The sequence below is a fragment of the Leptosomus discolor genome, chromosome 8 (genome assembly GCF_034619465.1).
Source record: "Leptosomus discolor isolate bLepDis1 chromosome 8, bLepDis1.hap2, whole genome shotgun sequence".
Taxonomy (NCBI): domain Eukaryota; kingdom Metazoa; phylum Chordata; class Aves; order Leptosomiformes; family Leptosomidae; genus Leptosomus; species Leptosomus discolor.
Genome location: NC_141398.1, coordinates 51,118,461 through 51,190,549, shown reverse-complemented (window position 1 = coordinate 51,190,549; position 72,089 = coordinate 51,118,461). Strand labels below are relative to the sequence as shown.

Genomic DNA, 72,089 nt, shown 5'->3' with positions numbered 1-72,089 from the left:
CAGAGTAGCACATATAAATTCATAAAAAGGTATTTAAAAAGGCAGAGTCTTGAAACACAGATTAAGCACATCATAATTTTCAGACCCACTCTGGCAAGCATTAGGTGGCGTCTTTATAGCTCGTCCCTCATATCTCCTGAGCAGCAATATCTTCAAAGAATTCCATCAAGGCAGAGAGCCGTGACCTCCATTTCCTGACACTGTGTCACCCCACCGTAATGAAGCTAGGCTTTTCTGATCTTCTATTTGATCTCTGAAAAAACGATTTCTAGGACTTTCTAGGAGTGCTGAGATGTCAATCTCAGCAGGTTGGCACACATGGGCGTGTCCTGGACAGTAAAGACGGTGCATCAGCACATGTAGGGCTGCAGGCAGCTGCTCGGAATTGAACCACCTTGGCAAAACTTCCTGGAGATACCTCATTCCCCTCCTCATGTGCTTTCCTGCTCTTGGGCAGGAGTGGATAGTGTCCAGATACCAAAGGGGAGGAAGAGCCCAGCCGCTGCCTCACGTGACTTATAGCATATGTCTGGTGCACGGCAGGGTTAATAAAACGAGCAGGGAACAGCAGCAACCTAATAAATCTTCATGAGCTTGAATGTGTGTCCTTGCCTGCATCCCATTAGTGACTGCTTATTTAAAAAATAAATATATAAAAATAACATATCTCAGTGACACCTGGACACCAGCCAGTCCTCATTTTCTATCCCAAAAGGCTGACTTCTTAGTCAACCAAATATTTGTATATCAAAGACAAATCCAAAATAAGGGTTGGGGATCTTTTGGAAAATTCATTGATTTTCAAAAATAATTAATAGAGTCATAGGATGGTTTGGGCTGGAAGGGACCTTTAAAGGTCATCTAGTCCAACCCCCCTGCAGTGAGCAGGGACATCTTTAGCTAGACTGAGTTGCTCAGAGCCCTGTCCAGCCTGACCCTGAGTGTTTCCAGAGATGGGGCTTCTTCCACCTCTCTAGGCAGCCAGTGTTTCACCACTTTCATCGTAAAAAACCTCTTCTCTAGGTCTAGTCTGAATCGACCCTCTTTTAGTTTAAATCCATTATTGCTTGTCCTATCACTACAGACCCTGCTAAAAAGTCTGTCCCCATCTTTCTTATAAGCCCCCCTCAAGTATCGAAAGGCTGCAATAAGGTCTCCCTGGAACCTTCTCTAAGCTTTCTTACAAGGCAGGTGTTTCTTTTAAAAACATCTTTATTGTGCTTATTAATACAGCTACATTAAATTTGAGCTTCTATTTTTTTTTAAAGAAAATCTTCATGGTTGTTTTCAGTAGAAAGAAAAAAACCCAGACATTTTCAAGGTTCCTATTAACAGGAAGTTCTGGTTGAAAATTTGAGATTTCAGTATTGCGTTAGATTTTTCTTGTAAGACAAAATGTTACTGATATAGCATATCATGTATTACATTCCAGTAGTTTAAATAATTGGGGTTTTAGGTACCAAGGTTAGGCATATTGTTATTTTGTGAAATACTCCTGAGGTTTTAGAAGTTTAATAATTTCTATGCAAAAAAAAATGTAAACATTAACTGTTGTTCAGGTATATTTGGGAGTCATTTTGATTTGTTTGCATTTTTACTAATTTTTATTTTAAATAGTTCTGAAGTCTGAGACAACATGTCACTATGAATTATTCCTAAGAAATGGTGTAAAAGTATTTTCAATAACAAGAAAAAGACCTTTAAAACTGAGGTATTTTGAACAATAATTAGTGTTTCTAAAGTTACATTGCACTGAAGTAAAAGATTATTTTTTTTTCCTAGAAAATTTTGCTAATGTATAAGCTCATTTGTGGGGGGAAATTTCAATTAAGAAATTATTACAGAAGTCAGTATTTCTAAATACGTTTTTCTATTTAGGAATGGCTAAGTCAGCTAAATCTCATCTTCAAAGAAAATTTGTAGTGTCAGAGATGAACAGAAGTCCCTTAACATCAGTGAGAATACTTGATCTGTGCACAGATGAATACCCCACCTTAAATTCTTTTTCAAGTTCTGATTATTTTTGAAAGCTTTTAAGCCACTGAGTCGGCCTTCCCCACTCTGCAACATTAGGAGACCATGTTAGGGCCATACATTATTCTCATCCTTCATAACAGCCATTTAACACAAAACAGATCATGCTGTTCTACTTCAGAGACAAAGGTCCAGCCTCAGCCTATGTGGCTGTGTGCAACGATGCCATTAAAATCACAAAATTTTCTCCAGTAAATGAAGAACCAGTGGGGCTAGTATCAGCTCCAGTTGATTCTGACTCCTTAGGCAACCAGGCACCCTTCCACCAAACGCATCAAGGGGGGGTGGATTCCAGTTACTCCAGAGCAAGCCTCAAACTACTCTAATCCACAGCAAGGGCCCTGACCTGCTCCTGCCTCCCACTTCTGTCCCAGGAGGGTGTAATGCATGAGCTCCAGCTAACTTGAAGACTTGTCAGGCGGTAGTTGTTCAGCCCAATCATGGAACACAGTGCATCACAGGGCAACAGGCAAACTGGAACATCTATTTATTGAATAAAGCCGCAAAACAGAGATTTTGTTCACTTGCTTAATGTGAATTTTCCAACAGGCCTCAAGTCTGAGCTATTTAAAAAACAGTTCTCTGGATTTCAAATAATAACTCAAATGAGGAGACTCATACAGAGGAATGAAAACCACTTAGGTGCCATTAGATCTTTTCCCTTCATCATTCTGCCTGCAGAGAATTAAACTAGGGGAAGAGAAGGATGAAGAGGACAGGAAGAATCAGGGTACAGTACCACTATAGATTTATTTTTTTTTTTTTAACCTTGTTGTTCTTACCAAACAAGTCCACTGCAATGTTCCTGTTAGACTAAAAGTATGTGCTTGCCAAGAAACAAATAAAAGCTGCATGGCTGTGTTTGTCCCCGGGGGGGGGGGGTGGGGGGGTGGAAGCAATGCTTCTTTTGCCCTACAGAGTTTTGCCCTTATATCTTCCCTTGCCTTTATTTTCATTATAATCTCCCTGCAATGTCTGAGATTTCTTTTTAATCTTTCAATTACTACCCCATATCCATTGTCCCAACTCTCTACACTTCTGCTGCTTTACATGCAACCCATGTCCCGCAAGCATGTGAGGAGGCCAAATACCAGGCATCTTGGCACAAGCTAGTACTTTACACCAATTCACAAAAAGAAAACATTCCTCTTTTCTTAAGGAAAAAAAGAAAAAATAAAAAGAAGGGGGAGCAGAACTCCACCGAGTACTCATAGCAAAGAGATGAAGTAATGTTTACACTCACCCTTTCTAAAACATGTCTGGTCCTTTAATAATGACCTGTCAAAGCTGAAAATTAAGAGCAGCCTCCAATACAGTGAATCTATTCTTATTAATTATTTTGTATACTGTAGTTATTTCTTAGGTCCTATAACTGTCCCCATCGTGCTAGCTGCTTTACATTTGCAGAACAAGGGGGTTTCTGCAGCCTGGTGCAGGACGAGTGCAGCACCTGGGCTGGCCTGATGTCCACAGCCAGTAATGCGGCGTAGCAGCACCTGAGAGGTTCTCAAAGTCCTCCAGAACTCTATTCCCAGACCCAAACTCCCAGAGCTGCCAGGCAAAGAGCAGAGGAGTCAGCAGAGAGTGCTGAAGCAGCTTTGGAGCAAGGGTCTCTGACTAGGAACATCAGGTAGGCTCTGGGCCAGCCAGGAGGCTGTGATGCCAAGCACAGAGCAGGAGCAGCGTTTGTTTCAAGGCTCAACTAATAAATGAGGTTGGGAGCCTCCAGGCTGGACAGTGGTTGTTGGGCCCAGATATCCTCCTTCAGACACTGACCTGAACACCATGCCCTGGAGAACAACACAGGTCCTCCACCATCATCCTCGCCAGCAGGCAAGCCTCCAGAGAGAGGAGGGTGGAAAGCTCAGCCACGAAGCAGCACTGTGCAGAGAGCACAGAGCAGCTCTGCCAGGCTTCAGCTTGGCATGAAACAGGGAATGGTTTCTTTTTCTGCCCTACTCCTCCAAAGAAGCTACCATGAGCAGCAAGCCAGAGTCACGACAGAGGAAGACCTTTGACTCAAAGCATGAGGTTTTTTGCTGTCAAAGTATTCTTTAATTTCAGAACTGATTCTTATGAAAGAACTAGTTACTTGCTCTCAAATCATGAGCTGTATTTAAGGGACAATAAGCACTATGCTATTCCTCAAGATTTAACAGATTATTTTTGAAATTACAACAAATTCTCATTACAATTTGAATATTCTATCATGCTGTTCAAAATCAGATGCTTTGCATGCATCAACCTGGTTAAGGCCTCCCGTGGGCACAGGCAGCATTAGCTCACTGACTTGCACAGTTGAGGATGATGTGCTCTAGGCACGATGGAAAGCAACACATTAGGTGCAAAATTTATCAGTTCGGAAATCTGCACTAGAAATATTTACCAGTGCCTATTTGTCCTTTTTCAGCCCCAAATTTTCAAGCCTCTAAGTCAACAAAAATGATAATATATCATAGAATCATTAGGTTGGAAGAGATCTCTGAGATCATCTAGTCCAACCATTGACCTAATACCACCACGCCCACTAATGATATAGTCTCCTTCTCTTGGATCATAAGACAGATCCCGCCTCTGAAGAATTTACGGTGTAATCATCAATTACATACCTTGTTTTTATTTTTAACATCACCAAAACACACAACAGTTACCATTTTGACATAAAGGACCATCCATGAACACAATATCAGTACAATTATTTTTTTTAATGATCAAATCAATACCCAATCAGAATAATTCCTCTTCATATATTTCCACAATTCCATCCTCCCAAGCAAACTTGTCCATTCTCATGGACACTCAGAGGACACAACAGGACAGTAATTTACTCTCAACAGAGGAGAGAAAAAAAAAAAAACAAAAAACAAACATACCTGGGAGCAGCAAGATTTCTGCCCAGGAGGGTGAGCCAGGGGCAAAGGAAGGCATGCAGCGATGTCACAAGCAAGCAACAGAGTCCCACAGTGTTTGAGCAAACAGAGCAGGTCCAGTAGCATAAACCAGGGTCAGTGACAGTCCTGCACTCACCAGACAAGTTTGCAGTGATGAGACAGGTCCAAGGTCAAGCCAGGAAAGCCAGGTCAGGGTCAGCAAGGCACATAGCCAGGTACAGGCACACACACAGTGTAGCTCAAGCAGGGAACTGAGCTTAAATGTGACTCCCGAACAAAGACAGAAAGCCCCCAACAAGGCTTCTCACAGCTTTTTTCACACCAGCCTGATCCAAGGTTACACAGCTGCCCTGTATCAGAGCTGGCCTTGATCGTAGCTGGGGGATGGGGAAGAGGTTGCAGACCATGCTGCAACACTCAACATCTGACATCCACCTGCTGGAGCAGAGAAGCAAGCCCATAGTTGCACAAGCCTCTCATCCTCTCCTGCTCCCATCATCACTACAACTGTGCTTCTCAAAACAGCCTTTTTCTGCACTGCATAGATGTCCAGTATGAAAATTTATAAAGCACGATAGCTTTTGCATTTGTATTGCATATCTACTGGCTGATTTTTTGAAAGCAGTGTGACTGGTGCAACAAACATGAATGTAAGTTTATTGATTACACTGAAGGGATTGCACTGAAGGATTCTTATTTGTGTAATTTAAGTTAGGTATATGCTTCTGTTAATGGCAAATTTGTGAAAGGAACCATTAGGCCAACTGACATTCATGGGTATTGTGGGCAAATATAAATAGGATTAACTACTTGCATTTAAATTTATATATGAAAGGCATGTTCTCAATATTAGCCTGATTTAAAAAAAAAAAAAACAAACAACCCTAACACCCTAGTTCATGTATTCAAAATTCAATTGTATTCTTCTTTATAAGAGCTATTTGCAAGGGCCTGTGCTCCACAAATACATTGCAGTACCTGAGAAAGCCTGTGGTTACATGTTTGACTTTTACAAAAAGCACAAGCATATATATTCTCAAACATCTACTAGGAGAAAAGCAACATGGAGAAAAAGCCAGGTTTTATTCTTGGGTCAGGCTAATTCGGCGGAGAAGGTGCCTCCTCCAGCATAGCCCCCAGGCTGTCACCAGCTGAGCACAGCTGCGAGAGAGCGAGGCGATGCTCAGGTGATGCAAACCAGCCAAACGAGGGCACAGGCACCAGCCTGGTGACTCCATTTGCCCTTGGCAGCAAACTGAAATTTGAAGCACACTACTTGGAAGAGATTTCTGCCTACTGCGATTTTCTAGCATTGAAGGAAATTTTTTCTTCAAAGAACATGGATTTTTTCAAACCTGACATTTCTGTAAAGCTCTACATTGTTGTGGTCTTGAAAAGAAATAGTTTAAAATGTTAAAAGATTCCTTGCCAATTGTTATTTATTAATATGTCTTTTGTAAAATTTTGTCTGAAAAACTGCTGAGACTTGTTGCTATGAGACCTTAATGGTTACTACAAACGATACAAATGACTGTATACAGAGTACATTGCTCCAGGACAGATACCAGTTTTGCATAGTCAGACAGGCATATTTCAAATTATCCTCTCATTTCAGTTTTTGTACCACTGCTCCCTCCTTAACAGCTCTGTGTTATTAAACTGAAAGTCAGTTGAGTACAATAAAGTAGTGAATTTAAAATATGCAGTGGATGTCATGTGTCACAGTCACAACAGCTTATTACCTGACAGTCAAAAAACCTCTCCTGGATAAGCCTTTCCTCAGGATAAACTGGGTGTTCTTAAATTCCCCCATCACTACAACTTGCAGTTAGAGCTTTCCTGCAGACAGCGCAGGGGACGAGAGATCAGCACGAAAGGCTGTGCTAGCCTTTCTCCCCTGAACCTACTGCTCAGATTTCCGTTTCCTCCTCCTCCTCCTGCCTGGATGAGTGTACCTGAGCCAGGGCTTGCTCTTTTCCAAATTGTTCACGCTGGCCTCAGCCATTGCCCCATTGCAATGCATATTTTATGTTTTTTTAACTACAGCCTCTCTTTCAGTAAAAGCATTGGGGTTTTTGATTGGGCACATGAACTAAAGAGCCCACCAAGATTTTAAGGACAAACTGTATCAAATTACCTAAGACAATTTCAACAGACAGCAAGCAGTGATATAAGTTTTCTCTCAAATTAAGCTTTCATAATTATAGATAGCCAGATAAGGATGACCAAGAAAGACTTCCTGCTGTTTCCACCCTGTGGGGTGTCAGGTTCAACAGCTCTGGAGCTGCCGCTGTGCAAGTATGACACACTCCTGAAACACCTCTTCCCAAACAAGACCCATTCCTGCAGTTTGCACAAACAGGACGAAATGTCTAAGAATATATGCAGTTCATCCTGAGTAAAAAATATACTCTTTGTTTTTAAATCAACCTACCTTGTGTTGATTTACAAGCCAAACAATCACTACTAGCAAGTGCTGTTGTTAATACAACGATGTCTGCAGTCTGACCTTTGCTTGCATAGAGCCTGACTTGAAGAGAACAAAAAAAGCCTTCTACATTCACTATTGCGGGGGTGGGCAGGGATGGGATCTCAAATTCAGTAAAATAGCATAGAAGTTTGCATCCTTTAATCATATGATTCATACATACAAAACAGACCATATTTTAAAATGCTACAGAATTGTACAGCACAAAAATAGCTAAACTGGTCACATCTGAAATTCTTTCTGTTGAGGTATGGTCACCTTCCAGCTGACAAACATCTACCATCAATGTCTGCTGTGTCAAGAACTGGAGACTAAAAAAACCCAGAAAATAAGCATCATGCTAGCCCAAAGGTGAAGACTTACAAGAACAAAAATTTAGCATGTAGTCTTTGTTTGCCATTTCACTCCTGAGAAAGATTTCTGGTATGAACAAATCAGGAGGACATACAAATTGCTGTACCATGTTATACTTTAAAGAGTACTTGTGAACTGGGGAAGGAGCTGGGTTTTTTTAATTTTTTACTTTTTAGAAAAAAAGAGTAATTTCATTTTAGTACAACAGTCTCTGAAAGATAATGAATATGTGATTGCTAATAACAAACCCTGGTTCAAGGAATACAGCAAAGTTGATCTTATGAAAACAAAGCTATACCAAGTCCATAAACAATATCCTGCTTCTTCAATGCTGCAGCAAGGCTGGATGGCATTTGTAATTTTTCTCAAATCTATTTCCATGTGTGTTTGGGGAAAGAAACTCATTGGAAAAAGCATTAATAACATAGGCAAACGTGTATTTGCATTGTAACAGTAAAACAACTATTTTAAGAAATGTTATGCTTTTTTCCTTCCAAAAGTGTAAACCAACATGATTTTTGGAAGAACTTGGTCTTGTGCTTCCAGTTACTGTATATACAAATACAGTAGAAAAAAAATCCGTAGGTCCCTGCCAGATATTAAGTATATATTGTCAGCAGATGGTTTTGATAAAATCAGACCCAGTTTCTACACACAGCACTTACACACTCAGTACCAGCCTGGCTCCTAACGCATTTTTATCTTTAAAGTATGAAAGCCCTTTGATACACATCTTGTACACAAGGAAGAGGATAGCTAATTAAGACATTCAAAGCCACAGGGGCAGTGATCCCACATTCTAGCCCACACCGTAACCACCCTGCTGGTCTGCTTTTCCACATAGGAAATCACTGTCACCACAGTTTATTATAACTAGTCCACTTGTCACTACCAGCCTCACAGGGCATGATTTCTAACCAGTCAGTGTGAATTAACCTTTTCATTAAAGTTGCAGATCCAGCACTCACTCTGATAAAAACACTCATCCTAAAAAACACTCATCCTAATATAAATGCTGTAAATCTCCTTCAGTGAAGACCACCTAGCTCCCTGGTACAGCAATACCAAGAGTAGAGCCCCCAGGCATCCTCAGAGAAGTACTGTAAAATGAGTTTTCCGGAGTGACTCTCATCAAACAAGACAAAGCTACTGATTAGTCTCTACACAGCAATCTATGAAAACTCACTTGCAGTAGAGAACTCAAGGCTGGCCTGACTTCATTTTGAAACACGAATGCATGCATGTATATATACCCATCATAAGGGGCATACGTGTTGGTGTTGCTGTTTTCTCAAGCACTTACACGAAGACGCAGTCTGTTTACTCTTTCTATGGAAAGATAAGTTTCTTTAGAGCTCCCTCTATTGTAAAACAGAAGAAAACCCCTAAATTTTAATTCTCAGAGCAATTTGCCCAAAGACTAATCATTTTTACATAGGAGAGGAAAACAAGTTATAAGAAATGTAAATTTAAGAGTTAAATTAAATAATCTCAGGAGTTAGTAACAACAAGGGAAGATGTAATTTTTGTGTTCTAAAAAAAAGGAGAGGTTTGAAGATCTGGGCATTGGGGGTTTGGGGGGGGGGTTGTTGGGTTTTTGGTTTTGTTTTTTTTTTTTTTTTTAATTTTAAGTTTAGAAAATTGCAGTAGGGAAGTTGGAGGCACTTCAGCAGCTGTTTGAACTACCCTCTTTCCACAATTTTCAAAGCAAAACAAAACCCTAAAAACTTTTCTCAGTGGCAGACTCTGACCATACTATGATAAGTTCAGCTTTGGTATTCCTTTCATTTTTTTGTGGGTCACAGTACAGATGAATATGACCGTGTGTTTGGCTAATTCAGACTAACAATTTGAGTGAAATGTTAGCAAAATCCTGAGAACATTGCAAGTATGAGCAATGAGTTTATTGAAGTGGACTAAGCCAAACCAGAACAACATGATGAAGCCCAAGTTGTGATAGTAACTGATGTGACATCTTAAAATGACCACAAGATGTCTAATTCTGTACTAAAGGCAACAGAACAGAGATGTACTAAAGGCAACAGAACAGAGATGTCACCTTGAACGTGAAAGTACCTAGAGCATACCTAGCAGCACAGCATAAAGTCAACTGGATTGGAAGAGATTTACTATGTAATATACATTGATACTTAACATTTTTAACCTTGGAAGCCAAAAAAAAAAAAAAAGTCATTTATACACTCAAGCCTACCTTCTGGGTTGGCACGTTTAAGTTTCTCAAACATGTAAGGAAATTCGGTTCAACTGTTCTCAGCTCTTGGTTCTCCCTCTGCTCATCAGGCAGGCTTCCCTACCAAGCAGAGGGTTGCACCCACCCCATCCCAAACACTGCCTTCCACCTGTTTTCTCTCCAGAAAAAAAAGAAGACCAAAAATATCACCACCTTTCCTATGAGTGGGGCAAGGAACCAGCACGCTTTCAATTTACAGCTGTTAAAAGTTTCTACCTCATGTCCCTACCCAGGAGAAAAAAAGAAACGCTTTTTTTCTCCATCCAAAACCCTTCTAGGACAGTCAATGTCTCGCAACAGCTTCTACCCTATTCCCCAACCAGGCACACACACAGACTGAACGCCACCATGTACCCATACAAAACTTCCAAATTAGCTGTTCCAGCTGCATTTAATGCCTGGTAAACTGTTACAAACAGTTATCACCCAGATTTATGAAGGTAAAAGGGGGAACCGAGAGATACCATGACACACTACTACCTCACAGTCACAACAAAAAAAGCCATGAAGGCATGACAGAAAACGTGTGTGATGCCACGGTGCGGCACTGTCACCTCAGTGCTGTACCACTCGTTTCCATAACACGGAGGAACACTGCACTTAAGATTTGAGTCCTGCAAGCACGGTCCAAAAGGGCTGTCTGGTACGGGCATTCTCACGCACGCTTCATTACATGGCAGATTCACTGTTCACAGGTCACTTTCTTTTTTTTCACCTTCCACCACAAGCTCAGGGTTCAAAAGCTGCTTAGTCATTCACTCAGTCACCATCCTTTTCATTCTCTGATTAGAGATCATTACTCCAGACCCATTAGTCTGGCAAACACTAGAGGCAGAGCCCCAAGAACTAGGGAAATGGGCTGCCAGGACCACATTGAACTGTCCAAAAGAAAAAACAAAGGCCAAAGTAGAAGTAGCCTCTATTTCTCCAAAATGAATAGAGATTTCAGTGCTTCTTCCACCTCCCCGAGCTTCCTGTGGTGGTCTGAGAGGCTGTGAGTGCCCGTCTCAGCAGTGGTGCATCACCACTGCCACCCTACAAGCCAGGGAGAGCGAACAGAAACCCTCATTGTCCCCACGGGGCCAAATTTGACTTGAAAAGCAGCATTAGCATTTCTGGTATCCCCAGGGTAACGCAAGCATGTTTTTAACATGGAAATAATTAGCACATCAGAGCGCGCAATGCAAATTAGCGTTCAGGTGCAGCTTAGTTTTAAACAGGGATCCAATAACATCATATAGCAAAAGTAACATCTCCAAAACCCACCCCATTTGATTAAGTTATAGGGATATTTGCAACAGTGTAAACAAGCCAGCCAAATCTTTACTCTAAAAGCAGCTCATGGCATCATTTCACTGCTGTGGAATTTTGATCCTGCTGCATCACTGTGGATGATGTATTTCAGTGCACCTCTGCAAACTTAAGTGAAAGACATAGGAAATGAGGTGAAAGCAAACATTGTGGAGAGGGTTGAGATTTTTTCTCTTTGCCTTGGAAAAGACACAAATAGCTGAAGGCTGGAGGTCACTGGAGCCCCCCAGCAAGTCTTTGTAATAATAGACAGCAATCTCCAGGTCTGCAGGTGATAAGCTATCGTTTTTCAGAAATATTTTGTATACCTCCTGCTGAGCTATTCTGGCATTCAAGGGACAGATCAATATTTGGTATTTTCACCGCATTTGAGGTGCTATTGTTCTTTGTATCTGAAAGCAGAGTAACTGTTCAGATGTTTATAAAGGTAGCCAGAGCAGTATCAGAAAGAATGTGAACCAGAAAGAAAATAAAATATATTAAAACATATAAAATATATTAAAACAAGTAAAAAAAAAAATCTTCGAACTCAGGTTACACCAAAGGGTTCTAGGAAATCAAAGGAAAAATACAACATTTATTGGGCAACACACAGAACAACTGTCAAGCTGCCACAACTAGAAGCTACTGTTTCCCTTAGTGAAATTATATCTAAAAATTGGAATACCCAAGTGAAGCCAAAACTGCATTATTAGAGATGGATTTTTGAATAAATTAAAGAACAAGTGTATTAGAAAGGCTTACATATTTCCCATGTTATAGCTAATGGACTTTGGGAACTTCTCTCACTTTGGAATGAATGAAGGCGAAGCCAGGTTACATATCTGTGTGCATGAGGTGTGTTTAGGTGGAGTAGAGAGAAGGACCAACCATGCTTATCTGTGAGATCAGTAAATCAAAATAATTGCCAGTTCTACAGGATTTTTTTTATTCTCTAGAAAAAAAAAAAAAAAAAAGAGAAAAAACTCCAACACAAAAAAATCAGTCAATTGCATAATTGTTTCCTTTCTGAAATGTCTGTGTTACCTGAAGAAATTTCAGTTTACAAGAGTTAATTTTGCCTATATCTGTTTTGGTTTGTCTTGAACCACTCAGGACTGGGCTGCAGCACTCCAGAGTAAGAAGCTGAAAACAGAGATCAGGTATTTCTTTGACGTAACTCTCCTTATTTAAAGGGAACATACTCAAACACTGCTCCTCTGATACATACAGCCGGTGCTAATATCAACAAACAGCTACTTACCTTACAAATCCCAAGCCCACCTTTTTAGTTAGGTTTGTGTCTCAGGAAATCCTGTCTCTCTGCTCTCAGAACCTCCTCCCTTACCTCCTACCTTCTCTTCCCCTGCTGTGTACGCCCACCCACCCAGCTGCAGCTCGGCAGTCCCTGGCCCCTGTACATTTTCCACCCTTCACAGAGAAATTCTTCAGCAACCCCCCAGCTTGACTTTAGCTCATCCTGTTGCCTCCAGCTCCCTATTGCTTTCTGCTATGACTCTGGAAAAGGCTTTTAATTTATTTTTCTGCTTGCTATGAAAGAAACCATTTACCCTACTCACCAGCATTAACAAGGCCTATGATTGCCCACAGATCAAACAGCTGTGGCTGCTATAGTCCTACGGCTACAAGGACAGGATTAAACTAAATGGAAAAAAATGTGATTCACAAAGTGTCTGTAGGCTGACTGCCCCATCACCATTCCCTGTGTGCCCTCCGCAAGCACTCAAAATCAGACTCTGGCTGTAGACACATGTTTTTGTTTGCTGCTGAACTAGGGAAGGAAAACAACTACCTGCCAGCCTGCTCCAGGCTCTTTGTTATCATATTCCGTACTACCTTCTGTTCTCTTGCTATTGGCAAAAGCAACCATGTTTTTTCTAATGTAAAGTCAAAACCACATTGTCGGGAAAAAAAAACCCACCAAAAACCAAGACAAGCAAGGGGTTCTGCACATCCCAGGCTAGTCATCAAACTACACTGTACTGTCTAGGCTTTGCAGACAAAAATGACACCGAAAATGTTTCTGTTTCTTTGCTAATGTGTAGTCACTACAGCAACAATGCTATCACCTTGTCAGTCAGCAGCCACCACTCGGTCTCACAGTTTCACATGGCATTTATAACAATCCAGACTTGGCTATAGTCAGCAATAGCTTAAGTTGTTTTAGAGATGTGGCAGGACTACATATAAAATATAACCATATATAAAAATGGTTACAGGCCTCAGATCTGAGAACTATAATGAGTATGTAACTGTAAAGGTCAGCCTTCAGTCTTAGGATCCGCTCTAGCTCAGTTGCCTGTCTCCTAGGCATCCTGTTCATTGTGGTACAGCAGGAATGAGGCTAAAACCTCAGTTCTGAAAAGTACAGACTTCAATAGATGGTTAACAGACAAGGTAACATGTCCATTTTTAGATATTACCCTCATTGCAGCAGTATTGCATCATCTCATCCTTTTTTCTATCTACTTTCAGCTCTTAAAACATACAGCAGCATTGCATCACCCCATCCTTTTTCCTGTCTACTTTCAGCTCTACAGCATGTGGAACCACAAGTGTAAAACAAGGCATAAAGGGATTAAATGGCTTATCAGAGGCTGCAGCAGAGCAGTAACCCAATCTGATCACACCACAGGCACCTAAAGGCTGGGGTCTCTAGGGCTTCCTGGCCTTGACCCTGCGCCCGACGTAAGAGCTGCTTTTCTCTACAGCGAGTCAGTGAATAGTCCCAAATAAGTCCCCTCAGTTATGTAGCCTAGATCTGCATTGTGCGGCATGAGCCTCTCCGAAGGAAACCAGTATTTATTCTCTTGAGGTCTCTTGCACATTGAAGGCGATCAGCAAAGGTACAGCATGGTATCACTCTGCATTCGTCAGTCCACAGCTCTTCCCTGGGCATTGAGGAGATTCACGTCTGTCTTCAGCAACGTGCTAACTATACACTGACAAGACTGGCAGAGTGACCTGGCTGGGGAAAAACACTTCACCTGCCCATTAAGGGCCCTGCAAACAGCCTGAGCCAAAGCAACACAGTAGTCCACTACCAGTGCTCGGGAATCAGCAGCAAAACAACTGGTTCAGGCTATCCCAAGCACTGAGCAGAAGTGGTTGTGCCTCGCCATTCCAAAGCAGGGCACAGCACTTGCACTAGACTGGTTCTCTTGGCCTTATGCCATTTGAGAGGCCATGGAGATAGGTCAGCCTCACAGAGATTAGGTCTTCATTCTCACCCTACTGTTTGGACGGGGGATAGAGCCTAAGCCCTTACCACAAGAAGCAACAGATTGGTAATACAGCTAGTAACAAGCAGGAAGATCTTCACAAGGATGAGATGCAAACAGCTAACCTGACTTCCAGCAGTGGTGCAGCTGCAGCAGTAACAGCCACTGCCACTAACCCAACTGGAGTTCAGTTCTTTTAGCCACTTCACTGGTCCACAAATACATTAGTAAATGGATGCTCATCATTAACTGACTGTATTTTTAACAGCGTGGCACAGGGTTGGTTCTTGACACTAAGCTGTTGAGTATCTTTACCTATAAAGAGGAAAAAAATATAAACTGTTTGGCTATTAAATCCACAGGTGACAAATCCGATTGAGAATGGTAAATAGTAATAAAAGCAGGGCTCTGAGACAAAGCAATTGCTTGGTAAACTGGCTATGTGCACTACAAGCAGTCAGTTGTAAGTCTATGCATTTGGCCCGAAAACTGCAGGCCATAACTCCTTCCATGACAGGGTGGGCTGCAGGGGAAGCAGGAATCAACCTTAGCACCATATGAAACACTATGACCAAAATTACTTTACTGGATAAAAGCAGAGGTGATGCATTCCCGCTGCATATTCTGTCAGTGCAAACCCTGAAAAAAAACCCAACAAACCCAACCATGGTTCTGATATCCTTAATTCAAGAAGGAAATTAAAAAAAAAGAAATAAGATTCAGAAAAGAGTTATGAGGCAATGTCAAGTACCAATACAAGAGACCAAGTGAGAGGCTGAGGGAGGCTGGTCTGCTTAGTCTGTTCTTGTCTGATTTGAATGCACTGGTTTAATCTTAAGGAGATTGTGCTTGTTGCACTGTATTTGTGCTGTACTCCTGCTGTCCAAAATAGGCTAGGAAACTGCATATGTTTCTCACTTTTACATATAACTTGACTTTTTAGAACTTGTGGTGAAAGTGGGAAAATCAATGCCTTTTCCCTGAAGCAGCAAACATTAGGGAGAGCCAGGGTATTCATGCTCTTTATGATAGTAAACATCTTTGATGCACAGGTTTAGGCAAAATCAGGAAAGCTTTTAATTTAGATCAGGCTGTTAAGGAACATGGCAATAATTGTTTTGTCTTCTTGTGTACTGTAATGCATAGTTTGCTTTCCAGATAATCTGGGAATGTCACTTAACAAGTTCCATGTTAATGTGAGGATCTAAGAGCAGAATGAAGCTCTTGTTTTTTCCAGATGTCTTCCAGTGGGACATGGCAGTTTGCGGCTTTTGATCTTTTACATAAGATTAATAGTTTAAAATTTGTTATAGGGTGTGTTTTGCAACCTGTGGTTTGTAGAAGCATGTGGAGTGGGTGTTGTGAAGACCATTCTGGACTTTCCGGACACAACTATGACACAGTGGCAGCAAGCAAGGCTTGATGAAAAGGTGATTCCTTCTAATCTTACAGTCCTACCTATGTGAGCAGAAGAGAATTGTGATGTTAACTGTGATAGCAAGTCCTCCGGAGGTTTTGAGCAAGCTGCCTAATTTCGACGCTATTGTTTCTGTATCCAGCCAGGTCAGGAGAAAACAGAGCTCCTTTGTTCCACAACAGAGAGTGGGACCAGCTAACACTAGTAAAGCATCTGAAGATAGTATATGTCAGGTAACGAAGATATAGGCAAAGAATTTGATTCTCATAAAGGGAGTTCCCTTTGCAGTGCTGTGAGAAACTCCAAGAAATCCTGGTTTGACTAGTTAATTGAGCAAACATTCCATCCTGCCCTAAAATATGCTTGCTATGCTTTTTCAGATTTCTTTTTTTTTGGAAGTGTATCACCCCTTAGCATGTTCATGTCTCCACCAGTCTGAAGAGCAACCGTCTGTTCCAGCCCCTGGGGCTCACCTGCTGCTCCCCCCATCCTGTCAGGTTGGATTTCTTTAATGAGCGTGTCAGTTGCAGCAAATCGTTTCATGAACTGGGAAGACTTTTATATTTACCACCAGATTGGTTGTGCTGTCTACTCCCCCACCAAGCTTCTGTCTCCCTTGACTGTTCTCTCTGTGCTGTTTATCACATGCTGTCAGCCCTGCCTTTGCTTGCCCTCCTCTCCCAGAAACACTGGCTGAGTACTTTTCCAACAAGTGCCATTTCAGCTGTGCCAGACTGCCCTTCTGCCTTCCTCCATACAAAATCCAAGTCTTTCCTGTCACTGGCAAAACCCCTCAGAAGTTTTCCATCATCTCTCTGATGCTCTGATTTCTCCCCCTCTCCTCACTGTGCTTTTCCACTATACACAAGCCCTTCACCAGCTCCCCAGCCTGGCCCCCCAGCCTGCTGTCCCCCTGCTGTGCCACCCAGTGCCTGCATTCCCAGAACCCTCCCCACAGCACTGTATCCCAATAGATATGCCAGGCCTGGACCACGTTGCCGGGATCTCTATTTTCTGTACCGTACTCTTGACATGTTTTCAGGCTGAAGCAAAGCTCATTCAACCAACAAAAAGAGCCACTCTGACTTAAATGGATTTCAAATAAAGACTTTAGACTGTCTCCACAACAGCACAGAAATAACGACAATGTTGTGTAGATATACTCAAGCCAGCTTTAAACTAATTAGGTTGGATCCCAATAACCATCTAATCATAGAAACAGGGAGCTCAGTACTGGGTAATTTACCTTAATGAGACTATGAGCTTGTCAAAGGAGAAAGGCTGTGTTTGCTTTAGTCCAGTTCCAATTTAACATCACATGCTCGTTGCCTTTTTAGAAACACCTACTACTATTTAAAATCAAACCTGCACACATCAAGATAATCTCTCATTTTCTAGTAACACAGTTACACAGAGCAACTGTCTAAAACATTCAGTGTCTCATGGTCATTTTTCTCCTCTGTCATCTGCCCTCTGCACACAAAACAAACATTACATATACCTACAAAAGCAATGTTTTATAAAAAGAAAGGACATACAGACTACAGGATAATATGTGATTTATCTATCAACTTATTATGAGGGGAAAAAAAAAGCAACAAATCCTTTGCTCCACAGTACACAGAGGCAGCTATACCTTTCCTAGTAAAAAATGTAAACGTTGGTGTTATTTTATCCTTTCAAAACACACAAACAAGATACAGGACTCTCCAGCCAGAAGCATAGGTTTTCTGTTGGAAACCAGAAGTAACCACACCTGCAGTCTTCAGACACAGGAAAACCTGCTAAATTCCATGTAAAAAGAAAAGCATGCCGAGTGGACAAATAGAGGATGTTTCCTATATTTCAGCATGTACTTCAAATTCCAGTTACGCAAAACCTACAGCCGAGACTTCACTTCGAAAGTGTTATTTTCTGTCTTACATTTGCATATCATGTTCTGATTTTTTCCCCCATTCTGATTTAAGGAAACCTTTGATTCTCTTTTAAGTCCATACACAAGCTTCATTGTCATGTTCATGCTGCCAAAATTGTCTGAAACAAGCACCCACACTTCTGAAAGGAGATGCCTGCCTTCTAGCGCTTTCCATTCAACAGTCACCACTGAAGCCAAAGCTATCTCCACACTCTCGAAAACCAGCCAACATAAGCAGTAGCCTAAACATGGATTTGGGAGTCTAACTTTGGGTTTCCAGCTTTGAAAGGTATGATTTGACTTTACTAAGTACTCATTAATCCAAATGCCATGTGTTCACCACAAATGTCTTATTTCCTGAAAGCAAAGCGGAAGAGGAAGGCGCAGCATTAGAGGAATGTATATGAGCATCTTCTGTGTGGTACTGTTAGGCCTGAGAAGATTAGCCACTATCCCTGCAAAAATCAGATCTCCTCTGAAAGCGCAGGCTGACACAAGTATCAGTGTGCTGACAGAAGCTGGTGAGCTCGAGGCTTGTGTTGCCTTGTTTGATTTTGCTACTCAAAACCCTTTGGTGCCTTCCCAAAATTGCTTCCTTTCCTTAAACATAAAGTCAAGAGAAAGCTTCTAAACCAAGAATATTTGTCAGTTTTCCATGAGCTTTAGGAAAAGAAAGTTAAGCCTACAGCTAGGCTGTAACCAAGTTCCCTCTCATCCCCCCAAAAAAATGAAGTGGAGCTTGTAAGCAACTACTATGTAAGACACTGTCCTTTGGAATTCCTCCCTTTCCTCAAGGTGAGACCTGTCACAGGTTGCTGCTGGTTTTGGAGCTCCTGCTCCTCGTCACACCTTGAGTACTGTGTCCAGTTTTGAGGCGCTGGAGCAGGTCCAGAAAAGGGCAATGAAGCTAGTGAGGGGTCTGGAAAATGTGTCTTATGAGAAGCACCTGAGGGGACTGGGATTGTTTAGCCTAGTGAAGAGAAGGCCTTATTGCTCTCTATACCTAAAAGGAGACTGTAGTAAGGCTGGTGTTGGTGTCTTCTCCCAAGTAACTAATGACAAGACAAGAGGTAATGGCCTCAAGTTGCACCAAGGGAGATTTAGATTGGATGTTAGGAAAAACGTCTTTACTGAAAGAGTGGTTAGACATTAGAACAGGCTGCCCAGGGAGGTGTTCAAAAGACTTATAGATGTGGTGCTTAGGGGCACGGTTTAGTGGTGGTCGTGGTAGTGTTAGGATAATGGTTGGACATGATGATCTTAAAGGTCTCTTCCAACCAAAGTGATTCTATGAACTACACTCTCTGATCAGTGAGAGGCAAAACTTAAGAGCAAAAAATGGGGGGTGCTGAAGAAATTCCTGCCAAAACCCAAACATTTCTCTAAATTTGTGGTTCTCCATTCTCACCATCCCACAGAAAATGACTCCTATGTAAGCCCACTGGCAGCCTGGAACAGCAGCTGTGTAACACCACATCAGCAGGATCTTAAGGACACTGTCATGTCCTCACCATGACCTGCCAGGTCTTCACAGAGTGACACAGGTCAAGGAGGAGAGGGGAGGGTTTCCCAGACAGCAGAGGCCATATTCAGAGCTGCACAGCTTTGTCCCCCTCACATTTCCTCAGAGGGGCTTGTGGCAGTCTTGTCAATCCAAATGCATTTAATGCTAATATCAAGTGTACAATGAAGAGAAATGCCCTAGTCAGTTGTAGCTATGCCCTATTTATTCCAATATTTCTAGTCTCCCTGAGTAAATACCTCTGCTATAACTTTGTGTTTTTACTGGTTTTGAATATTCTTCTATGTCTTTTCTGGTACAAGCAATAGATAATAGATCCAAAGTCTTAAAAATATAGGTTAGGTAAGAATTGTGCCATTGTTCCTTTTTTTTAAACTATAAAAACTCCAAATTTTTTCCCCTTTTTTTTTTCAAGTTGAAAATAGTAAGGTTTTGCTCAAAGTCTTATGCAGAAAACTGTTCAAATATTTCAGCAAGCTTATCCTAAAGAATGGAATCCTGTATTGTCACAGCTGTACACATCTTTACAAAATTGAGACTGTTGCATATATTTCTTAAATTCCATCCACAGGGCACTTACGTATTTTTAAAATATAGAAATATATACAAAAAAGATAAAATAATTTGTTTTCTATAATCCTGAATCATTCTCAAGAGCTTTAATAAAGTTAATGATTATCTGTCTCCATAATTAACATATTAGGCAACATGCCTCATTTAACCTAATGTTAATGTTTTACTTCTGAGCGAGAAGTGTAAGAATGCCAAAATATAACTGATTTGCTAAGGGAATTGTTTTTTTTTTTCCCAGTCACACAAACATAAGGTATTAGAGATCAGTTTAAATTAGCAAATGACAATTGCATCAAATACAGCTAATAAGAGACTTAATTAAATACAGATAAGGAAAAAAAAATTAATGTGTAACAGTGATTTTTTTTTTTTTTTAAAGGAAAAAAATTCTCCCATGGAGAGATGAACTGTGTTTTTCTTAAAGTCAAAACACAGTCAGTTGCCTAGTGGGCAAGGCATGGTATGTTATAGATATGATAGAGTCCAACAGATGTATTTCCTACTCCATGTGAATCCTGGCAAATACAATCCTTAACCATAGCACTGATTTGCCCAATCAAACCATTAAAGAAACGCATTTAAACTAGCGGGCTCTATGCCAACCCCAAATCCCATCTTTACGGGTGAGATTACAGGATCAAGAACATGAAAACCAAGTTGTAGCATTGTTAGCGTTGGTGTTCTTGCTACAGTGACAGACTTAGTAAAATTAGATTAAGTTACATAGCACCCCTTGACAAGAAATACAATTGGGAAGGACAGAAATTGCATGCGTTTAGTAGTTTGCTTCTGTTGAAATACAAAATCTGCTTCAAAACAAGGAGTATGAGTCAATTCCATTGCCAGCATTAGAACAGTAATAACTATTGTCCTTATAAAACCTTCATTTATACCAGTGACATTAGTGCACTGTTTGGAGTCCAGAGTTAATATTGGGACTTAAATGTACTTTGAACTATATCAGTGCTTGAAGGGAGATAATCACCTGATTGAGAGAGAAAAGGCAAGATGATGAAAGCATCAATAGCACAGTGTGCCTCCAGATCAAGTTCAAACTGCAAGGAAAAAGTAAAATACTGCCAATGTCCCTGAAGTGGATTGACACAGTGGGTCTCCCCCACCTCTGCCTTGCAATTTTACTCATTACCTGGAATTGTGTCAGCCTCTATAGGCTTATCATAACCTTAATTTTGGTATGATGTAAGGCTATTTGGCTGCTTTGTGGCTGAACAATCACCATGGCTGCAATACAAGAGCACAGCCTCCCTACTGCTTCTCCTGTGGTAGCCACATGGCACCTGCAGACAGGACCTGGCACAGCTGCACTCCCTTCTCCAGCAACCCTGCCTACTCCCAAAGCTCAAATAAACACCAGGGCTCCTAGTGCAAGGCAGGGCTGTCCAGTGCCTGCCATGCCCATCCACACTTTCCCAATGTCGGGGCAGAAGTTGCCTTCCCACCACCCCAGTAAATGTTTCCAATGCTTGGAAATAAGATACTCATGTCTCCTCTTTCTCATCCTTTGTCCATCTCAAATGAGTACTACAGATTAACATGGAGAACAATCCTGAACTCCCTGAGCAAAACATGGACCAGATGACCCAGAACACAACACTGAAATTTAATATTTGTGAGTTGAAAGCTAAATTTTCTTTTGCATTTTTAAATATTCATACCAAGTTCAAAATCAGAATTCTTTTTCAGGTTGATATTCCCAAACACGTTTTTCAGAATTCTTGGAAATTCTGTAAAAACAATCCCAGAATTTTTATTTTCTACCCCAATGTAAGTTGGGGTTGTAAGCTCTTCAGGGACAGACCTTCACCCTTCTGTATCTATTTTTCTACTGCATACTGGCTTGTTTCATAGACTCAATGAAAAGTAGGATGAAACCACACTGCATCTGAGCAGGAGTTTTCTAGGGGGCACCCTTAGATTTTGCAGGAAGGAGTAAAGGTACTCAGTTAATCTTTAAGTCCTGAAAGACCCAATGTTTGATCTTGGTGCTGTGAAACATTTACTTCTGGGAACTCTACCTTCTTGAAAAGATATAGAAACATAGCTGATTTCTAGAGTCAGAAGAGCCAATGAAATTTTTCTTAAATCACTGTCTCCAAATTCTGGATCAAATAATCATATTCTTTCTTCCCTAAATTCCCTTTTGGGCTAATTTCTAGCCCGACACTGTTTCAGTCCTAGACACCATGATATACTGTTAAACAAAGGCTTCGTCATACAGCTTGCTGTACTTAGTTAAATTTAAATGCCTCTCAGCTTTTTCGCCCCCACAAACCACCTTGGGTAACAAATCCACCTTCAAACTGAAGCCAATAAAAACACTTTACCATCCAGTCATTCCTTCAATTTATGTCATTCGGACCAAAGACTGTAATTTACTATGACAAAGATTTTTAAAATATCGAGAGATAGCAGGTGCTGAACATGGTTATTGTTGAGTGAATGCTCAACAATTTCAGAAGCCATGCCAAAACTTACACAGAGATATTGCAGATGTGTGCCACCTCTATACAAGGTTTTGTTGCACTGCCACAAGCTATGTGTTAAACCTTAAGCTTTACCAAGTCCTGCTTTTCTTGAAAACCCTGTAGATTCTCAGGCCCAAAGTTTCTCAATAATTAGTGTTTAAAATTCCCTTCCAGTAGAAGGGAGCAGGGAAGGTCCCAGTGAGCAGGAGGGCGCTGGGCACTGCAGGAGCAGGATGTGACAGCCAGCATTATCACCTGGTGGGCATGGGCTGCTCTGCCTGCAGCTCTCCACCAGCCCCCCAGCCTCCATCCTCAGGGGAAAACCTAACAATGCCCACTGCTGTTGATATATCATTAATCAACCAGTAAACTGCTGTATCTGTGTTTGGATCATAATTATTTGTTTGTAGTATGCTACCACTGCAGCCCCACATCTAATGAACCACAACAAGACACATTAAAGATTCAAGCACGGGATAAATCAAACCTCCCAAAGTTATTCATTCTCAGCTTGACACTCCCTGCCATTTTTCAACCTTTTCTTAATGCTTTCTATTTCATATTAAAACACTTCGCATTTCAGAACTCTGAAAAACACTAAGCTATCCTTCAAGACTCTTCATTTTACAAATATATTAAGGACACTATTAGCATGCTTTGGTTCAAAGGAAATGAGTGCCCTGTTAAATTTAAAACCACATGAAACCTAAAGTGAAGAGAAAAGTCCAAAGTAAAGCGTCTGGGACTAGACTGCAAAGCTATTTAGGTACCAGACTCCTGCTGATTTAGGAACCAACATACCTTGTAGACTAAAGCTGATTTATGATTCCCTCAGGCAATTCTGCATTTCATCACTGAATTTTCTGTTACCATAACACTTTGTCAACATCCTCATTCCCTGCTTTGCACCTCGCCCTGAATTGTTAATCTTCATTTTGCAAAGTCCATTAAAGCGCTCTCTTTTTTCTTCCATTTCCTTTCATACTGTTTGACTGCTTTGAGTATCTTGAATTTCTGCTACATTCCAGTCCTATCACACGTAGGTTTATGGTGTTGTTTATATTCAAAGATTACACAAATTTAACTAAATCAATTTAAAACTCCAGATTTTCTTGTTTTAGATGTGCTCTACTTTTTCCTGCATTTCTATAATTCAGGAACCTCTGTCCAGCTGGACTCATTAGTAACTCTACAACTTCAGCAGGATTTAGACATTTCTGTCCACTATTGAGGTCCCCAAGACCCCTATTTTTCTGCTACCCGATCAGCATTCATTTTCCCAATCAGCATCTGCCTTTCTCCAATAACTGCTTTCTTTTTTTTGCAGAACAGCTCCATGCAATATCTAAAATATAGGCAAAAATCCAGTGTTTTAACGAGACAGATAAATCTCAAAAAGAATGACCTGACACTTTGAAATCTGAAAGCTTACAAAAGCATATCAGGGCATATTTCCCAGTTGAAGGCAAGTCTAGCAAAAGTGTCAACAGGGACTAAGCGCTTACAGTGGCAGATGTCTCCAGGAGATGTGCTGTTACGGTGGGCCACACAGAAGCACTTTGAGTAACTGAGGAGTCTTCAGTCTTTCTTCTTTTTGAATGCTGCACATTTCTAACTTAGAAGTAATTTTAATTACATCCTACCAATTATGAAAACTAACAGACTGGCAGCCCAGGAGGCTCCATGGAACATGACCAAACACAGAAAATGAGACCAGGTTCAAAATCAAACCAGGTTGTCATCTTCCCATATGCCATTCTCAGCTGTTGGCTTAATAGCACTGGACCCCAAGGGTCATCTCTTCTGAAACTGAATCCTGACTGCATCGTGAAGTGATCCTGACCGGATTCAGAACAGCAGCCCTTCACACAATCTGCTATGTGGCTTTTAATCAGAAACGCTAGATAAGGCATGTGTACAAGCAGCAAACAACAGTGCAGTACGTGAGGTTTTGGCTTAGAGCCATGTGCACCAGGAGAGAGCATCTCTGCTCAGCCACAGCACAGGCAAGGAAAAGGAATGCTTCTTCCCCCTCTGGTGCACATTCAAACCCAGTGCTGTTTCTAACATCTTTGAGGCTCACAAACTTTCTTCAGTTTGCAAACTAACTCTCTCTTCCCATTTGTTTTACTTTGCCCCAATAAGCTTTGGTATCTTAATTTTACTGAATGCTTTCCTTTGGTTTTGTAGAGTGATTGCTCATTTACACAACTGACTGCAAGACAGAAATAACAAAATACATTTCTCTGATGAAGTATGATTATTACCTATATTAGTAATAATAAGCAAGGGACTGAGCACAGCTCTTTGTGTTAAGGCCATACCAAAACCTGCTATTTTGCTTTAACATGACTGGATTAAAAAAAAAAAAGACAATTATTGCTTGCACTATGTCCAATAACATATCTAGCCCTTGGAGTGTTATTCTGCATTAGGGCAGCATAAAACCCCAATGCTGAAGGAGGAACTGTGTGTGTACTAGTGTTGAGCAGAAAGGTAATGCTACTAGCCCTTTTGTTTGTGGAACAAAACAAGCACTGTTTCTTTGGGCCCAATCCTGCACCTTTGCCTGAAAATATCCTTTCAGGCAGAGAAGGTTTTCTGCTAATGGAGACAAAGTCACAGAAACCCCTCAAGCACTTGTTTGTCATCTTGACCTGTGAAGATACATGGGAAGAATGGGGAGATCAAGCTCTGTGCACCTACATATACCTTTACCTATCACATAGTAAAGAAATTGGCTTGTTTTCCTGTGCCTGCCCTCAAATAAGCTTCTAGCTACACCAGGCAGAAGGGTGATTTATTACTAGAAGAAAGGGGTATCTTGTAAAGCACTTTACTTCTGATGTAAGTATGCCAGGATGCCAGTCTACCATGCATCCACCACAGCCTACATGCCAAAGATCGCAAGGAGGTCAGTGAGCCTGATCCTCTTAGTGCTGTCACTCTAAACTCCGAAATAAACTATCTAATTAACAGCTCTATACCAATAAAACTGCATCCAAAGTGAAGGGAATGCATTAATTTCATTGTATTGGTTTAACTACAAATGGTATAACCTGTGAGCACACAAGGCTTCAGTGTACATATAGAGAAAACACATTTCCTCTTAAGACAGTGGGGTAAGATTTAACTCCCTTAAAGCGGTGAAATGACACTGGGGGTGATTGAGGCCTAGTGCCTCTGATAACGAATATTTCTGTAGCTGAATCCCCTAGCAGGCCAATTAATTACCTCCATACCCTGCTGGTGTGTTCCAAATTTTATTTTTATTTCAAAATCAAAGCTAAATAACTAGAAAAATCACGTGGCTGAGGCAAACTGTGACTTTATGGGGTTTAATTTTTGAGATTAAAGCAAAGTACAAAGACACACCCAGTCAGCAAAGTCTGGAGACAATAAGATGTAAAGCAATCCTCCTTCTGACCTCACATTAACACAGAAATCACCCTACAGCATGCAAGTGTCAGCCAACAACGGCACCTACTTATTTCCTGTCAGCTTGTCCCTTTGATCTAACCTGATCCTTCTTCACTTTATTAAAAACGTTCTAATCTTTTGTCTTTGATCTCCCTGTAGGATTCTTCAAAGAGCTTCAAATTAGCAAACATGCAAACAACAAAAAAAATGTACTCTGTATCTGCAAGAAACAATGATGTGGGGAGCTGTTTCCTTCCTCAACACACAAGTTTAATGAGGGGCAGCATTTTAAAGCCAAAAGATGCCATAGTTATCTGTTGTTTATTGGCATTAGGGTGGATGACAGAGTCCAAGCTTTTTTACTGGGGGGTGGTTTGCTCTGAAGGTGTAACAAGGCAGCCCAGCAGGGGTAGCAAAAAAGCCATGTGCATACTTCATTCAGCATGCCAGATGAAAGGATTATGTCACATTCAAGAGCAACAAAGAGCTCTGTTTAAGTTTGTACCAGGCTGGAACTGTGGGGCAGCCGTTAAAGACCACCAAGGTTTTAAATAAAATCGGACACTTTTAAGTTTCCTCTAGCTTTCCTTGTGGTAAATCCACCCAATATGAAGGGAATGTCAGTATCTCCCACAAGGAAGATCTTTGAGGCTTTAAAGAGGAAAACAAGTGTAATATGTTTTTACATATGTAAAACACATATGTATATTTTAAATATGTATCTATATATGCCTTTTTTTCCCCCCTTACTAAAGGTATCATCAAATTCAAGGACATTGCCATATTAATTTTGTTCTGGCTTAGACTTACTCAACAGCAAAGTGTTTTTAGCAAGGAACACCACTGCTTTAGGACATCTTCTACCATATCAAACAGCTAGCATTATTCCTCTCCTATAACTTTAATCTAGCCCCAAAGGTACACATATCCCAAATAAAATCGGTGCTTTTTATTACTGAATACTGCTTACCTCTGGAAAGAGTTACGAAGCCAGGTTAGAAAGACTACAGGTTACACTAAGTTTCTTGCATGTGCATCTGCCTCTTAGCACAGATACTTTTTTTTTTTAACTCCAACTCCATGGAGAAGTAGATCTGTAGCCAGGCTGAAACAGTCCAAATTATCTTTGCCAAATAATCCAGGTCACCTGAATTCCCTCATGATTGCAGTTAATATTCCAAGGCCCAGACCAATGTCTACTGAAGTCAATGAGACATTTTCTCTGGTCCATGAAGTCCTAGTTACAAACCATGAGACAATTCTTCTCAGTAAAGTCTCAATCCCCTGGAAATATAATTAAGCAGGATTTACGCAAGCTGGTACGCATGTACCTTGGCCAGGAGTCCTTATACCATGGCCCATGCTTTTAAGATTAAGATGGATGAAGTCCCCACACCCATTCTTTATCATCCTAAAACTTACAAAGATTACAGGTAGCAGGTATACGTATCCTGAGAATTAAACACAACTTAGGTAATAGATCATTATAACTCTTCCAACTCAAAATTATGTAGTTTATGTTAAAAGGCTATTGAAGATCAACACTGATACCATTATTTATGGAGAACTCCAGTGAGGCTCCAGATGATGCCCTGTACTGTCTCTTGTAACACTGGTTTTCTTAAGTACTTTGGGAAACGTTGCTGCTAGAACACAAACTATCCAGCCACGAAGCTGTGCCAACAGCCCTTTTGTCATCTATGTTAATGTCTATAATAGATTTGGCAGAATAAAGCAAACATTAAGAAGACCTATTAGATAATGTATCAAGAGCAAAAAAGCAAAACTGCACAGAGATTCATCCGTATAGTTTAAAAATTGGTACAGCTATAGACACATTTCTTGAACAGCCTAGAGACAGTCCTAAAATGAGCAGCTCTGCTAGCGCAGCAAAGCACTTCAGTTAATCTAGGAGTCCCTGCATAAAATTTAAGGATAAATTAGACCAACTTCAAATTGAAGTCTTCATGAAAAGTCATATTCATTAACTCTAACTGCTTGGACATTGGTTACCCACTTTATCAACTCAAAACACCATTTTTGACTTTAATAATTAGTTGCAAAACCACTCAGGAATATTCAGCAAAAAAATATTGGAATCATTACTCAAAACTTTTTTTTTTAAAGTTCACTAGCACTCAAAATCTATCCAAGAACAAACAATATGCTCTGCTTTTATCCTGTGTAAGTGAGAGGGATCTTTTTACCAGATATTATTATGGCTGTTATTAATGATGAAAGGCAGAGCTCACTCTTTCTAGGAATTGCCACATATTTAAGAGTGCTCCAGATGCATGGTCCCAGGCCAGCTTCTTAGCAGGCTTCTTGATTTCTAGCTCTTACCTTAGCTGAGTCCACCCTGCAGTCTGCTTCCAGACTTTGCAAGGATTATCCACTCCCCAGCTCCTTTCATTTCTCACAGCCTGGGACAGCCCCATTCAGCAGGGACTGAATGGACAGCCACACGGGACTCATTGATCCACAAGTCTGGGCTCAAAGTATTTTCTTAGAGGAAACATTACATAAACTTCAAAAAATACAGTTTGGAGAAATACTGAGAAATGTGTCTACTTGTGAAACCATTAAGTAAAATCCAGATGTTGTGACTTTGACAACCTGATGGCAAATACTTTTGAGAGGATACATTTTGAAATCCCAAGTTCATTCAGCAGGTTTGGGACCTGTTGTTTTGTTTTACGAGAACCTCAGTTTCTTCTGTCAGAAAACTCAAATGAGAAAACACAGAAAGGAAAAATTGAGGGCACAGTTATCTGGACACTACGAGCTCTCTGGAAATGTTTAGCTCTGGGACTACTTTTTATCTGTTCTGTTTTGACAATCCTCACATGCCACAAAACTAGGAAAAACTTGAAAAGCCTTTCTCAAAGAGATAGAGGAATACAGTTACTAGCATTCAAGTTTGATTGAGACAGCAGGTAAAAAGCATGCTCTACTCTGCTGAATTTCCATCAGTAATCCAAGTTGCTTAACACAATCCTGGCAGCAAAACTGTTTTCTGTTTGTCACACTCTGTAGTCCCTGAAATACCGTTACTAACATAGCCCACAAGCCAGTTCACTTTCATCTACATTAAGAGTTGACAACACACACACACCTTGTCATTATCTTACTGAAAACTTCACAAAACCAGATTTTGGCAAAACTTTAATGCTCTAGACTTCACTGCTCTCCTGTGTGCCATACTTATCACCTAACTCTCAAAGATCCATTTCCTTACAACAAAAAATAACAGCAGGAATCAAAGCAGAGTATTTTTTAAGAACATCTAAATACAAGCACTTTGCCTGAAAGAATGTAAAGATAGAAACGAATGAAGTAAAACTGTCTTGTTACTTGATTGATCTATACAGACTCACAGCCTGGCTGCTTCAGCACTGACACTGCAGATCTGCAAGTGCTTTTTGCTCCTCCTGAACAGCAACAGGTGCAACTGAAGCTCTTGGTGTAGCATGGGAAATGCTACTCATCTTATCCTCCTACAAGCAGTCTAAGCTCAAACCATTGTCATCATTGAGTTTGCAGTAACTCTGTGTGTAGTGCTGGATAGTTTGGAAACTAGAACAACCCCAGCAGATCAGATCACTGGGGCCAAAAGGGGATCACCTACTGATTATGCCTGCCAAATTGTCTTTAAACAAAAGAACTGGAAGATGCCTTCACTGCAATCGTAGATCTCAGTCTTTTCAGATCAATTACAATGCAAACATATTCCTCCTTTAATCTCATACCCACACAGTTTATGTTAAGTATATGTCCAGTGGGAATACAGTATGAATTTAACATAATTTTCTTTGAAAATATTAGAATTTTCCCTTCAATACAGTAATTACCTTCCCAAGAACTCTTAAAATATATTCCTAGGTGCATTTTGACTTTGAAAAGTTATTATGATTATATAGTCAAACTAGCATTGCAAGTGTAAAGATGGTATTTTATATACATATACCATTGACTTAACTACTTACATTGTATTTCCTCAGAGGCCTTTAAGAGTTAACATACATCTTGTGGCTAACACATCAGGCTGAGGATCACAGATCTTTCTAGCTCATGGGTCTGACAAGTCTCTGCTTACTTTAGGCACATTACTGCCTTTTACTCTCTTGTAGTATGACAATACAGTTTCATCAGGGAGCTCAGCTGTGCCCATTACACTTTCCCAATTAGAATTGACTAGGTTGGACATTCTCATTACTAAAGTGCTATTTATGAAGAAATCTGTTTTGTTCTTGCAGGAAGAGGCTGGACTGATATTATACAGAAGGATTTAAACTGACTCACTGGAGCTCAAGTACTATAAACAGAGTCAAAAACTTTTTTATTGAACAGGACATATGTCACAGCTGAAGGTAAGAACAGCAGTACTGGGTCAGCCCAAGGACCTAGCCAGATCACTGTCCACTTCCACCATGGCTGTGAGGACATACCCAGGGAAGAGTGAGACCTGGGCAGGCACCTGATTTTCTTGGGTTTTATCCTCCAACTCATCACTGAGCCACATGTGGCTTTTATGATATCTTATGCCATTTTTATGCCATCTTATCTTCAAAGTGTAGCCTCATTCTGTTCCCTTGCACATTATCTGTGAGCTTCTGACCATAACCTCTCCAACCACAGCAGAGAAGAAAAAATAAAACTCCTTTTTTACCATTTTTATCCTGGGTTTGACTACAGCCAGGAGCAGTTATGCCATGGAGTGATCATTCTCACACTCCATAAACTCTAAGGTAATAATTTTGTAATTTTGGCATCGAGGTTGATGAACTAGTGAGTTGCTGATAGGTGGTGCTTCACTTACCCCGGTTAAGTTCACCGTCAAACAGCAATTAACATCCACACCGAAAGGGCAGTCCCGAGAGCTCTGACACTTGCGAGGACCGGCTGGAGCAAGGGACAAGCCGTGAGGCCAAGCCCCGAGGGCGCCCCAGAGCAGGCCGAGGCCCCCCCTCCCGCAGGCCGCTCCCCGGCACCAGCCCTCGGCCGGGCGGAGCCCACGGGCCCCGCCAGGGGGCGCCCCGCCCGGCGCCCACAGCGTCACGTGCCTGACCCGCCCTGAGGGCGGCGCGGCCTCTGCCGGCGCCACATCCGGGTTCGCTGCCCGCCTTCTGCGGGGCAATGGGGAAACGCTCCAAAGGGAACTTGTTTTTTTCAAAGGCCCGAGGACTGGCTCCGGAACCGCCACCGCAGGAGTGCCGCTTCATCCCACATAACAGCGTCTTGATCTTTCTGTGCTGCTGTCCTGCCTTGTGTTTTGAGTTAAAGGGTGGTAGCCAGAACACCTGATGTGTCATAATGCAACATGCTACAGTTCACAACAGTAAACCCTCTGCAAGGGAAAAAATATAGTTTTTTGGAAGCAATACTAAAGTTGGAGAATAACCCAAGAGTCACAAAATAGATATGGCTTCCTTCCTTCTCCAAGAACAGCTGCTGGGTCTGATTTCCAAGAGAGCAACAGACAAAAGGTGAAACAGCAGCATTGAGACAAAACAAACAATAGGCTTTACCATTCAAATAAACATATCACTCATCTCCTCTATCAAAAGAGGAAGCTGTGCTTTAGCACATGCTGTTACACAGGTGGATGGACAAAAGGTTTAAAACCTATGAAAATATGCCTCCCTCTAGTGGGTTCTCTTTCTGCGACCACCTTTTATGCAGAGAAATTGCTTTATAAAGCTGAACAAAACCAAAGTATCTAAGCACTACATATACTTAGTCTAACAACTCAAATCCATGCAGCAAAATTGTCAAGCACTATGGAGTTGTTAGTGCGATACCAGCGAGATCAAGCTTTTGATCCTGCCATGAATCTGTAGGGCAAAATTATGCATTAAGAGTTACACACTCAGACTGTGTAGCATTTGTCATGAAGAGTTCACAGCCTGAGAACAACAGTTATATTTTTCCTTTCAATGCTTGTGTCTTACCTTTATTAAAGGTGTTACAGAAAAACAGCCACAGCATGCCAGTCTGCTAGCATAGAGGAGTTAACAGTGGTAGAAAATGAGGAACAGGATATAAGCAACTTCTTTACAAATAGTTAAGGTCTTTTTTGTTGGAACAGTGACACATTTATAAAAAGAAACAGCCTCAAGGATAGCAAAAATACATTTCTTCTGCAAGTGATCCCAAGCTTTTGCTCCACAAACTCTTGAAAACTGTTTTGAAAGCCAGGATACCACTGTCACTCCAGGAACTTTTGATGGTTGTCCACACAGGGCTTCCATAGCTTACAGAAAAATCAGATCTTTTCCTAAACATTAATAATCTCTCCTTTTCACAGTTACATTGCAAAATGTGATGCATTTGAGCAAGATACAGATTCTTTTTCTCCCCCAATCTGAACAATCTACAGTTGTAGATTCAATTCTCTGAACACATTCTAGTTTACAGTTTACAGTAGAACTAGTCCAAAAAGAAGTTTGTTTACTTGGCTTCTCAGAGGACCTCACACAGTCAGCGAGGCAAGTGTTAGTAGGTCTGTACTTTAGAGATACAGAGTGAAGAAGTTTTACTCATCCATCATACCTTTTATTTTCTATTACCAGTATGTGATCATCTTTAAGGAAATTGAGGGATAAGAACTGAGGAACATACCAGCTGCACTTTACAGATTAACAGCCACAAAAATAGAAAGCAACTATACAATCTCTGGGTTTCACAAAACTAGTTTCCATTTGTAACACTTGACACAACAAGATTAACAGCAACAAGTGAAGGAGCTACATCTGTAAAGTGCTATTTTTGTTAGAAGTGGCTAAAAAAGCACAACTACAACGGATTTGGGTATTCGGTGGCTAGATTGTCGATATCCTCCAAATCTTTTGTTTCAGGCTCTGTGTTTTTTGATGAAATTGATAAGCCCATTTGTTGAGCTATCATGAGATGTCACTGGAGCATCTGACTCCAGTTCAGGCTCAATTTTCTTGGCAAGTTGTTTTCCAAGCTCAACTCTGTATTTATAAAAGCAAGAGAAGAAAAACATTAGTGCTAACAACTTACACTATTTGCTATAAGCCATTAATGTTAAAAATTGGTGTCAGTAGAAAGTAACTTGACAGTGAACATTGATGAATGTTTTTCTCTTCACAAATTACTGACAAAGTTAATAGTATTCAACTCAGTGCCATTCATGAACAACTGGAGTTCTCATAGCTGCTTAGCTGAACAGACAGCTCTCAAATTAGAGGATGTCTAAAGAAAGTTTTGTTTTAAGAGTTAAGCAGAGTTTTTCCCCTTCAGTACTCATTTGTGTTATGCAGCCTGCCCCAATGCAGAATGCATTCAACTTGCTACTGTTCACTGTGGAACACAACACCACTCAGAACTCCGATTTGTAGCACCACAACAACAAACAGACAGCTGAGTTGCGGGCCTGTAAGCCTTCCCCCACACTACAGCATGTTATCCAGGAGTTACAGCCACACAGGCTAAGAATCTAGGACATTCCAATGGCTACAAGAAACTAGGCTGGTTCAACAGTATCCCCACATTCCATAGTTTTGGATGCCATTCTAGATTTTGACATGTTGCAGTAAGAGCTATACTTCTATCCCACTCCTGATTTCAAAGTTCATAGCGGACATAAGCTTTTATTAGACAGTCTTCCACTTTCGGTTTCTACTACGATACTTTAGTTAAAGAACTTGCTGTGGTAGCGTAGCTCCAAGAAAACATACACAAAGACCTATCCTACAGCCTTTAAGGAGGGAGCTTAGTGTAAACTGCTATTCTACACCTGTAGAGCAAACTTGCTCTTCAAAATAACCCCTCAGAGCATAGGCAGGTTTCACCTGAAAAGTCTTACTCATTTCCCAATCCCTTTGTCTCCTACAGAAGTCTTCACACAGTTTATTGTACAGTTAATATTACCACAGATTAAAAAGAACCTCATTAGTTCCTGATAAAGTCTTCCATCTTTAAAACTGACACTGACAAACTCCTCAAAGCTGCTGTTCTCTGCACGGAGCTCTACCATGAACCTTGGTCACATGTGCAGCCTGCATTAGACCTAGGACTCCAATACATAGACATCTGCCAGGAACATTCTTTTATCTCCGGTATATGAAAATTAAGAGGTGGTCAGTCTTCTGCTTAACAATGCCATTCAAATGTTTCTAGAGATAAAATAATGCTTTTTTCCCCTTCTGTAAGGGAAATTATTTTCCCTTTCTGTCAGAGCAAGTCTTCAGCCTGCTTGACTATTTTACTCATTACTGCCTCTTTTCTGCATTCATAATATTTTAATCAAACTAAACAAAGGTGCTTAAATTTCTATCTGCAGAGTCATTACGCAGGGCTGAAGGATACATGGTGACTTACACCCAGAAAATTTGTTTTAATTTAAAACTATCCTATTGTCATTTGCTCCAAGTATAACACATTTTTTTCATTGTCTTCTCTACATCATGACAGATTAAGGAACACCAGTCAGCAAGAAACAGATCAAGGAGACTTACCCCCACTGGTCATAACTGTTAATGTCCCAGACAATTCCTTGAACAAATATCTTGTGCTCATACATGGCTATAAGCAGAAAAAGATCTATCAATAAACTTCATCAAAAAGTCTTAATAAGCATTCACAGGTGAGAGATCTATTTACTTACCAATGATAGCTCCCAGGGTGAATGGGTTGAGTTTTGTAAACATGATGGAATTGGTTGGTCGATTTCCCTCAAAGACCTTTCAAAACAAGAGTTACATTCTTATCTAGGATGTTGTAAAACTCGCATCAGAAACCTGAAGTTTATATTTTCGTTGTAGCCCACACTGGACTACTTGTATTAGCAGCAAACAAATCCTGAAAGCTCTAAAGGCTAAACAACTTCAACCATAAAATAGTTTCATTTTCATGTTTTATTACAAACAATAGCAAAACATTATCTCTGAGCACCACTACTGGCTATGGGCTACAGGAAGTAAATCACAGAATAGTTTGGGTCAGAAGGGGCCTTAAAGATCATCTCATTCCACCCCCTTGCCACAGGCAGGGACACCTTCCACTACACCAGGTTGCTTCAAGCCCCATCCAGCCTGGCCTTGAACACTGCCAGGGAGGGGGCAGCCACAGCTTCTCTGGGCAGCCTGTGCCAGGGCCTCACCACCCTCACAGTAAAGAATTTCTTCCTAATATCTAACCTAAGTCTCCACTCTCAGTTTGAAACTACTACCTCTCATCCTATCACTACCCTCCCTCATAAAAAGTCCCTTCCCACCTTTCCTGTAGGCCCCCTTTAAGTACTGGAAGGCCACTACAAGGTCTTTTTATAAGGCTATAAAATACAAGTCAAAATCCCAGAGCAGTGATGAGATAGCTCATCTTTTCTGAAATGCCTCAGAAGGCTTTCCAGATCAGCATGCTTTTGCAAGAGTGCCATTCACAGACTGCTCCGTGAGACCTGACAAGGTAGAACCTGTAACACAACCTTCACAGCTGTCAGGACAGTAGCACTCGACAGCCACCGGAGGGCACTGCCCCATTAGCAAACTCCATCGAGCAGCAGACCAACACAACGCCCTCACCACCACAGCATACAACTAGAGGAAAGCTGTCGAGTGACAAAGCCTGGTTACCTTATGGGGAAGGAGCTTCTCCAGAGCATCTCCACTCAGTCCTGCTGCCTGAAGTTCCTTACGAGCTTCATCAGCAGTCTTTCCTTTCATCAAGGCCTCAGTCTGAGCAAGAAAGTTGGCCAAAAGGATCTAGAGGGTAGAAATAAGAACAACAACTCAAGCTACTGTTTCCTTACCTGGAATAGTGATACCTAGTGCTTGAATCTAGTCAAAGACCTAGTCTAGAGTTACAACTCCTGTTTTTAAACACTACAGTAGTAAGATGTGCAGTAGCTTTAGCTGCATAATGCCTGCACTTCAGAGTGCCAGGAGACTTGATTGTTTTAATAGTGCATTTATCCAAAGACAACCAGGGCTGTTTTGCTGAATCCTGCCCCTGCTGAAGCCAACAGCAAGCCTCCCAGTGAGAGCAAAGGAGCCAGGATTTCACACATTTTTCCCCTTTCACCCAGTATAGCCTATCCTTTTATCCCATGCTACACCACATGCATGGAAAGCCAGGTGCAAAGATTAGTCAAAGGTAACCACTGAAGATGTACTTACTCTACATGAATGAACATCCCCACAGTGTACACTATTACCAATCCCTACCAATACAGTACAAGTTTAGTTTCCTATTCCCTGCCTAATGTTAGCTTGCAAATTCACATGTGGTTTTCTCCTACCCATTACACTGAAGATAAACTCACTGTTTCTACAGCCTAATGAAGCCTTCTCTCCCCTTCTTTTGCAAAGTAATATTCTAAAACTGTCACCTGTACATGCTGTTACTTGATAAAAAAATTACTATAACACAATTTAAATAGCACTTGTAATCTGAAATCATGGCAATATTGAAATTTAGTGAGGAAACATGTTTTTTCTGAAGTATGCAGTAAGTAGTAGATCTGGACATTTTGTCACCTATGGAATGTAAAAAATTGTTAAACATTGTTCACTGAAAATCCTTAGTCAGATGGTACACTAAAATAAAAAAATTGGATGGGTTAAAAAAACATCCATGTGTAGAAGGCTACCATTCTAGCCATGTTAAGATAATCACTAAATTTTGTCCTAGAGTTGAAGATTTGCAACAGCATCTCAAGTTTTCACCAGCTCTGAGAATTTGCTTCTTCCTACTCTGTAAGGACTACACTCCTTACAATTCCTACAAGGAGTTTTCCCTCCAAGCAATTGCTCAACTCCTTCCAGCCTCAGTAGGCCAACAGGCCACACTATTGATCTGCCTCAGGAACTGTGGCTGCAATTTATTCAAGAATAAAAATACCACTGTTATAATTACATATTACATGTAACATGTAATTTAGATATTTCCAAACCTATTGTGAATGTGTGTAGTTTCAAAGGGACATTTAGAAATCTTGCACACTGTAATACCAAATAAGCCTCAATGCCTTCAGCTGCAAGAAAATATGGGTGCCCTGACAGATAACTTATTACCTTGTGATGCAAGCCATTTCTGACTGGATGCTGGGTCTGGACTGGGATCAGAAAGTCACAGGGAATCATGCGAGTCCCTATAAGAAAAGCCTTGTTAAAAACCCTGCAACAGGAAAACCTTAGAAAATCTTTAATTCTCACCCCACTTCTCAGAGTTACTGGAAGACTCAGCCACTTCAAACAGCAGGGCAAAGTGACAGCACAGCTCAGTACCTCCAGCTTTAGTTGACCCTCCTTATTGTAAAGTTAAAATCTGCACCTTGCAGCCTTCAAAAGCCACCAATTAAGAGTACTACAGCAGTGTGATGCCAGGTTAGATAAGAGTCCAACCTCTACACAAGTGTCAACTCTGCAGACTCTTGCAGCTTTCTCGCCATTCAGAATTTAATTCCAAAACACTGAATAGCTTCAGTTTACCTTGATGAATGAGCTGGTAAAAAGCATGCTGCCCATTGGTGCCAGGCTCTCCCCACACAATAGGGCCAGTACTGTAGTCCACACGAGAGCCTTTCTTGGTAATGTATTTGCCATTAGATTCCATATCACCCTAAAAGAAGGGAAAAGTAATATCACCTTTCTTGCAGAGCCACACAGTATCAGTGCAAGTTTCCATACATACTTCAACTCTAATGAGTGCTACTAATTTCTAGAGATTTCCTATGTATCAGGGATACAGCTGTTAATTTATGGACACCAAGATAATATAGGTCTGAGAAAAAACCTCTCTGCATTAATGGAGCAAATAAGCTGATATCTATCTTGACACCAGTCCCTTTGTTACACGAATTTAAGTGATTGCAATTTTAACCTAGAAACATGCATTCAAGTTCTATAACTAAGACAAACACATCTACATTATTGCTTCTCAGAATCTTTACTCTGAGCCTTACCTGCTGGAAGTAGGCAGCAAAGCGGTGCATGTATTGGTCATAGGGCAGAAGGGCATGGGTTTCACATCCATAGCAATTTATATACCAGACCCCCAGCATGGCCAACAGAACAGGCATGTTCTTCTCCAGTGGGGCAGTGTGGAAGTGATTATCCTATGTGACAAAAGAAAATTACACTTTTGATAAAGTAACTGTCACCCCTCCCAACTCTTAAATTATTTTTGTTGTTTTGATCCAGGGAGAACTTCCCAAGCACAGTCATTTAGACACATTCAAAGGACACAGGAAGCTTAACTTCTAAAACCAACCTGCCTTCAGTTACCTTACTAACAACTCTTAGGAGGAGCAAATCTGAAATAGGCATCCCACACTCACCATCCAGTGGGCTCCTGCAAGAAGGTTCTCAAAGTTGTCAAAACCTAACAACGGAAAAAGTCAGTTTGTATTTACTGTTACAACTCAAACTTAATTTTTTTCCTGTAGAGACAATTGTAAAACAGTTGAGATTCCATGTATGTGGCAGGGTTCCCAACTACTAATTGTGTTAAAGATGTACTTTGGCTTCTGAAATTTGCATCCCATAAGCCAGATATATTTAGTTATGATTAAAGCCTGGACTTCAGAGCAAGTCCAACTTCATTAAACATACTTCAAAAACCCTTGCCTAAAACCCCCATTCAGGCAAAATGGGAAACTAGAAGGAAAACAGAGGCATTAAAAGCAGGCTCTATATTAAAGGCTACATAGTTTTCAGCAAATTTGAACACTTAGTCACTTCACAGCCACAGTGGGAGAGACATCCCCTGAAAAACAGGGCAAAGCTAGTACAGCAGGGATTTCTGTCTCGGTCTGGAAAAAACCCACAACTGTAATAAGAACTTCTAAAAGAAAAAGGTTGTGTGTCCCCCATTCTTTTAATCCACCTAATTTTTCTTTGCTCTAATTAGGGTATTTAAATCATCATTTGTTTTCACTAACAAGTAGTTCAACTAATACCATCCTTTCCTGCAAAGGCAGAAAACCTGATTCTTATATGGAAAAATGGAGGTGAACTGTTTGGCAATCAGAGCAGCAGCTCTACCTATGGTCAGAAGCCAGCTTTGGGAGATGGAGATAAGAGTACGAAGTGCACATAGATGGGCATGTCAGCAGTCAGCACCAAATTCGTCTGACAGCAGATATGAACAGTTTATTGCAGACAAAACAGTAAGTTTATTTTGCTTTTCACATAGGTTTTTCTACACATGATAACTCCTATTCATATCATTCCAAAAACACCAAACCCAATGTTTTTCTAACCTCTGTCTGATGAAATTCTAGCTTTCATTTAGAAAGATAAATGACATCATGGTTTCAGACTTGAAATATCTGGAAGAAGTAGTGAGGGAACAAATGCAAGGCTGAACAGCCTGCTCACCAGGCAACAGCAGTTCTTAGAGCTCTTTCACATTAACTGTGTACTCTCCACCTGCATTTGAGATCAGCATCAGAAATGCTGATGCTACTGATCCTCCACCTACTTGTATTGTTACAATTTCAAGGGTCTGTTTGCTCCACAATCAGCTGCAGATAGGACTACTAGGGACAAAAGGAAATAACGGGAGAATGAAATAATTAACAATGCTAAACAGAACTCATATGCAGAGCTGGAGACAGGATTCTGATGTGTGGTGTGTATCTACTCACAGAAACTAAAAACCCTGCTCTTAAATAGTTTAGGAATATCAGTTGCAAGGTCTGATTTTCAACACTGCTTTACATAAATCAGGCCCTTCTGGCTATGGAAGTGACTAAAAGAGATGCAATTTTACTATTTGTACCTCAGTACAGGTAATCTCCAAAACTCCATTTACAGTATAAAATCTCAACATTGCCACTGCATTACAGATCGTTCTTTCGCACAAATATCCAACCACTCAGAGTAGGTTGGGTAAAGTAGTATTTTCCCTAAATCTGATCCACAATCCACTATTGTTAATGCATTCCATAATTATATTCCTGAAGCAAACAAACTAATTTTCAGCATTGTTACATCATAGGAATACCTACCAATATGCAGGGCAATGGATAGACCAATGGCAGACCACAGAGAGTAGCGGCCACCAACCCACTAAAACAAGAGAAAGATTGGTTTAGACAGGAGACATGCACAGCTTTTAAATTCAAACTTATTCAAACTATTATGAATGCGTTTAGACCACCTTCAACAATATCAATATTCTTTCTGGTGATAATTTACTAGAAGTTACATGGCACAATCAAGGAAACCTGCACCTTGCAGTAGCCCCCTCAATGAATTCTTAAGTAAGCATTTTTTGAGACTTTAAAGTTATCATACTTGTCCAATTTATATAACATCTGTTGAAGCAGATCTGGATGATTCCATCTCACTTCCAAACACTGAATCTGCAGCTTGTATTAAATGCTTTCCTAATATCACTCCCCTACAGGTAAAGCCTGCTGCAGCAAGATAGCAATACTATCCAGGGAAAGGTAATGCTCTAGGTAATTTCTGAACAGCAGCTTTAAAATCTAGTTTGTCAGGCACATAGTCAATGAGACGAGCCAACCTGATTCTGATTAAGTATAAGGGCAAAAACCTAAGGGCAGTACATTTAAAATATGCATCTGCTACAAAACATAAAATTAGTCTCCCATTTCTGATGTTTGACCTTTACAGGCCTAGATTATATACAGTAGACCCCAACAGTCAAATGTCATAGCTTATAATAACTACTTACACAGATGAATAAGCTAAGACTTGTTTCTCCTGTTACCCAACAGCTGATTAGACAGCCAAGAACACAGAAGGCTCCTCTTCAGACCTTTGACTACAGGATTTTAATGGAATGGCCAAGAGACAAAACTGTTCTGCTTGCCTGACGTGTTCGCTATTTGCCTTTAGTTAGGAGTTTTCAGATGTTTCAGTACAGAGATTACAACTACTATAAGTGTAGGTGTTTTGCCAGTTTCCTGACATCTGATTAGAATAATCTAACTTGCTTTAGAAAATGCTAACAGTTAACATCTACCACACAACATCAGTCATTTACTTACATCCCAAAACTCAAACATGTTCTCTGGGTCAATTCCAAAGTCTTTAACTTTAGGCTAGGATAAAAAAACACGTTAAGAACATAAGTAAAACCAACAATCTTAAAGCTTTACATCTAGCAAATAAACACAAGCTGGGTACCCATTAAATACACAATTCCCCAATTACAGCCTCTTTAAAAATACATAGAATCCATCAGAAAGAGGGTATACCTTCATTTTCAGAGATCACTACCACTATTCAGTAGTCTCAAATGAAGTCAATGACATACACTCATTTTCTCATCAGTCTAAGTAGCAATATACTTAGGAGTTGGACTGACATTCAATTTACATTTAACAGAACCCGAATGGAAGAGCAGAACTTCACACCACATTACCCGACAGCCTCTCAATTATTGCAGAGTCTTTTTGTAATTGCTTTGGTCTTTCTGCTTCACACTTTTGCATGAACCATATCAGGGTACATTATGCTCATCACATGCTACAGATCATTCACACAAACTACCTGTATCACTTCAGCACTTACTTGAAGAGTCTAGGAGAGTAGTATTTGTTTACATAACTGCATTCACACACACTCAAGCAGTTACAGGTACACTCAGTAACAGGACACTCATTTCAAGTATACAAGATCTTAATCTCAGATTTAAAGCTCCAGCAGAAAAAGCACACATCTATGATGAAGGTCCAATCTTGATACAGTTCGTTACTCTAAAAGTGTTTCAGTTATTTTCAGTAGAAGAATATAATATCTTTCAAGAGGAAGGCTAACTACTGGTATTCAAGTAATGGTATCCTAAAACATACACTTCCATACTGGATTTTAAAATGAAGACATCTCAAAGGTACACAGAAAGAAAATAAGATAGATCGGTTATACTTACACCATTGGTAGACAAGGCAACAAAATGCTTGGCCACAGCTGAAGGCTTCAAAAAATAAACAGATTGTTAGATCTAGAACACTAATTATTTTGATTTCTGGTCATAAAGCTGATCTGCTACCCTTCACACCTAAATTACTGTTGACAACCAGTTATTTTTGTGTTATCAACTTGAAACCATCTTATCCACATTCAGGGTAGGATTTGGCAGTATGCCTGCCTAAAGATAACATTCTCATGAAGCCCTCTGTAACCAGTCACTAAGAGCTGCACACTATTTCCTTAAGAGTACATTATCAGTTTGGAACATCACTACCACCACTTTGGAGCAGATGGGAGTTAGTTGTACATGCACTATCCTTCAAGCTATGGTCAAAAGATCAAGACAACTGGAATTACTGATAAATCTCAAACTCCAGATTTAGACTTTGGTCTTTCAGTAAGTGTTCTGGTAAACAAAGATGAGTTGTCTGCAACAGCAGTGTAACAAGGAATTTCAAAGCCCAGCTTTAAAAGGAAGTACAGCTACTTTGACTGGAACAGGTTGAAGACCATCTTTATTACCTCAGTAGGCAGTATCTGCTTTTTTTCTTTTAAAGGTTGGAAATAGGAGATAATAAACCAAATACAAGGTTTCTATTCATAGCACAGCCATCTGCCATAGAAATGACAGTGTATCACTCCAACCATAGCTTCATTTCCAGTTTTTAAATATTTGCCAGGAATTGGAAGGTAATGCCACATAGACACCATATTCTTGGATTTTTGTATCAGTGGTTCCACCAAATTATTAGGCAGCTCTAAGGTAAATGCTACGCTATTACTTAACAAGCAGGATTTGAGAAAACAGATGACAACCATTTATAATGAAAAACTAGTGGTTTTATCACTTTGATCAGACATAACAGCCTGTCTGTAACCACGAAGCACTGAAATTATATGTACAGCATTTGCTGAGCTATACAGCTTGTGTTTGGGCAGTTATTGGCTCTGCTCCAAAGCACACAGAATGACCAGGGAGAAACTGCACAACGAAAAGCTGTTGCATTCTGTTACATAACCTAAACATTAGACTTACATCATTAGCAGCATGCAAGAACCATTCTTTGGCTGTTTCTGCATTGGTGATAGTTTCCTGGGTGGTGAAAGTCTGCACATCAGAAAACAAGGAAGTAAGTAAAAACACTGTACTTAAAATTGAAACAAGCTCAGGCTGCTAAAACACCATATGTTCTAGTCAGAGCAGAGTGATTCTAGATGTTCATAACAGGCAGCTGCTGCCAGATCTCAGAAAAAAAGCAAGCTTATCAATCCAGTAGAGATTGGAGTTGCTAGACTTATCTATCTAGTTTTAAACTAGCATATATCTAGAATTGGAATAATTATTCCCCATTTCCTACCTTCCCTCCCCCAAACTGTTACACAAAACCTTGAGACAGAAATTTTCTACTGTAGTCTTTCACTAAATATGAAGTTTTACCATTCAACTAAAAAGCAACTAATTGAGCATCAAAACAGGATAACCTAGCTGGACTGTCCTCTTGTTCTTCAATTCCCACTTTTTCATGTAGGAACATTCATTTCTGCTAAGATGCTTGCCATAATTTTGTTTCAATGATTAGAGGAAAACATTTTCCTGCTCCATGAAGTGTGCACAGAAGTTCAGTCATGCAGTTTTGCAAGTATCTACAACCATTCTGATTTACTCAACCATCAAAATTTAGCTTTAAGGGTGAACACTAGACTCAACCTACTCTCATCCATCTCCAGAAATATTCCATTATGAAACTCAAGCCTGTTAATGGAAAAAAATGCCATTCATCCTCTTCCAAATATATCCAATTATCTAACTACAGTCTGGCAAACAGAAATTGAAGTGTTACTCTTTCAATTTGACAGTCTTCCAAGCCTTTGAACCGTGATCCTTGAACTCAATTATTCAAAGTGACCATTAGTACTACTTTGTGAAGTTTCCTTATTATTCCATAAGTTGTTGCTCAGCTGCAGTATTGCCAAGACAAGATAATGAGCACCACCATAGAGCATGGCCAGCATAACACACATGTTCATTTGTTGCAGACTCTTCAACAGCAAAAAAGGTTCTACTGTGCTTTACAAATGAAGGCGACCCGAGTTACATAATCATCAAGTTTGTCTTCATCAGTTTCCTCTGCTAAGACAGCATTCCTCAAAGGAAGATGGCAGCTAGCAATTATGTTTACAGAATAAGTTACTAGCAAGGCAAGACTTAAAGGCAGCTATTAGGTCTGTATTCAGAAATAAGTGTCATCTTACAAACTACCAGCAGACTATCTTTACCTCTTTGTAAGTAAAGAATTAGTATTTATAGTGGTCAAAGAACTCAGCATTTAAGTTATTTAGGCAAAGATATTTTGTTATTACCCTAAACTAGAATGAAGATACCCAAGCCACACAATTCATTAATGCAAGAAACAGAACACTTAACAAGTAACACTGTACTCAAGATAAAGGACCAAAAGTAACCTTAAATGAAATAAAGGAGTAAGACAACAAGATCTTGAATTTCAAAGGAATAACTACATAGGATCCTACATTCCACCCACGGAAGTACAGTAAAATAAACTTTTGTGAATAAAGCTTGAACTTGTGTTGACTGAGAAATATGCCCTAGACAACATGAATTTGCCCAAGTGTCTGACTTGCTTCAGTTAAGTCATTTTCAGCATGTGACTTCTGGATCCTTTAGTGTTTCAGTAACACAAGATTGTACTGCAAGTTTAGGATTAATCACAACATGCCTGTTAAAAAACAGCTGACACTAGAAATCCCTGATATAGATCTTCCTGCAGACAGATCTCTATTCTGACTGAATCCTTTACAGTCAGAGAAAGTCACACCCCAGTGCTTGTATTAGACATACCTTTGATGCAATGATGAAGAGTGTAGTGTCTGGTTTAAGCTCAGCCAGGGTTTTGGCTATATGAGTACCATCAATGTTCGATACAAACCAAACACGGGGGCCTCCCTTGGAATATGGTTTCAGGGCTTCAGTTACCATCAGAGGGCCCTGGATAGAAGCAACAATTAGATTTTATCTTGTGTATATTGCAAGCATGTACACACACAAAAAAAGACAAGGTAGATATATAGAAGTCAGGCACTTACCAAGTCAGAGCCACCAATCCCAATATTGACCACATCAGTGATTGTCTTTCCAGTGTAGCCTTTCCATTCACCACCACGGACTCTCTGTGGCAAAAAAAATTACAGTGACTTTTGTACTTACACTAAAGTTAGTGATTCTAACACTGGAAATTCTACGATGCCTGAAAACACAGTCTAAGTCTCCAAAGACAACTTTCAAGCTTCTAGACCTTAAAGCCTACACTCAAAGCTCCCTTCTTAGCTAGACATTTGGTTATGTCTAAGATGACACTTCATTAAGTGTTAGAAGTCTAATGCACATATTTAAAAACACACTGCAAGATCAAACTCTGTGTGAACTGCTATACCAATTACAACAGAGTGTTGGCAAAGGCAGGAAAAATGAAAAAATCTTGGGCATTAAACTATTTGCAATGAACATTTGAAAGTGGAGGGGTTCTTTAAATGCAACTTCACTACCTAAACTGGAAGAAGCCATGAAAACAGATTTATTGGCAAATCAAACATTCAAAAAGCTTTTCTATTGCACATATGTTTTGCATTAAAATTTATTTCTGAGCTTCACCTTAACAGCACATAGTACAGGTTTCTGCTCTGTTCTTGCTGTTTTAAGAGTTACTGAGCTCCGACAAAGAAAATTACAATCATTAAGTAATATCAAAACACTGCATTGAATTTTGTCCACCATGTACCACCTATGCATTAAATTTGTTTCCATCACAAAAGAATCTTTAGTATCATGCACACTTCTACATACATTCCCCAATTCTAAAGCAATTTTCCCCACAACAAATCACCTGGTTATACTGATAGTTGCTCTCCTTCCCTACAGATGTTTAAGTTAAACCCTTTTGTTTTTCTCAACAGAAAATCCATTTTCAGCATACACCATTCCTGTAACCTGTAGATGATGTTGCCATAGTTTTAAAACCCCATCTGCTTAAGTGAGTCACCTGAAACAAGCATCATTGTTAATCTTTCCAAACAAACTGCAGAGAAGATACATCTGCATGGAATATTCACAAGCTCTGATGACTGAAACCATTTAGCAATAAAGAGAGTGGCACCAGTACAAAAAACCCTTGTTTTGCACTATCAAAAAACTTTAATCAGCCAAACACTCCACAGTGCAAAGCAGATCATTGAATTTCTGTGGCCATTCAATTCTTACATTATCTGAAGAAACTACCAAATTCAGACCAATTAGTGTCCGTTATTGTGATTTTGGCATTTATCCATTAGGAACTGGACATAATCCAGGCTCATTTTGTATAGGTTAACAAGTATGAGTTGGCAGTCATACTGGCCACTACCACCTGGATAACTCACTATAGTGACCAAGCAGGTCCAGTTCTTCACAGCCCTGTTTAAAAAATGCACTAAAACTATTTGGTGAGCTTTTACTGATTAGCTTTATCACACAAATTTGACTTTGTTAGAGTGCTCTATAAAGTTCTTCCAGAGCATTTCCTCAACTCATCTGACAGATACCTACATTCTAAAGGTGTACAGAATCAAAGAACAAGTAATTAATGATATTTGAAGATAATGGTTAACAGCTGTATTTAACTAGGGAAGAAAAAAACTTTCATGCTGCAACAATAGAATCATAAAGCAATCTGACCTAAAAAAGATCTTTAAGAAACTATTTAAGCAGAGCATAATCAAACTGCAAGTGAGCTGTGAGCTTCTACCTTTCCTGACCTTACACGAATTTTAAGATGCAGTTTCTGCTTGACAGAGTCAAGTAGTTGAAAAATTAGCAGAGAAATAAGGCAATATTTGACAGTACTTAAGGATTTACAGGATTTCTGAAGTAAATGCAAGATTACTGCTGAAAGAACAAGATCTAGAGAGCCCATTAAAGAAAAACCCAAATGGGAACAGAGAGAGGTCAATCATACTAAAACCAGCTCCAACACCAACACTCTAGTTGAGCCAGAACTATTACAAACCTCAAACAAGGACACAAAAATTCATGTGAACCAGCCTACAATCAATGTTTCACAGTATAATGCAAGAACCTGGCTGGATACAGAACATAGAAAAATAAGCTATGATGGTAACTTTATACCTGGCAGAAGTGTTTCATTTTGTCCAACACTTTGTTTACTTCTGGAACAACATCCTTCCCATCTACAAGTATTGGCACATTAGAACGATTTCTCAGAGCAATATGAAGCACAGCTCGGTTCTGAAACAAGAAGGGAAAAAACTGAAGAAGCTGTTTCCAAATTACACCCAGGGGCCTCAGGTACCTCATCCAGAAGGTAGTACAATCTTCATCTTAAAAATCCTTTAGATTAACTGTAATTAGTAGCAGTAGTTTGTGTGTATATGTGCATATACACACACTCATCACCAGCTATCTAAATCACCCTCTCACTTCACAGAATCAGTGCAGAGGGCTTGCAAAAGCATATAATATGCAAAGTAAACAAATAGCTTAATTTGTTTACTTTAAAAATAAAGCTCAAAAGCCCTTGAAAAGCATTTAATGATTGATGTTCATAATTCAGCAATATTCAGTACTCCATGATCTCAATTATTTTGGCATGCTCAGGTATACAAGGATGGAGTTGTTTCCTATTAATCACAATACTGAAAACCAATTGTAACAAGCAGCCAAACTTATTTTCTCTGGCATTTTCTCAACTATCCTGAGAAGTTCATTTTGCATAGAGACAAATATGTATTTAAACATTTCACAAAAAAAGGAATACAATAGCCACATTATTCTATCCACTGCCCACAACTAGATGTTCCCTGGATACTTGCACACCAGATATACAGGTGGTAGTTGTGTTATGAGAAAAATATGTTAGCATGCACCATATTATATTAATTCTCCACAGTTACACATAAGTCAAAGCACTGAAAGTTGGCCTTTGATTTGCCTGTTCAGGAGCTTAACAGCTTTAATCTAAAATGAAGGAGTTAGTCAATACTAATGAACAAATTAAAAAAAAATGTCTGCTCTGCCTCATTGTTCCTCACTACAATGAGAGGCACTGAGACAAAGACAACACAGACGATATGAACTGCCAAGTTGTGATTTAAATACCAAATACTAATTCAAAAAATCACTGAGTTTATGGTTACTGACTTGGAACATTAAAAAGCTCTTTCAGTTGGCCATTATCAAAGCAGACCCACTTAAATTTGGGGTGAAGAGGCAATTTTTTTTTTTGCAACACTGAGCCATGGAACAGTATTTGGTAGATACTGCTCACTACCAGGCTTCAGGGAAGCTTTGTCTTGAAGAGAAGCAGTCATTTGACCTAATATCTACAGTAAACCAGAAATATTTTCTAAATATCAGGTGGGCTATAAAGACTGTCTCCATAATAAGTGCTCAAGTATGAGTTACCTTGCAATGCACTGTCTTTGTGCCATATCAAGCTGCAAGTTTTAACTCATCTGGGACATACACCTGGCAATGACACACTTGGGTGCACTATAAAGAATTTCCACATAAGCACACACCATGCAGCCAATGCCTGCAGCATCAAATACAGACAAGTCTTAAATACTTAAGACAAATAGCTGAAACTTTCTAAATCAGAACAAGAATAGTGGACAAGTCAGTTCTTGCCATTAAGCAGCTCCCTTCTGTCTTATTGCTTTAGGTTTATTCAGTCATGCTGTTTAACAGCATCCTGTTTTTACGGTCTCATGACAATTTCATTGTCCACATGCTCATCTTCCAGAGCCAAACCAACTTGATTTAATATTCTATACAAATGGAAAAAATTTAAACAAATCAAATCTAATTCCAAGTCAGCTTCTGACTGTAAATGAGAAACTGATAACGAAAAAGATGTTTCTAGACTTATGCAGGTAATTACTACATAAAATTGCCATATCAAGACAGTAGCAAAACAGGGAGCTAGCAGAAGCCAAACACACAGTTTAATATTGTGTTTAAGGGCTTTCTGTGAAAATTGCATCCTTCTGAGAAGGCTTCAGCTGCTACATTTCCTCTTATGTAGACAATGAAGAGTAACTCCATAATATGTGGTCAAAAACAGGCTAACCCTGTAATAATTTACATCATACGAGGCCAGTGAGAGGCAATATCTGAGAAAACAGCCCTCCAGGTGGATTTAAGACTCATCACCCTCTTTTCCCTCTTCCTTTTTTCACTAGCTAGAAGTACATCTGTGAATTGAAGGCATTAATACAGAAGGAAGGGGAACCATTTCTCCAGTGAAGCTTTATCTGTTTCTGTCTCTGCATTTTTACAGACATGTAGCATTCACAAACAATACAACGTCCAACTGCTGAGTTACTTTAAGCAAACAGCTTGTGCAACAGCTAAATCAGTCAATAACTTAGTCAAAGGAAATACAAATTTCTGTGAATTTACCTCAAACATACTAAATAGCCTTTAGTATTAAGGCAGACTAACAAATCACATACTGTTGAGTTTCCAGTTTTCATCCTATTTTTAGTTTCAGAAAAAAGGTACAGTTGGGCTTCTGTACGTTTTGGTGAACATAACCATAATTACAACCTTCAGATATACAAAAAAAGGAAGACACTCATTGTCTTACTGAAATAGGTAGTTAATTTCCCAAGATTGGTTATAGTCTCTACTGTTAAACATACCCAAAGATCAGTAGCATCAACAACCCAAAGTAGAAAAGTCTTACACAATCCTCACTATAACTTTCTAGGCAGTTTACTAAGTTTTATCAACACTAACATTAGGCAAAAGCATAGAAGCAATACCTGGAATGCAATACTCTGCTTCATGCCCTTTGCAAGATCTAACTCATCTTCCTCTCTACAAAAGGGGGAAGATAACACAAGAAAAAAAAATATACCACCAAAATCTCTACAAAAAATTAAGATGTGTGTTGAAGGGAGGATTGAATAGCTTTATTCACACATATTTTCTTCTGTCTTTGTTAGAGCTATAAAAATTTCTCATTTAAGTAGTGCAGCAACCATTACAACCACTTGGCATTTCAGAGAAGCAATTAGACTAGGTTTTTTTCAGGACTTACAAACATGCACGAACACCCATAATATATAGGCACAACTGAGGGGAAAGAACCATGGACAGAAATAGCCTTACCTCAGTGAAGTTGATCTTTTCTCCACTGAACATGCGCTCTCTGGCACCTTCCACACCCCTTGACTTTGCCTGAGAAATGTAAAAATAGATTCCTCTTAAAAATAGTAGGAAGTCAACATGTACTACCAAGGTCCAGATACATTAAAGACTGAACATTTACCACAAGACAGTGGAACAAAAGTTATTAGATTAAAAGACCCACTAGATTCTAGCTTAAAAATTTATTCTCTTATTTTAAAGCAAGTATTTTTACACAAGCTGTTTAATTCCTTAAGAGGTTACACAGTAACATGTGCTGAACGATCAAGATGCAATGAATCTATCTTAATTACTCCTGTTTCATCTTGGCATACTGCTACAGAATTCATTAATAATTCTTTGTACCACTTTAGAATTTTTTTTTTTTTGAACCGAAGAGTGGCAAAAGCAATTTTGCTGGGGCTATTTTTCCTAGTTCTTCACTTCTCAAAAAACTGTGTCCTATCTGGTCTAAGCCTTTGGCTGAACCAATAGTTAAGAAAGGCTTGTAAATATGGACACCGTGCTAAACTGAAGCTAGTGACAGGAGTTTCTTAAAACACATCCAACTGCAAATTAATCTCAAAACTAAGACTGTGACATATGAAGTATTGTTTCAGTAGCAGGTATAGAAGACATGACCTTCTCTTACAAGTTTATATGTACCTCAGTAACAGTGCCATATACCAGCTGGTCTGTTACACAGAGAAAAAAACTTTCCAGCAAACACAAGAAACAGATCTGCACACTGAAAAATGCCCCTCTACTTCTGAGTTAAAGGACAACACAAGACCTTGAACAGAGCCAAGATCTGTAAACATATGCCTTTTAACTTTGATGGTCTCAAATTCAGAGCTAAATGTATACTCTAGCATTGCTTATAATCTGTCACAGATAAAAGTTAGCTTTCGTTAAAAAACCTACTTGATTTATTAATTCAACATTTTAAAGAGTTACCAGTTCCATCAGCATTTTCATCACTTCCTCTGTAACAAGGTTCTTCGAATAATCCAGTAAGATATCCCCATGATCAGTATTCAGAGTCAAGCTGTCAAAACAAACAGGCATTTAATTGCACACTCCTGAAGAGTGGATATTTTAAGCAAGACAATGATAACTCCTCTATAGGTTAGAAAATAATTGGAATCCTAATTATACCAAGTTAGTAAATATGACCTGAGGGACTGATTTGCCCCACAAGCTTCAAAATTACTTAGAGTGCTGTTTTAATTGAAGACCATGGTTTTCAACAAGCTAAATTATAGTGTCCACTTTCTGCTTGTGAGAGTCCAAATAGAATGAAGTATACTTAATGCAGTTGGACAATCACATTCTGTTTTGAGCCACTAGCATTCTCTAGCAGTAACTAGCTTTTTCCTAATATATCATAGGTAAAAAACTTACCACATTCTTTTGCTGCTAAAAAATGAAACTCTTCCTACAAGTCCTTTCAACAAATATAGTCATTCTTTTATATGGTGACTTGAACAACCCTGATTTAGAAATCTATACAACTTCATGTACAAAAACATTCTGTCAGCTATTATGCAGAATTAAACCCCACTTGTGCATGGTGTAGTCTCACTGTCGTCACTGACCCCATGGAAGTCTTCAATTTTAGTTAAATAATCCTCATCTGAAAGTTATAGCCTAATACTTCAAAATGCAAACACTTTTAGGTTTTGTATTTACTAGCCTTTTATCTATGTAAGTTCTAGAGTCCCTCTAGTTCTTTACAGAGCAGTTTTCTATCCATTTCTTCTCTGCACTAATTTACAGCCAAATATATACACTTACTCTGAACTGAAGAATCAAAGTTCTGTAAGTAATTCAGTAGGCCTTCTATAAACACACAGAATGTCTTTTATATCTTACTCAGTTTTGCTCCACATGCACAAGCCACAGGAAATTGCATGCATCTAAGTTCTCAGTGCTTCTGTGTTGCTCATTATATTCCCTACTTTTTCCTTCCCAATACTTGAGCACAGAAACATGCACTGTTATTTTAGTGACCACACATGCCAGAGACTTTGCAGAGACAAACCATGGCATAATTGCTATTCCAGACAGATATAATATGACAGAGCAGGCAAGATTCTGCAAAGGAAGAACAGAGCCAACTGGAAATAACTGTCATAATCAGCCAGTCCTAGACATTTGGGTGGTTTTATTAACTTGAAGAATAACACAGCAGCTTATATTTTAAGACCAGAAGGACACAAGACACTAAATAAGGAAAGGAAGGTGTCTTCAAGTACAATCTTGTAAGACTGTCTCTTTTACAGGCAAATACACAAGGCAAGGGAGGAAAACCAACATCAATACTATTAATCACCCTTCTCTTCAGGGGGCTGCAAAACAGCAATCCTGGAACCCTGACCATCCAAAATAAGGATACCTGGAAAATGGCTAGCTAAGGGAAGGACTGTTACCTCTCACCCACCAAATTTGCTATTTGTTGATACAGTACAGAAGAAAAATAAGATCAAACTCTGCAAGTCTTCCTGTTTGAGATGCAATGCAAGTTATATTACAGGTCTTAAACTGGAACTCAGTTTGCTAGTAATACAGCAAGGCCATTAGCATACTAATACTTCTTCAGTTTAGAGAAGTAGAACTTCAAAATTCTCATCTACAGTCTAATATAGAGTCTTCCCCAGTGTTCTACTCCATGAACATGAAATCCTTACAATATTTTCTTTATTTTTACCTGACATATGCCTTACTTCTACAATTCATTGTTGTTCTACAAATAAAAATCAGTCTCACTAGACCAAGACATCAAAGTATCCCACAAAATTCTGGCTGGATTCAAATCACTACTCATTCGAATAAACCACAGAAAGGTGTCATCCCAAGACATTTAATGCAAAAAAGCAAACCGTGGCTACTAGACATGACTTCCCACAGACAAGGGGGAACACACAGCATGTAATGTAATCTCATCTTAAACCCTTACACCAAGAGATCCACTCACCCTTTATTTAAACAGAAGCCCAAAACCCTGCAGCTCAGTTGCATTCTGCTACACTACCCACGCTGCAATGCAGCAGCTAATAGCAGCACAACCCAGGTGGAACAAGAGCCTTGTCACGTAAGCTACATCCACACTGAAGTGATGCAGCCCCTAACCAGAAGGTCACCTGCAGCGTCTCAGAACCATCTTCTCCCACCTAAACACTAAGGAATCTGTACGAAACCCCTAAACGTATTATTACTCATGGATTCTCTGGTGGTATGTTTCCTATTTAGATTGAAGGCTCTTTGTGATCCTTCACAATGGACAGCCAACTACCAGGAGTGTAATACTAGTGCTTTATGTCTTGTACCAGCTATTTCTGTCAAAAGTACCTTAATCAGCATCCACGTATCTCTATCTGTTGAGTTTTATGATGGCTGCATCATATCAGTTCTAACCCCTCAAAACCAGTAAAGCTTTTCTAGTGAACAACCCATGTCGTTAAGATCCACTGCTCCTACCAGACCTTACATCTGGGTAGCAAAGCCAAAGGTTTGACTCCACTCACAATCAGGAAAACAGGATATACAAATTGAGGAAGAAAAAAGGGCAAAGGAAGAAATTATGTTCTGTCTACATTCTGTAGGACACAACCAGTGAGTATAAGGTTCTTATAATATTAAATATATACTTGTGCTCAGAAATAAATATTCACATTAAAAATTACTCACACCAATCTGAAATTTCTCCAGAACCAGTACCAGGAAGCACTTTTACATCAGTAAAAGTTTCTCTTTTTCTTCTGAAGGAAGAGAGATAGTCCATGATTTTATAATACCTAGCAGAACTAATGGAAACATATTTCACACGAGGGGAGAGGTGCAGACTATAGACAGGATCTTGTGGCCAAACCTCCAGGCTGCTTATGCTTTCAACAGATGTCATCTACCACCATCCTGATGATCTGTCTCAAAGCAGCAATCAGTGAGAAGTATATAAGCAGATCTGTCAAACTAACCCAGGCTGTCAGCTCTGCAACTGTATTTTGCTATGAGAAAGTTCTCCTGGTAGTACAGAATGTATTGGTTTACCAGGAAACAGGACTGAAATAACGAGAAGAAAGGATTGAGATGATTAAGTAAACTTAAAACACTTCAACTGTTTCCCGTCCTTATGAGCAGCACAAAAGGACATTAAGTTGGGCAACTTTGAAACAGATAACCTTGGTAAAAAGCATTTCACAAACATCTGATAAACACATTCTAGGAGACACATTGACTATTTTCAGCATGGAGAAAACGTGTTGGAGATGAGTATGTGTGCCTGAAACAATAGTTGTCAAGTATCTTCTCTCCCTGGGTAATTTAACACCACAGTGACAGCGTAACACTCAAAGAAGTCTAAGTATATTACAAATTCACAGGAGCAATTAAATACAGACTATTTCAGATTGAGAGGGTATATTTTATGGTTAAAGTAGCTTGGATAATATTAAAGTGACAGACAGTGACATTAAGATGAAGTGCTATCCCCAAGTACTTGCTCAGGCCATTCAGGAAAGAACCATAGAAGAAGACTCTTGATTATACCTTTTGATTTAACTAGTTTGCATCAGATTTCCTTTGTTCCAAGGATGTTAAACTCAGTCCCTTGGGATATACTGCAGATAAGGAAAACCTGCAACCAGAACTAGCAGTTTTGTTTAAGGTAACAATAACAAAGTTCTTTAACAGTACAAAAAAAGCAAACTGTTACAAGAGCCAGATGAAGTCAATACTCCAAAAGTTTAGCATACCTTTTCCATCAATGCAAATGGAATTTGAATTCCTGTATACAGGTACACAGGACTTCATATGTGATGTTTAACTACAATTTAAGAAGTATCTAGCGAGCTCAAAAGGAAAGAGAAGTCACTTTACCTAGGATGCTAATGCAATGCTTAATACATGCAACAAGTCTCATCTCAACACTGGAGAACAGAAGCTTACTGTATCTGTATCACTGAGGCTCACTTTAAAGTCAACTCAGGGATGCACCTACATAGTATCAGACTTTGCAGATTGCTTCTATAGTCCAGCAACATAACCATACACAAGTTCTCAGCAGAGTCTCCAGTGTGCAGAAAAAATTAGTGTCACTTTACAAGATGAAATCGCTGTACGTTATCACTCTGCTTCCACGTCTTACTTCCTCCTCCAGCAAAAATATGTTGCAACGCATTTTCTGTAATGAGGCAAGGAAGGGCTAAACCTGCTAAACATCCCCCCTTCCCCATCTCAGGGCAGGGGCAGGCACCGCCGTACTACTGACAGGTAGGGGCACACGGATGGATGGCTCCTCGTGATTCTATCGCGGAGCTTATCATGACTAAGCATATGGGTGCGAGAGACTGAGAAATGAAGGACCCACAATGCCGCTGCGCGAGCCGCAGCCCGGCGCTGTGCTTCCCGGCACGTACCCTGCTGCAAGGATGAGTCAAGGACAAGCACGCCCGGCCGCCCTCCTCGGGGGCTACGGAGGAGCGCCCCCCCCCGCCCGGCACCTGCCCCCCGCGGCGCGGCGGGGCTCCCGCCCGCCCGCCCCGCGCTCCCGGCAGGGCGCTGCAGGCCCCGGCCGCACGTGCCCGGCCTGCCACCGGCCTCCGACCGGCCGGCGCGGCGTCAGCCACCCTCCCCCGGCCCCCCCACCCCGCCGGGAGCGGCAACGAGCAGAGCAGCCGCGTGTGTGCGCCGTGTCCCACCGCACACCCGGGCCCCGGGCCCTTCCCGAGATGGAGCGGAGCGGGAAGACGCGGGGCTCTGCCCACCCCTGCCAGGGCTCAGCCGGGAGGGCGCATCCCTCCCACCCGCGGCAAGGCCCCGGCTTTCGGGCAGCGCCCACCTGCGGGAACGCGGGAGGGAAGGCGGGAGACAACCCCACACAGCCCCGGGCCTCACACGCGGAAGTGCCCAGCGTCCCGGCAGCCGGAGGGCCCGGCAGGCCACGGCGGCTGCTGGGGAGAGACAGGGGGGGCTGCTGCCCCGCTCAGCCACAGGGGAGGGCGGGTGGAGTCCGCCCAGCCTCACCTGAATTTCTGGAAGCGATCCTTGTCGGCCTCGAACAGCTGCCGCAGGACGAGCTTGGAAGAGTTCGCCTTGTGCCACTCCACGAGCTTCTTGAAATGGGGGTCGCCAGAGAGCGCCATGTTAGCGGCCAGAAAAGACTGATGAGAGCACAGCTGGCGCACGGGAGCGAGCAGAGCTACGGTCGCCGCCTCCGCTTTTTATAGCGGCAAGCTGGGCCGCCGGCCCCGCCCCGGCCTCGGCCCCCCTCCCCTTTGCGGGCCGCCCCGCCGGGCGCTGGGATTCCCTCGCTGCCGCGCCAGCGGGGAGGGACGAGTTGTCAGCCCGGCTGCGGATGCCTGTCAGGGGGAGGCAGTGGCGGCGGGGCTGCCTGCCCGCGTTGGGGTACGCGGCGGTCGCAACGGCCGGGGGCCGTGCGGGGCGGGCAGCGGCACCCGCGGAGGGGTCGCCGCCCCTCGGGGCTGTGCGGCGCACCCCGGTTGTAAACCCCATGTTGAGGGAAGAGCGGTGTCGCCGTCACGGGGCACCTGTGCGAGGCGGCGGGCACAGGGAACCGGCGGGAACGGGCACAGCGGTTCGGCCGACTATGCCTCGCCGGCCGCCCTCCTTGACCACCCGCCCGCGGGCAGCCACCGCAGTTGTGTCAGGGCCGCTGCTCGTGTAGGCGCATAGGGCATTGAGCAGGTTAAAAATAATGTCCCTTCTCGGGGTTGTTTTTGCCCCAGGTCGGCCCCACGGCCTGGTCCTGCGTGGCGCAGCCCAGCAGAGGGGGGCGAAGGGCGGGGGCAGCGCGGTGAGGGAAGCACCGCTCGCTCCGTGGTCCCAGCCGAGGGGTAGGGGCGCGGCTCTGAGCCCCAACGTGGCACCGTGCTAGACCTCTAAACTCCCCCAAAGGGGTACCCGCGGTTTTTGCCAGCAGCATCTCCCCGCTGCTTCAAACGGCCCTTGCGTGACATGTCGGCTGCTCCGGCTCCCCCCCGGCCATTACATAAGGAGCTTACAGGCCTGAGCTGCGGGGGGCGAGGCCCGCGCTGCCGGTCCCGCTCCGGGGCGCTGGCGGGCTGGCTCCGGGGGCAGGCCAGGGCAGGCAGGCGAGCAGCTGCGCCATTCTTCAGGGGAAAATAAGGCTGTTCGGGGCATAAAGCACAGTGGTTTTTAACCGCGGGCGTGTAAAGGAGCATGTCAAATTCCAGACATCGCACTCTGCGGCTTAGGTGAATAAATCCCCGTGAAGTCATATTTTAAGCACCTAAGCCCCTTATGGATCTGGGTCTAAATCAGAGTCACAGAGCATGAACTTGACTCAGATCACTAAAACCACAGCCCAAGAAGCTTAAGAAGCAGCAGAATCAGCATCTTTTCCTTCCTGCAAAACAAAAAAAAATTCTTAATTGACCCTTTATTAGGAAATGCGTACCTCTAGTATAGTGATAATAGACTGTATAAAAAAGGTGCTTCCTCACTTCACGCTCGCTTGTTTCTATGGTTTGCTTTATCAGACTTAAAATAACTGTTTAACAGGCCAAAGCCTGTTTCTTCAGCAAAATAAATCTTAATCACTTGATATTACAATTTTTTTTACAGTTTTTATCCCTGTGGCCTCCAAAAACATAAAAAAGGTGAAAAAAAAATTGACAGGTTTTGGCAATTTCTCCAAGGCAAGACTGTTTCTCTCATGCTGCCTAAATCTACCTGACCATCCCTCAGTATGTGTGGTTCCCTGCATACCTTCATGTAAGGAAGGAAAATGAAACAACAATTGGACTATGGAGTCAATTCCTATAAGAAGAACACAAGTGCCCAGTAAGTCTTTAAGAAGCCACATACATCATCATGCATGCTGCCATGTAAACTTCACACATTTTCCTTCCTTTTCAAGGCCTTTAGGATAAAACCCTCAATAATCCTAGACTGCTGCTCACAGTCACACTGTAACCCAGGATGTAAATTTGTTTGGCTTAATAAATATGTCATCTTAGCCAGAGGGAGAGAACAAATACCCTTTTAAAAATTTTAACCTTACTGACAGCATTTGATAGTCAGCCATGAAATTCTCCTGATTCACCTGTCTGATTTTTCTCAAAACAGGGCAAATGGGATTTATTACAGTGGTCTCACCCATCCCTGCCAAATTCAGCGATCCCTTACATATATTTTTCCTGAGTTTCTCTCCTGCTATCAGCAGTAGTCATTGTTCTCAGAGCACCTTCACCTCCTTCTACTGATTAGCTTCAAGCTGAAGGTCTGCCATGTATACAAATTTACATTCACTTCTCTTGCAAGTCCTCCCAGCTATCCTGTTGTTTTCTTATGTGGAGATGATGTCTCAATTTTGCTTCTACTTTTCCGCTTTTATTATTTAAAAACCAGCAGTTCCCCTGTCCTGCCTTTCACTGTAACACTTGGGCGTTATCTGAGGTGTTACTTTCTTCACATTCAGGATTTCACTGCCTCTTGTTACATGACCTGCTAAAATGTCTTTCAATGATTCCTTTCTCAAATGCTCATTCATTACTATAATTCTCTTTTCTGGCCACCTCTCTTTTTCACTTCCAAACTACTGAACCACAGTATAGCTCTGTAGCTTCTTACTGCTCTGCTCACGTGGCAATTGTGAATCTTGTATTTGTTCTTTTCCTTTTCATATGAAATTTGAATCCCATGTCCTTACCCAGCACAAGTGCCCAACTGTACCTTTGTCCAAGTTTCAACACGGCTCTTTTCAATTTTGTTTCCCCTTCCCTGTCTTTCTTTATCATAGTCCTTGCACTGTTCAAATCGTCTCCAAATCCTCCAGATCTTAAGAACCTTGAAGATCTGCAAGTTTATCTGACACAAACCCAAAGTCAGCAGGATTTTGTTGGCTTTACATCCCAAATTTACAAGCATTCGTCTCATGCTTAATTGTACCAGTGCAAGAATGTATAGGCTGAGGTAATCAATAAGGTAATCAATAACGCATTAATTCTAGTTCACAGTACGGACAAACTGTGACTGTACCATGACTACCAATTCTGCTTTCTAAAATGCTGATTTTGTTACCCATAACTAATGTTTGCTGCTCACATAATGTAAATTCCATTTACTTTCTTTTGCAACACTTTAGTCTAAGATTTTGAGATGCTCTCTCTCATTTCATGAACCTTAAAATTTATAAATTATCTGGCAATCATGTTTTCTTTTCTTAGACCTCCTCCTTTGGTTGCCAGTGCTTTCTTACTTCCTCTCTTCTTTCCCTAGGATACAGAGCATACACACCTCAGAGAGTTCTAGAGTTCAAAATGTTCCTGCAGCAGACTATGCAAATTTTACGACATATGAGAAAGATAGCCAGGCCAAGGTCCTAATTTTAATCTTTAAAGACCACAGGATAAGGTTTGTAGCTGTTCCGTGAGTTGCTTGTCTTTCCATAAGCTGTGCAGCAGCTGACCACTACAGGGACAGTAAGGCCTTGTCTACATTGAAAAGACCAACTGATGTCACTGTAGAGGGGAGGAGGAGGATTTGGGCCTGGGAGGTTCAGCAGTTGAGACAGCTGTTTCTTTGGCAGCTGATAGCTGTCATACCAATTTCCCTCAAGGTTAATTTTAAGGCAGCTGTAATGTGGATGGAAGCGATAATGTAGTCATGGCAAAACCTTAAACTAATGGAAGTCAAATAGTGTGAACATGTGCTTCAGCTCCTGCAAAATAACCGGCTGAAACACATTCCCATTCCAAAAAGGCCAAAGGCTATCATAGCGAGGGATGACACCCTTTGGGGCTGAGAAAGGGCATTTTAGTAAAGGATATTCTGTAATTGATGGAGATCAATTTTGTGACCGATAGGGTACAATGGTGGATTTACCATTTTACAAATGCCAGCCTCTATTAGCAACAGCTGCACAATGACCTACTTACAAAAAAGACAAGTGAAAATTCCATTTTGGAAGACAGCTGCACAGAAATTAATATTTCCAAATGAATGTGGAGAGCCTAAATACTACAGCCTCAGGCACTTATGCCAGAAAGGTTAAGTGGCACGTTTAACAGATGATCTCTATTATTAATTTATCAGAAAGAACCAAGTGGCTAATTTCCCCTAATTGAAATTTTCTGGCATGATAAAAAATTTTCATATATAATTCCACTTCTATTTAAATCCATTGTACTAACTTATTTTATTATATGAAAGCAAACAAAACTACAGTCTTGAATCCTGCTTTCAGCTTCCACTAATGAAACAAAATACTTGAGTGGCCCCAGAGAAGGTAGTAGAATGGATTCTTCTGAGGACTGATAATAAGAAATGGGACCAGACTTTCAAATCCAGTCCCAGGTTGCCTCTAGAAAAAAAAGAAGCCAGATTTGCAGAGTACTTCACAGCCATCAACTTTCGGTTTTAGCAGTGGAAGAAACCTAAAAGCACACTCACTACAGTGAATTGGGTGGAACAGGGGTCACTCAGATCAGCAAAGAAAGGTACTTTTTATGAGATTGGAACAGGCTTCAGGAAAAAAGCACATAGTAATCTGAGGCCAGGACTGACTGTGTCAATGTACTAATTCTGAAATAGTTGAGCTGATCATCTATACCTACATTTTAAGTATTTCTAATAAATGTAAGTGCCCTAAATTTTTAAGAAAGGGATGGCTTGCAAGGGGAGGTAATCTTTTTACTCAGACTGTGATAGTCAGGTACAGACTCTGCTTCAGATCTTGCACAGAGAGAGCAAACTTCATGCTAAGGATAGACAGGAAGAAATTGCTCTGAATTTAACTTTGCTAAATAAATCAGTTAAACAATTTGAGGAGGGAAAAAAGGGCACCTGGCATCTGCAACGGTAGAAGAAACTTGCAAGGGGAGAAGTAATATGGGTCTTCTACAGGACAGGGAACAGCAGTTACCCATTTCCTTTGGGCCATGAGGTAGCATGTGTGTGGAAAATGTCAATGTATTGTAAAATCAATGTCTCTGTTATATCCATCTTTTTTTCTGCCCTGTCATTTTTGTTCCTGGGTTGTCTTTTCAGAACACTTTTTAAATCTTTCTTGATGGTCAGGACAGCAATCACAGGTGGTGATTACTTTCTTTAAGGCTCCCACTGCTAATTCTTTCTACGTTTTATTGCTTGTCTATTGGAATTAATTTCTGTATGTAGTAATTGTTTGCGTTGTAGTAATTGTATGGTTCACATAGTCCTCATAAGGACTTTTGGTTCGTTAGATAAAGCAAAGTTTTGGAATGTGCATGTTTAGGAAATATGGATATTGATGGATCTTGAGCAGAGGTATCAGATCTTGAATCCACCATACAGATTCTTCGCAGTCCTGAAACTTGCTGCAGAGCATCTCAGCTTGGCAGTGCTGAAAAAAACGAACCTCTACATTGTTCTCCTCAGGGTTTCCTAATGAGTCACTGGAACTGGAACTCCACACTCCTGATTCCAGGTCTTGCACCATTTCTTCTGTATTGAAAAGTATTGCTCTTGATTAGATTCATGATACACAAACACTCCATGGCTAGGAAGTAGAACTGTGTTTTTAATATGCTTTTTATCTGTCACTGGTTTTACAGGTTTTAAAGCTCATGCAGAGAAATTTTGAGGCTTCTACTCCCTTCTCTTTCCCCCTTGGAGGGAGGGGGGGGATTCTTAAATATTCCTGCTACAGACCTGCCTGGTCTTCACAGACTTTGCCCTGGGCAGTAGCTTCAGATGTGGAAGAGGGTCTGAACGATCTGGGCCAGAGCTGGGAGCCAGAGGACCTGTGTCCTGTCCAGCCAGTTGCCCAGCAATGCAGCGGTGCAAGAAAACGCAGCCCGTCGAAAGCAGAGAACGGTAATAATCTACAGCAAGTCAGCGTGGCAGTTCATCGTCCAAGGCTTTGTAGCAGTTCGGCAGCTTTGCTGAGCAGTTACCAACAGATGGCAATACTGCACTGAGTATTGGGTACCTGTATGCGGTCCTACGGACTTCCCCTGTCCTTACCAGTGAATTGCAAAATGGTTACTACCTTGTTTTAAAGTCCTCTCATAATGATGTCACAGAAACATAATCGTTCTGAAAAAAAAAAATTGTGAACATCACTTGTTTTGACGATTATATACAGGGACAGCGCTTTTAAATTCCATCAGTGGTGGCCCATCTACCCATTGAAGGTAATGGGAAATTCAGTAGTTTCACTGGTGCTTCTGTTAACAATCAACATTTTTGAAAGATGTCACCCTTGAAATACTAGAGATGTGTCCAAAGCACCAAATTCTTTGGTTTTAATACATGTAAAACTCAAGATTCAAAAGTTCGAAATTACATTTTTTTAAGAAGGCATCTTTCTCCTTTTAAGAAATAATTATGTGGGCCAAACCCCCTGTAACACAGCCATCCTAACAACATAAATTGTACCATGGTGGGAAAAAAATTTCCAATTATGTCAGAGGCATGGTCCGTAATAGAGATATTTTCTGTAAGTTTCTTAGTATTACAGATAGCTTTTCATCTATGAAAAAAGGGAGCCATAGTATAAATGAGCATTAAGCCACCATATTTTAAGTATTTGACATTCTAAAATGGGTAATGGCAATAAAAGTTTAAAACAGAGGTAGGAAATGGGCTAACTTTCTCAGAGACGCAAGAATAGAGCTTGTTAGTCTAGTCAGACTAGAGCTTTTTAATATTAGAATAAGATTAGCAATTTTAATAGTTCTCTGGAACTGGAAAAGAAAGCAAAGATCTGAAAAGGGAGCAGCAAAATCTGTAGATGACAGGTTATATTAAGGTTACAGAGGACTAGAAAGAACTTCAAAAGACCCAATTAGACAACATCACATGGGCAGTCTGATGGCAAGCAAAACTCAGTTTTGGTAACTACAAAGTACTGTGCTATGGAAGGGAAGAAGGGGAGGGGTTATTTATATGTTGCACAGCATTCTAAAAAAAGTGTATCAACTCAGAAAACAGACTGAGGTCATGTTTAGCAGTGGTCAAAACAAGTAAAATGTAGGGATGCATAAGAAAAGTGATAATGAAGAAGTTGAAGAATGTTAGAGAAATCCATATTGATCTCATCTGGAAGAAAGTGTAATGATACAGGCTGCAAATAACTCCATAAAGGATATACTGCAGAGCTAGATGAAATTAAAAGGGTGAGAAGAATGACCTGGGCCAGGGAAAAGGCAAACTGAAAGATGTTTGGTTTTTACCCTGAAAATGAATCAGGCATGAAAGACCTGTGATAAAAAAAAAACCACATTAAAATTACAGAATATTACAGAAAAGGTAGATTTTGAACTTCAGTTCTTGCTGTCCTGTTACAAGAAAACAACAGGAAATTTGTTGTGAAATGCAAAAATAACAATAATAAAATAAGCATGTAGTTACATTACAGAACTTATTGTTAAGGGAAATAATTGAGACCAACCATTTCACCAGACTTGAAAAGAGATTCAGTCGTTATATTGTTACCAGTAATACTCAAAAGTAGTGATTTCTTTGAGTAAAAAATTGTGGGAGGTATATGAAACTGCCATGCTTCAGGTTTTTAACCTTCAAAACAAATTCAAGGTTAAGTTGAGATTTAATATGTACAGATTATTCACTACCTATGGGTCTTCCACACCTTCCTCCAAATCATCTGCTGATGGCTTCTGTTGGAAACAAGACATTAGACTAAATGTACCCACACTGCATGGAATTTCTATTGGGAGTCGTATTCTGCAGTGATCATTGTCTTTAACTATACTGAAATCACAAATAGATTTCAGCAAGCCTGTGCAGAGATGCGTTTCTATAGACCTAACTGTGCCTTCCTAATTTGCACATTATTTACCCTAGTTATAGCAGGCAACTTTCTGAAAAGAAATATATTTAAGTGATGCAAACCTTCACCGTCCTGCGGAACAGCCAATAGTGTCTCTGTTCTTGCTGTGAATATGCAACTGCTTCAGATCCTTAAGAACACTGCCTGGCTTCTTAGCTATCATATTTGGGCTCCCAAGTGTCCAACACAAAGCTTCAGGCTGCATTAACATTCTGCTTTGGGTACAACTGAAGTTGTTCACAGTCTCCCAAAATTGTTCCTGCTCCTTTTGAGCTAACTTGATGGAAGATCCATGGAGATCACTACTGCATAAACAGTTAACGTCTGTAAATATCTGATAGGAAATACACATGGAAGACAACCCCAATCTCATCCTTTCTGAAGAACCTAATATTTCCACGCTTCAGTTATCAGCCCACAAAATGACTGTAATGCTAACACTTTACATGAATGGTAACTAGTTAATTAACATTTCTTAAAGTCCTGAAACCTCAGATTAATAGTGCTCTGGAGTATAAAGACATAATATTATTTCACTGAGCATTTGTCATTTAAAAAGCTCTATGCCTAAAGCTTTAATCAAACTCTGTAAGATGAGAGCAATTTCCATTTTGTCACATTTGGGTCTCTTGTCTCCACTAAGATGCATGTGTAGTTAAAGTATGTATTTCTTTTGGGAGGAGCACAGGTACTACTGTTTATATGATCATGGAAGCCAAACCCAACAGTAGAATCCTACACTTGAGAGAGGTGTATAGTTGTTTTAAGAGTTATTTTTAGCAGATATTTTTCCTGAATTTACAAATTGTGACACTATATCATTTCTATTAACACAGAAAAAAATCTCCTCTTCAGTTAGCTATTGTTTTGCTAAAGCTACCAAGTGTCTCTAAGTGTCTTGGTTCTGACAGAGACTCCTATTTTTTGTTCTATGAAACAATTACTGGCTACCAGATTTAAATCTGTTTTCAAAGCGTAGGAATACATTCATCCTGGGTACAATTCCTCTATACACAATAGATTTCAACAAGGCAGCATATTAATTTATAATTTACTGTTAGGCTATATCAATTACTGCAGAAAGCAAGGGTATCCTTCTGAATAATGGGCAAAGAACTATGAATTTTCAGTAATGTCCACTGTACAGAAATTACAGCTTTTAATGGTGGTCAAGAACACTTACTTGAATAGTACAAAATCACTTCAGATATATATGTACGACTTGAGGCTAAAATTTCATGATCAATTGGCAATTGTGCCATAAACATTAATATAGGAATACAACTGAAAATGTTGACACACCAATGACTTCAATGGCAATAAAATCAGGCCCTGTGCAATAGTTGTTTTCAAGCTGCAGGTGACACTATGGAGCATCAGACTGCTTACTTGGACTCCAATTTAGTGTTCATGCAAAAATCTTTCTCTTTTCCAAAGAGCTCTGGCAAAAAAGACAGTACACAGCAGAAGACTATTATTCAAGTTTCATCATCTGGCTTAACACACAGCATCAGGAACACTACTGCACGTACAGTGCAAGCAGCAGCAAAGTCTGAGGCTGCGGGCATGGTGGGACTGCCTCTTTCAAAAGCAGCCGACATTTCTCCTTGACTAGAAAGACTGATGATGGCCTGCAATCGTCCAGGTTCCACTGGCTACACAACAGCAGCTCTGAGCACATGTATTCTTTTCATGTGTTCTGGGAAGCCAACCGTATGCAGAAAGCTTTTTCTGCCTTTTTTTAGTGTAATCAATACTGACAGGTAAATTCCTTCTGAAGTATTTTTAGACATTACAAATAAACTTCACTCAGTCTCTTGCAATTCAGTGTTTCCCTTTAAAAGCAGAGAAGCTGAAATAAGATTTTTACTCTGAAAGGTGACTGGAAGAGCAGCAATGATGCCTCCTCTGATTTTTATATTACATTTGGTTTACAATTTCAATAAAGATTTATTTACTAGTTGTCAGCCTGGCCCATTTAATATTAGAAGTTACTATTGCTGACCTCAATATGAAAATTGAATAGAAATTCAGGAAGCACAATTAATAATTTTGCTAATGATGCAATGGCCAGGAGCCTTCCTCTTTCAGAAGTGTATCAGTGGTGTCACAATAATACGACAAACTGGCAGGAAAAATACTCATCTAAAAAGAAAGCAAGCAAATTTTTTTTAATGTAGGATAGCGAAGGCGTTAAATTATGTCTACTTTTTGACTATATTCACAATAAAAGCACTTGCCAAGTTCGCAGAGGAAATCATTGCGCAAGCCTGGTTTGCAGGTCTGTGATCCAGCCATCGTTGACTCTTGTTTATACAAGGTGAGCCAATCAGTTAGGTAAAATATGGTTCCACTGAAAACAATGGGAAATTCATTTTGATGTTAGTGGAATTATGTCAGTTCCCATAACTGTTACTTTTTCAGGCAATTGTTATATTTATTATACATTAGGTTAGCATTAATTAAATAGTAATCATTATAATTATGTGTAATAATAATATAAATCTTACACATTGTACTTATTTTGCACATATACTATACAATAGAGAGGAAAGGTCTTAAAACATACTGTTTGGAGAAAATGCTACGTATTTCCAAATTAAAAGTACTTTTCACAATGGAAATGGTTTAATATAGACATTTAAGTTACTCTGGTTTCTAGAAAAATACATTTTTTGCAGTTATAGGGTCCGATCTACTCCCATTAAGTTTAACACAAAGATTGCCGCTCATCTCAAAAGCAGCAGAACCAAGCTCTCAGAACACATTCTTTAAAATGTGCTTACTACTTTAAATGTTCATCATTGCTGCAGTGAATAGCACACATGTCTGAGGATTAGGAATTTGCAGTATCAAATAGGACTTTAACTGTTTTGGGCATGTGCATATTAGTTCAAAGTTCTAGCAAATTCCCTATGTATGATTTTTCAATTGTAAGTCAAGTCCCTAATGGGAAGCAAAGACAGCTTTAAAGTACCATTCACGTGTAATTCTTGGCAGCTGACGCACTAAAGCAGAGTTTTGAGATTTGTGCTTTGCACTGCTATCATTTCTGCAACTAGTTTCCTTCCTCCCTGCTCAGTGGGGCTCCTGCTGGGAATGTAACACACATCACTGGAGTAAGCAGTGATGTGCCAGTCTGCATCTGCTACAAAGCAGCCTAAAAATAAAACCCAATTGGACAATGCCATTTGGTGTACAGCAGCGCATAGTCTAGTAACGTAAATCAGGCTGTCAGCAAAGATAAATGACTGTTCAGCCACATGCCAAACAAATCTTGGGGTCTTAAAAAAACCCAGAAACAATCTTTTGATATTCATTTATAACCTTCATCTCTTAAGGTTTATTATTATTGCAATTTATTGAATTTGCATCAGTGAGAGCATAATGAGAATGTATCATCAAAATTTACTATCAACATTTTAAGAAATCAGCCCATCTTGCAGCTTGTTTCAAGTTCAAGGAAGTTCTCTGGTAATGTCAATTTTGTTTTAGAAGATGTCTGCCCTTCAGGTTGACACTTTTTCCTGTGCCTATCAGATGGGCCTGATTCTCTTGCCAGTATCTCTTTAAAATCCCAGTTCTGTAGCCTGAATCTTTTCAAAAAGATCTACAGGTTAACGTTATTCTTTCTACAGATTCTATTTGAAATACCTGCCTGTATTTTTTTGCTTCTATGTATTATCAGACTCCTTGAATTTAAAAGGGTAATGGTCATACAGAGTGCACAAAAGACTACAGTACAAATAATTACAGGCTCTTAAATTACAGATACAACTTGGTACCTCACCCTTCATGCCACCATACAATTTTGCATGGGGAAAACTCTCCAGATCTTTGCATTTTTGAGGTTTTCAAATTCCTGTTGAATTGGATTTTGAGGATGTTTACAAATATTCTTCATTCATAAATCGCTGACCTCAAAACAAATGCCCACATTTATTTTATGTAAAACGGGAGTGCAATTAGACATAGAATGGTATTAACTGCAAGTCTTCAATGAGCTTGATTTGTAAATGGATCTCACTGCAAGACCAGCACCCTGATTTTTACAATCACTAAGTAAAAACATAACCAAAGCTAACCGGCTTTAAATATCTTTTGTTACTGCTACTATAGTTATGGCTGGAAATCCCCAAATTACATGTATACCATTGTATAGCTGGAGAAATGAGCTTTACAGAGACTTCTGTTCATATATTTTCAGAAAAATAATTACACACTCTTAAAAACATAGGGTATAAAACCACTACAGATTGAACTTCATTCTTATTATGTACTGTGCTGGTTTGCCAATTCTACATGCACAAAAACCACGAGAGAGAGTGTCCCAAAGTATTATGAGCTTGATTTTCTCAGAAAACCACTATTCCTAGAATTGTGAGACAAAGCAAAACATGAAGTTGCATGGAACTTGCAATCAGAAGGCCAAACTTAGCAACTCTAAAGACTGTCGGTATGTTATTTAATCCATACGAGGAGAAAACCACAACTCCTGTCAGGGACAAATGTGTCTAATCCCCAAATCCTACTTTTCTGAAACCATCATTGGGGTCACCCTGCGTACATAGTCAAGAGTTTGTTAGTTGGCATAGGGGTCAAGCTCGCATGTTTGTGGGCACTTATTCCAGGAAATAGCAAATCATGTTACCTCAACAACTCTACAGATTATTTGCTCTCTAGAAACAATATTGAGTAGATTGGGGGATAGGTGTGCATGTTGTACATTTTAATTTAAGAGCACAATAATAGAAGTTTTTCACTACTTTTATGACTAGTATCTGATACAGCCTCTATGACAGGACAGAATTGTCTCCAATTTGTACAGAAGGGAAAATAATTAGGTCTGCATTGTGATCCCAACTCAGAATGCTGTTTATAAGCCCTGATGCTACTGCAGTTTATTTACCATCTTCTTCTACTTGTAGCCTTCATCATGGTGAAAACCAAGGATAAATACAACAAATCAACTCTGTGTATTTTTATCATAACCATCTTTGTAAAAACAGGTAATTCATTTATTTCTCACAATATCTGTGGTTACAATGAAGGGTAAGACAAATATGTGTGTGTACCTGTACATGAACAAACGTGTTTCTTGGCATGTTTTAAGGTTGTTTTTGAGCTAGACAAAACCTGATTACAGCTAGCATTAGTGAAATATCAAAAATGATGGGCTTATCATTCTATATTACCTTTATTTCATATTGAGGCAGTATGTATTTACCTTACTTAGAGGACGCTAAGCATAAGCTACTTTATTGTGATAAATTCACAATAGGGTCCCTTACTAATTAATTTCGTTACTAATTGGATTTTTTATTTCCTATATGACTATGCATTTCAATCTCTTCTCTCTTTTTCTTTAATGCTAAGCCAAACATCCGTCAACTGCATCACCATGTCTGAAATATCCTCCCATTAAAAAGGAAGAAGAGTTTACTCTGTATCCTATTATTTATTGCCTTCTCATCTTCCACCCAGCTCCTGGAATTACAGAGATCCTTGAGATGTATATACAGTGTGTTGACACTCAATACCACTATCAAAGCTTAACTTTGAAAGATCCGTATCATATCCTTTGCTCACTCTAACCCTTGTCATTCCAAAAGAAAACTAACATATGCAAAATCCAACAACAGAAAACAACTCATGCATGGAATTCGTATGGCCTAAAGATTGCTTTACTACTCCCTTATCTATTAGTAACTGTTGGCTTGATGTTGTGTGCCTAAAGGGATCTGAAGTATATATATTTGGATTATAGTATCTTGATTCATCAGTGTGAAATTAAAAAAAAAATGCAGTTGTAGGTACTGTTTATCTGCTTTTTTGAATTATTTAGCAGTGTGCACACAAAGCTGCAAATCTTTCTTCCCCTCAAACCTCAGGTGTCAGTTGTTACCACAGGGCTGCTGTCTCATGGACCCTCACGCTGACAGATATGACAACTCACACAAAAGTTCCATACTGCATATGTGCAGTTCTTGTGGGACGGCTGTTTTGATTCCTGCCTCTTACACCAGCAAGAACCATGATCTGACAGTCTGATACAGACTTGGTAGCTTTTTATATCTCCTTTTACAATACTGCAGTGATTAGACGTCATGCAAAAGAGCTGGGAACCACGACTATCAATTTCAGCAATGCACACACAATTCATATTGATGACAGATGAATTGGGACCGTTGGAACCAAATGGCAATAGAGAGGTTTGCATGTGCCTCTTGAAACAAGGAGGACATAGAAACTAAGACAGGGGATGCAGAGAGCACCTTTATCTAGCCCACTTGGACATAAAGGGCATCTATCTGCCTTAGATGCCCTGGCGCATTTGGAAGATGGTGAAGGATCCAAAATTACTGTGGGATGCCAGAGAAATAACGTCTAGTAGCCCTTAAACTTCAAGCAAATGAATACCCAACCGAGGAATTTCTGGGCTGTGAAAAAGACAAGAGTAGAGTGAACCATAAACACTGTGAGACCTGCTTGGGCATCCTTGGCCTGTGTCCAGCAGTGCAGGATATTTGCATCTAATGACACAATCAGTTGTGTACCATTTTTGCTGAGGAAGTTTAAAAAGCAAGCAAACAAACAAAGAATCACTGGGCCTGTACCATCAGCTTTAGTTTAGTGATGAGGAGGATGAGCTGCTCAAACCTGGTGTCAGATGTACAAGGAGAACCACCAGGCCCAGGTGGTGGACCATAACGCAAGCAAACCAAATGCACTCTTGGCAGCAGTTACAGAGTAAGAATGAAAGCACTAGAAGCTGACTAAACAAATCAAGAACCTGAAACCAGCCACTGAGGTCAGCTACGTTGGCTTTTGTGTTGGAGCCAGAGGAAAATGGTACTCAGCCAATCAAGCATTGCCAGCTGCACTAGTCCCTTGGAAAACAGACGAGACTGCATTGCCAAGTTTTAGTAGATAAGTCCCACTCTTCTCTGTCAACATCCTGAATATCATCTCAAGCATAGGACAGACAGGTGGCCAAAGCTCCATTGTGGCCAAAGACTAGCTCACAGGCTTCTCACATTTCATAATGTCACCAAGAGACCTGGACTGGTTTGGATAGGACACCTAAAAGAGGCTCTGTATTGAGGGGTTTAGCAAGAGTCATTTATGAAGGAGACTTTGTCAGTCTCGTATTTTGTTGTTCCTGAGAAATTACTTCCTGTAAGTGGATTACTTAAATCCCAATCCCAGTCGGGGCCTTTGAGTATTTCTGTAATTAATAAAGAAATTCTAGAGAAAAGACTAGTTCATTCATGTGTCATACCTGCATCAGATCACAGCTTTACCTACGACACTTTTCTGTATGTTATCAAGAAATTTAGCAAAGTTTCAACTATGAGGTATTGGCTTACATGTTTCTCTGTTACCCTTCTGTTCAACCTGCTTTCATAATTCCATGCTCTCCATTACAAAATTACTCCTTATTTGGCAGTTTTCCACAGTACAAAATAATCTGTATAAGCAAAAGGTAATAACAGTACCACTAAGGCAGCTGAAATAAAGTTGCCTTTGTTACAGTGCCCTAACAGAAACTAAGGCAACGCAATAGCATTTGGTCTCCTTTTCAGTCCCCCTGCAACAATCCTGTGTTGCAGGAACTACCACATGGAAATTCTTTAAAACTATCATTTAGGCTTATTTCTAGACCACTTTAAATATTTGTATATATTTATAAACATATATGATTTCCTGTGTATTTATATAAACATAAGTTAAAATAAATAATCTAAAATTCACTAGTCATATAACATGTTTAGTACAGACTGTTAAAATAAGAATTTTATGTCCAATATAAGACACTAACTAAAAAAGTAAAATTCCGTTACCTGAAACCCATAACACCTTATTGCAATCAGTTGTACAAGGTAAAAAAAACCAAACATAATTTGGCAGGTAGCCTCTAATTTCAAACATTTAGTAGAAGGAATACAATTTTTCTATATCTGTTTATAAATGTTCTAGAATTAATTATAATTTTTGTTTCACTTCTTCTTAAATAGTGTTCAGAGTCTATTACATTAGAAGCCCTAAATACCCCATTAGTAAGCTGGGTCAATTACATGGAAGCACATTTTACTCTTAGTCACAAGTTTAAAATGGAATATACTTAAATGCCATATTCATTTATAAGTAAAAAAACCCCAAAACAGTCTAGTTCTCATTCACACATTTATAGCATATCTGGTTTATAACAAACTTCTAAGATCTAGTATTACAAAATGTCAACAACAGTTCTTTATGTCTCACAAATACTC

At 40.2% G+C, this 72,089-nt stretch overlaps 1 protein-coding gene across 1 annotated transcript; it reads right to left on the bottom strand.

Moving 5' to 3' along the window:
• Window positions 1–32,314: 32,314 nt before the first annotated feature.
• Window positions 32,315–56,170, bottom strand: GPI (glucose-6-phosphate isomerase). The gene is made up of 18 exons (XM_086469025.1): window positions 56,025–56,170; window positions 50,958–51,048; window positions 49,983–50,051; window positions 46,974–47,093; window positions 44,900–44,983; window positions 44,655–44,801; window positions 42,831–42,902; window positions 41,754–41,798; window positions 40,870–40,923; window positions 39,862–39,922; window positions 38,188–38,231; window positions 37,813–37,965; window positions 37,340–37,469; window positions 36,923–36,999; window positions 35,483–35,611; window positions 34,516–34,591; window positions 34,367–34,433; window positions 32,315–32,860 (listed from the first exon to the last, which is right to left on the bottom strand). The coding sequence occupies exons 1-18, from the start codon at window positions 56,141–56,143 to the stop codon at window positions 32,737–32,739; spliced, it is 1,662 nt and encodes a 553-aa protein (XP_086325151.1). The 5' UTR covers window positions 56,144–56,170; the 3' UTR covers window positions 32,315–32,736.
• Between the last annotated feature and the right edge of the window lie 15,919 nt (window positions 56,171–72,089).

Coding starts and splice junctions, on each gene's coding strand:
- GPI (XM_086469025.1), bottom strand. CDS start 56,143: ATGGCGCTCTCTGGCGACCCCCATTTCAAGAAGCTCGTGGAGTGGCAC. Junction 41,799..42,830: donor TCTTGCATGCTGCTAATGAT/GTAAGTCTAATG, acceptor TATTTTTTGAAG/CCTTCAGCTGTGGCCAAGCA. Junction 34,592..35,482: donor AGAAGCTCCTTCCCCATAAG/GTAACCAGGCTT, acceptor TTGTTTTGAAAG/GTCTTTGAGGGAAATCGACC.